This window comes from Carcharodon carcharias, chromosome 7, assembly GCF_017639515.1.
Source record: "Carcharodon carcharias isolate sCarCar2 chromosome 7, sCarCar2.pri, whole genome shotgun sequence".
NCBI lineage: Eukaryota > Metazoa > Chordata > Chondrichthyes > Lamniformes > Lamnidae > Carcharodon > Carcharodon carcharias.
Genome location: NC_054473.1, coordinates 13,322,342 through 13,394,430, shown reverse-complemented (window position 1 = coordinate 13,394,430; position 72,089 = coordinate 13,322,342). Strand labels below are relative to the sequence as shown.

The 72,089-nt window shown below is 41.6% G+C and overlaps 1 protein-coding gene and 1 pseudogene across 2 annotated transcripts; both read left to right on the top strand.

Annotated features, from left to right (window-relative positions):
- The first annotated feature begins 32,867 nt into the window (after nucleotides 1-32,867).
- LOC121279788 (inositol hexakisphosphate kinase 2-like) lies at nucleotides 32,868-57,060 on the top strand. Of its 2 annotated transcripts, XM_041191142.1 has the most exons (7): nucleotides 32,923-33,010; nucleotides 33,962-34,097; nucleotides 50,838-51,146; nucleotides 53,406-53,628; nucleotides 54,331-54,491; nucleotides 55,117-55,292; nucleotides 56,291-57,060. In XM_041191142.1, exons 3-7 carry the CDS (start codon nucleotides 50,945-50,947, stop codon nucleotides 56,780-56,782), a joined length of 1,254 nt encoding a protein of 417 aa, XP_041047076.1. In that variant the 5' UTR covers nucleotides 32,923-33,010; nucleotides 33,962-34,097; nucleotides 50,838-50,944; the 3' UTR covers nucleotides 56,783-57,060. The 2 variants fall into 2 exon arrangements, with proteins under 2 accessions (XP_041047075.1, XP_041047076.1); XM_041191141.1 differs by lacking the exon at nucleotides 33,962-34,097 and having other exon boundaries at nucleotides 32,868-33,010.
- Nucleotides 47,250-47,689, top strand: LOC121279789 (annotated as a pseudogene).
- Nucleotides 57,061-72,089: the final 15,029 nt, after the last annotated feature.

Genomic DNA, 72,089 nt, shown 5'->3' with positions numbered 1-72,089 from the left:
CGCCACAGTTTTGCAGCCCTGGGGTGGGATGAGTTGAGTAGGAGTTTGGTGCGATGGGTTTCAGTTTCACTTTCTGAGTCATGAACCATCCCAGTAACTTGAAATGTACAGTAACTATGCCCCAAGGTTGAAAGGATCCGTGTTCTTATCTTGTGCAACACCCAACTCTCCCATAATAAATCTAACCTCTTTCAATGCCGAGAAGGACCTCTGAACAGTAAGATAAGAGACCATATCACAGCTTATATAAAAGAACAAAGGAAAATGAGGATGACAAACAGGTGCACAATGAACCAGCTGCCACCATATGGCTGGGGTAGCACCTTACCATATGGTTATGGCAGGGACGTATGTAACAGACAGGATTTGCTCGTGCCCTGCAACGTTGCACCAGCTCTTCACCTGTCCTCGCAGTGTGCTGCAGTGTCCTTCATGGTTAGGTAGAACACAGGAACAGGAGACCATTTAGCCCCTTGAGCCTTTTCCATTGTTCAATGAGATGGTGGCTGACCTGTGAGCTGTGGGAAATATGGTCCCCAGCCTCACAGTGTGTGAATAAGTGAAATTTATTTTTATCACACTGTATTCTAAAGACAGGATTAAGGTGACAAAAGGAGTAATCTTACTTTCCCCTCCCCCCTCCCCAAAACCCTAGGAATTAAAAATTCAAAAGTCCACTTCTAGATTTAACCAAGTAGAATGGCGCAGGGAAGGGGGATGTGGGGGGTTGGGTGTTAGTGGTGTCGGGATGGTTAGGTGGTTATTTAGTATATTGGTTGAAGGATAAACGTTGGCCAGGACCCTGAAGGTGAACCCCCCTGCTCGTCTTCAAATTAATGCCACGGGATCATTTACATTCACCTGAGAAGGCCGACAGGGCTTCAGTTTAACACCTCATCCAAAAGATGGAGTCTCCGACAGTGCAGCAGATTGTCAGCCTAAAGGCCCTTATCTCTTGAAAAGAGAAGACTAAAGACTAACTTGATTGAGGCCTTCAAGACTATGAAAGGGTTTGATAAGGTAGATAAAGATGTAGAGAAGATGTTTCTACTTAACAGGGCAGTCAGGACTGCAGACCATAAATATAAGATGGTGACTAATAAATCCACTCAGGAATTCTCTTATGGCCAGTGATCGATTAGAATTTGGAACTCGCTACCGCAAGGAATAGTTGAGGTGGCAAGCGTCAATGCATTTCAGGGGAAGATAGGTAAATGCATGAGGGGAAAAGGAACAGAAGGATATGTTGATGGGATTAGAAGAAGAAAAGTTGGGGGGGCTTGTATGGAACATAAGCATGTGGCTGAAGGACCTGTTTCTGTGCTATAAATACCATGTAATACCCTATAAGTACTATACTGGTGAATCAGGTACCCACAGAAGGAAACTCTCGTTGTGTATTCTGTAAGGCAAATACACCACATTGGCCCTGATTTTCTGGTTATTGGTGAAGTGACGGAGGTCCATTGAACTCAAAGAAAACTGCCCACAAAGATCTCTGTGGGCAGCAATCTCTGTGGCAAGTATGTCATTGATTTAAATCGAGCCTAAGTCAAGAGGATCTCCAGGTGGCCAGCAGCAGTGATGTCATCAAGCAGGCTAAGCAACTAATCACACTGAAGAATTCTCACAGACAGCAAACCAGGAGCAAAATGCAGATTATCCTTTACTTTATATTAATTTTGCAGAGAACAAAGTAAGGATTGAGACATACATGTTACAAGCTAAAAAATAATTAACAAACTTTTAAAAAATATTTTTTAGTATTTTAAAAATATATGGAATTTTTATCATACTAGAAAAAAAGGCATTACACAAATATAATATTAGTCTTTCAGAGCCAGTGACGTTTTCAACAGTATTTATGATTTAGTATGCCGTTAAAAACCCAATTACATCTCATTAACAAGACATACTTTTTGGAGGGTTTTAAAAGTGACATTACAGCATAAAAGGGAGAAGTCGTTTCCAAAAGTTGTCATCTGTGGCGACTTCAACAGCACACCCTGTGGAGGAGCAGGAAATCACTTGACAATTTCTGGATTTTGACAATTAACCATGCATGTGCAGTTGCTAGACGTTGTTGTCCATTTCACAGTGGTAATGATGGTGAAAGCTGACAGTTTCACTGTCATCACAACTGCAAAATCCGGGTTAACCTAAGCAGAATCAGTCAATTTTAGATGTAGGTGGAAACAAAATAGAGAGCAGTATTTTTTAACAATTTTGGCTGTGTTCAGCGGTAGAATCATTGCAGTTAAATATTTCATTGATATTCTATGGTGACATGGCATGGTGTTCCTTTTGTGATCTTTTAGCTATTGTAGATGGCATTACTTTTCCCAGTTGTGAATGAGATATTGTTAATTGTTAAGGGTATCCCTTTTATGTGCCTAACCTGTCAATGGTCTACCAATCAAAGCGGAATTACCATTTGGCTGGCTCACTTGCATGTATCCACCAGTTGCTTTGACAAATCTTTTCAGACACTGATTACATTTATTGACAAATTTCTGTCGATTTTCTGCAGGCATCTTAAAATTCCAAATTGTCCACATCAAGTTTGTTCTGGAATCAAAGGATCAGTGAATGAATTGACTAACTGAATGAGGAATGTGATTGATATTGTCAGTAAACACTTTAAGTGGGCTGCCTTGCTGTTGCTGTGATTTATAGGCAGTGTCTCCCTATTGGATTACAATGTTTTATTTAGCGAGTCAACAACTGATTCACCACCAGATGACTGACACCTTCAAGCAACCAAGGAAAGTGATGTAATCTTGCATATGTTTAACAGTAAACATAATGCTTAATCTAAAAGGAATCCAGGAGTGGATTTATTTGTGTCTATAATGTGTGATTCCAATGCCTTGTAGGTTTGAAGCAGCTTTCCTTTTAGAGATTTCTGCCAATCCTGCTTACAGCTTGCATCGCAATGTGGTTATTAGGTTAAGATAGAAAGATGTTGCATTTGTATTTACACATCACCTTGTTACACTTTTCAGAAATGTCGCCAAGTGCTTCAAAGCAATGACATACATTGAAATGCAGTGACTGTTTTAATGCAGAAGCCACTTTGTACACAACAAGGCCCCGCAATCAGTAATGCAAGAAAGACTTGACGTTTTTACAGCAGATTTCACAATCTCAGGGGATCCCAAAGTGCTTTGCAGACATTGAAGCACTTTTGAAATATAGTCACTCTTGTAGTGTAGGAAGCATGGCATTAAATCTGCACACAGAAAGGTCCTATCAAACAGCAGTGAAATAAATGAGCCGATTATTTGTTTTAGGAGCTGGTTGAGTGATGGAGGTTTCTCCACAACCTTCCAAGCTATCTGCACTCCTCGACATCCTCTTGTGCATTCATAATTTTAATTTCTCCACCATTGGTGCTCCTGCCTTCAGTTGCCTAGGCCCCAAGTTCTGGAATACCTTCCCTTCACCTCTCCGCCTCTCTACCCCACTTTCCTCCTTTAAGACACTCCTTACAACCTACCTCTTGACCAAGCTTTTGGTCATCTGACCCTACATGGCCTCTTGTGGCTCGGTGTCATACTTTATTTCATAATTCTCCTGTGAAGCACCTGGGGATGTTTCATCATGTTAAAGGTGCAATATAAATCTGAGTTGTTTTTGTTGTAAATATAGGCCAGAGTCACCAGCAGAATGGCCCTGCTTTTCTTCGAATAGTGTAAAATTATCTTTTATGTTCACAGAAGAGAGGACAGACTATGTAGTGTTGACTCGGTACCACACTCCAGTCCCTGGAGTAGGATTTCAACACACAACTCAGATGCAAAAGTGAGAGGAATGAGTAGCTGAAAATCTGTTCATTTTTGATAATGTTGGCTGAGCAAGGAATGCTGGCTAAAATGCAGGAAGAACTTCCTATTCTTCCTTGAATAGTGCTGTGGAATCCCTTGTCCACCTCAATAGGAAAGTAAGGGCTCTGTTTAATATCTCATTGAAAGGACTGCACTGCTATGAATGTAGCACTATCTCAATATTGTATTATTCTCTGAATCTATAATATTAATCCATTCCTTTGTGGTGCAGGAGCACTGGACCCAATGGATTTTCCACTGACACCACAAGTTCTGGGAGGATCACCACGGACACTGGTGTAGTTGCTAGGATCCTTAGCTCATGCATTTTCAGGGCTAAAATAAATTCCAAGTGCAAACCGAAGGGTAAAGCCGGTCAATCATGCTGAATGCCCCCATTTACACCAGTACTCAGAACTCTACTGCCCACGTGCAGACATGCGTCCGCAACATGTGACATCGCCCTTACATGTTCCACGTCCTAATAAATGCCAATAGATCCAGCTGGTGCATTCTTTAACGTTCCTCATGATGTGGATCACTCCAGTTTCCGAGTCAAAAGGTTATGGGTTTAAGCCCTGCTCCAGGACTTGAAATAGCTGATTCTCTAGTGCTGTTCTGAGGGAGTGCTGGACTGTCAGAGGTCCTGACTTACAAACAAGATGTCAAACTGATGGATGTCCTGTTTGACCATAAGACCATAAGACATAGGAGCAGAAATTAGGCCATTCGGCCTATCGAGTCCACGCCACCATTCAACCATGGCTGATAATTTTTTCAAGCCCATTCTCCCACTTTCTCCCTGTAACCTTTGATCCCCTTACCAATCAAGAACCTATCTATCTCGGTCTTAAATACACTCAATGACCTGGCCTCCACAGCCTTCTGTGGCAAGGAATTCCATAGATTCACCACTCTCTGGCTAAAGAAGTTTCTCCTCATCTCTGTTCTAAAATGTCTTCCCTTTACTCTGAGGCTGTGCCCTTGGGTCCTAGTCTCTCCTACTAATAGAAACATCTTCCCCATGTCCACTCTATCCAGGCCTTTCAGTATTCTGTAAGTTTCAATCAGATCCCCCCCTCATCCTTCTAAACTCCATCGAGTATAGACCCAAGTCCTCAAACGTTCCTCATGTGTTAAGCCTTTCATTCCTGGGATCATTCTCGTGAACCTCCTTTGGACCCTCTCCAGGGCCAGAACATCCTTCCTCAGATACGGTGCCCAAAATTGCTCACAATATTCTAAATGTGGTCTGACCAGAGCCTTATAAAGCCTCAGCAGCACATCCCTGCTTTTATATTCTAGTCCTCTCAAAATAAATGCAAACATTGCATTTGCCTTCCTAACTACCGACTCAACCTGCAAGTTAATCTTAAGAGAATCCTGGACTAGGACTCCCAAGTCCCTTTGCACTCCAGATTTCTGAATTCTCTCCCCATTTAGAAAATAGTCTATGCCTCTATTCTTCCTACCAAAGTGAAATACCTCACACTTCCCCACGTTGTATTCCATCTGCCATTTCTTTGTCCATTCTCCTTACCTGTCCAAATCCTTCTGCAGCCTCCCCGCCTCCTCAATACTACCTGTCCCTCCACCTATCTTTGTATCATCTGCAAACTTAGCCAGAACGCCCTCAATTCCTTCATCTAGATCATTAATGCATAAAGTGAAAAGTTGTCCCAACACTGACCCCTGTGGAACTCCCCTAGTCACCGGCCGCCATCCTGAGAAGGATCCCCTTATCCCAACTCTCTGCCTCCTGCCAGACAGCCAATCTTCTATCCATGCTAGTACCTTGCCTCTAACACCATGGGCTCTTATCTTACTGAGCAGCCTCCTGTGCGGCACCTTGTCAAAGGCCTTCTGGAAGTCCAAGTAGATAACATCCATTGGCTCTCCTTTGTCTAACCTACTTGTTAACTCCTCAAAGAATTGTAACAGATTTGTCAGGCATGACCCCTTGATGAAACCATGCTGACTTTTCCCTATTTTATCCTGCACTTCCAAGTATTCTGAAATCTCATCCTTAGTAATATACTCTAAAATCTTACCAACGACCGAGGTCAGGCTAATCGGCCTGTAATTTCCTGTCTTTTGCCTCACTCCCTTCTTAAACAGGGGGATTACATTAGCAATTTTCCAGTCCTTTGGGACCCTCCCTGACTCCAGTGATTCCTGAAAGATCACCACTGACGTCTCCACTATCTCTTCAGCTATCTCCTTAAGAACTCTGAGGTGTAATCCATCTGGCCCAGGTGATTTATCCACCTTCAGACCTTTCAGTTTTCCTAGCGCCTTCTCCTTGGTAATGGCCACCATACTCACCTCTGCCCCCCCGACTCTCTTGAACTTTGAGGATGTTACTCGTGTCTTCCACCGTGAAGACTGACGCAAAGTACCTATTCAGTTCCTCCGCCATTTCTTTGTTCCCCACTACTACTTCTCCAGCGTCATTTTCCAGCGGCCCAATGTCCATTTTTGCCTCTCTATTACCCTTTATATATCTGAAAAAAACTCTTGCAATCTTCTTTCATATTACTGGCTAGTTTACCCTCATATTTAATCTTCTCCCTCCTTATTTCTTTTTTAGTTGTCCTCTGTTGGTCTTTGTAGGCTTCCCAATCCCCTGGTTTCCCATTGCTCTTTGCCGCATTGTATGCTTTCTCTTTAGCTTTTATGCTGTCCCTGACTTCCCTTGTCAGCCATGGTTGCCTCGTCCTCCCTTCAGTATGCTCCTTCTTCCTAGGGATGAATTTTTGCTGTGTCTCCCAAATTAGTCCCAGAAACTCCTGCCATTGCTGTTCCACTGTCTTTCCTGCTAGGCTTATCTCCCAGTCAATTCTGGCCAGCTCCTCCCTCATGCCTCTGTGGTTGCCTTTATTCAACTGTAATACCGTTACATCTGATTCCAGCTTTTTCCTCTCAAATTGCAGGGTAAATTCTATCATATTATGGTCACTTTCTCCTAAGGGTTCCTTCACCTTAAGCTCCCTTATCAAATCTGCCTCATTACACATCACTAAATCTAGAATTACCTGTTCCCTTGCGGGCTCCAACACAAGCTGTTCCAAAAAGCCATCTCGTAGACATTCTACAAATTCCTCTTCTTGGGATCCACTACCAACCTGATTTTCCCAGTCTACCTGCATATTGAAATCCCCCATGATCACTGTAACCTTGCCTTTCTTACACCCCTTTTCTATCTCCTGGTGTATCTTGTGCCCCACATCCTGACTACTGTTCGGAGGCCTGTACATAACTCCCATTATGTTTTTTTTTACCTTTGCGGTTCCTCAATTCTACCCACACAGATTCTACATCATCTGACCCTACATCATTTCTTGCTATCGATTTAATTTCATTTCTTACTAACAAAGCAACCACACCCCCTCTGCCAACCTGCCTATCTTTTCGATAGGATGTATATCCTTGGATATTTAGCTCCCAATCCTGATCCCCTTGCAGCCATGTCTCCGTGATGCCCATCACATCATACCTGCCAATTTCAATCTGCGCCACAAACTCATTTACCTTATTTCGTATACTGTGTGCATTCAGATACGACACCTTCAGTCCTGTATTTCCCCTCCCCTTTCTCACTGTCGTCCCTTTATCTGATGTGCTTGAAGTTAGATTCCTAGCCCTTTCCAAATGCTCTGTCCTATTTTGTGTTCTGGGGGCTTTAATACCCTCTCCTGGGCTCTCCTTTCTTTTCAGTTTTTTCATAATTTTCCATGAAGTTGAATTCACCCCCCCCCTCCACATGCTAACCTGCTGCTTTGTTTCCCATTAGTCATACTTCTTGGAGTTTTACCCTCCCCCCCGCCCCCCCACTTTCTAGTTTAAAGTCCCGTTGACCACCCTATTTACCCTTTTCGCTAGAACATTGGTCCCAGATCGGTTCAGGTGGAGACCATCCCAATGGTACAGATCCCTCCTGTTCCAATACTGATGCCAGTGCCCCACGAAATGGAACGCCTCTTTCCCACACCACTCCTTTAGCCAAGTGTTTACATCCCTTATTCTGCTTTCTCAGTTGGATGTAAAAGATACCATGGCAGTAAAAGAGCATGGGGTTTTTCCCTGGGCATTATTTATCACTAAAACGGGCTGGTCATTATCATGTGGCTGTTTCTGGGACATTAGTTTTGTGCAAATTGGGTCCCACATTACCAGTTAATCGTGGTAAATGGAACAAGCTGCTTACAGAGGACAGCTGTACTGCAGATTTAAATACACTCTGCAAATTATAATGAAAGGCAATTTGAGAATGAATCATTGACCACTCATGGTGCCAGACAATTATGTTGCTATTTTTATCTAAAATGCAGAGAGAAGTGTTTCTATTGATATAACAACAACTTGAATTTGAATAAAGCCATATCACATAATCCAGTACACCAGTTCCAAAGCACTTCATGTGCCATTACTATTTTTAATGAGGCAAACATGCACTTGGAATTTATTTTGCAAACGTCAACATCCTACAAACAACAATGCGCTGAATGATCGGAATGTAATCATTGGAGATGTAAAACGGTGCAAACCTACACAGACCTGTTTTGCACTATCTCACAGCGCAAAGCCAAATTTACCTTCTGTGGTCAGAGCCTCCTGAAGATTGATGAGCAGTACTCTTACCTCTGCGTCAGGGGGTTGTGGGTTCAAACTCCAAATCTTCACAAAAATGAAGGCTGATCCCCAATGCAGTCCTGAGGGAATCCTGCACTGTCAGAGGCACTGACTTTTGGATGAGCTGTTAAAAAGGCGCATAAGAGATCCCATGGTACTCTTTTGAAAAACAGCAGAGTTTTCCCTGGTGTCCTGGTCAATATTTATCTCTCAGTTAACATCAACCAAAGCAGATTATCTGCTAATTATACTCTGTTGCTTGTGGGATCTTGCTATGTTCAAATTGGCTGCTGCATTTCCTACATTACAGTAGAGACTACGCTTCATAAAATAGTGAAAGTGCTTTGGAAGTCCTGATCTTGCGAAAGGCACTATATGAATGCGAGATTTTCTTCTCTTTTTAGATATATGCACTATGTAAGAGGTTTCTCAAAGAATCCTGTCTGAAAGGGCTCTGAAATAAAGACTAGAAAGAATTTTACCGGGGGTGAAGTCCCTGTCACCCAGCTTAAAGGTCAGTTCGAATCCCGCCTCCTCTTGGCAGGGTTAGCCCCACTGCTGAGCTATTAATTAGCTTGACATGGGCCTTCTGCCCCCAATAGGGAGGAAGCCCTGCCTCCGAGATCTGAGACGGCTTAAGTCTGGGGTTTTGCTGGGGCCAGGCTGACAGACCCAGGGAAGGGAGGAGGGGAAGCACAGGGGTGGGAATATCTTTCAGGAGGTCTTGCACCTCGATGGGCACAGGGGGCCCATAGAAGAGGTAACACCACTGCCCCACCACCCCCGCCCCCCCCCCCCCCCCCCCCACCCCCCCCCACCCCTCCCCGCTCCCCCCGCTGTACTTTGACTGGCCAACAGCCTAACTAGTGAAAGCTGCTGGGCTGCACACTTGGCCTGGGCCTCTCCTGCCATGAGTATAATTGCAGCAGTGGTGGGAGAAGGCCCTTAAGTGGCCCAGAATGGCAGCCATGGCGTGGTGCCCAATTTTATTGCTCACCTGACTGCCAACAATCATGCCACTGCCTCCTGAGGAGCTGTAAAAGCCAGCCCTTGGGTTGTTAGATGCTTAGTTAATTTATCTTCAGAAAATGGTTTAAATGTCAGAATAATTAAGTGCTGCAGTGTCATTTTATACTGCTGTAATTTGATTCTGTGTATGCTTCTTTCATTTAATAAACTTGATTAATGTTTTTAGCTTTAACTAAGGTGAGAATCACAGAATTACAGAATTGTTACGTTGCACAAGGAGGCCATTCGGCCCATTGTGTCTGCACCGGCTCTCTGAGCATTTTAACTTAATGCCAATCTCCTGTCTTTTCCCCATAACCCTGCACATTGTTTCTATTTAGATAATCATCCAATTCCCTCTTGAATGCTTCAATTGAACCTGCCTCCACCACACTTCCAGGCAGTGCATTCCAAACTACTCGCTGTGTGAAAAAGATTTTCCTCACCTCACATGTGCTTCTTTTGCAAAACTGTGCCCTCTGGTTCTCAATCCGTTTACAAGCAGGAACAGTTTATCCCTATCTACTCTGTCCAGACCCCTCATGATTTTGAAAACTTCCATCAATCCTCCACTTAGCCTTCTCCTCTCCAAGGAAAACAGTCCCAACTTCTCCAATCTTTCCTCATAACTGAAGTGTCTCATCCCTGGAACCATTCTCTTAAACCTCTTCTGCACTCTCTCTAATGCGTTCACATCCTTCCTATAGTGTGACACCCAGAACTCTACACAATACTCCAGCTAAGGTCTACCAAGTGTCTTATATAAGTTCATCATAACCTCCCTGCTCTTGTACTCTATGCTATGCCCCTATTAATGAAGCCTAGAATACTGTATGCTTTAGAAACAGCTCTCTCTACTTGTCCTGCTACCTTTAGCAACGTATGTACATATACACCCAGGTCTCTCTGCTCCTGCACATCCTTTAGAATAGTATCCTTTATTTTATATTGTCTCTCCATGTTCTTTGTACCAAAGGGTATCACCTCACAGTTCTCCACATTAAACTTCATCTGCCACCTTTCTGCCCACTCCATCAATGTCCTTTTGAAGTTTTACACTGTCCCTCTCACAGTTTACAATTCTCTCAAGTTTTGTGTTGTCCGCAAACTTTGTAATTGTCTCATGCATACCAAGATCTAGATCGTATATATATCAGGGAGAGCAAGGGTCCCAATACCGGCCCTTGAGGAACTCCAATACAAATCTTCCTCCAGCCCAAAAAATACTCATTAACCATTACTCTCTGTTTCCAATCACTCAGCCAATGTTGTATCCATACAGAGATGGTATGTTCTTTCTCCACCAATCAGACAAGCATTAATGGTGGTGTCATTTCTGCTCTGTACATCAGTCTAAACCTCCTAGCCAAATCTGTGTAACTGGAATAAGCAGCTGGCAGTTTAGTTCAATTCTGGGACACAAATAGAATGAGAGATGCTGGTTTTCAGAAGGGCTAGATTCCAGAGATGCAGTCAAGCCATTACTCAGTGCTTTCAGCACTGGACTGCCCTCAATTTGTTACAGCCCAGCAATGCACAACAGATTCTAAGTTATCCCTTATTGAATAGCTAATTAACCTCATGTTGCAACAGTAAGTGCTATTTAAACATGATGTCTCACTGCCCATGTGGTTACCCAGTAACTAGTTTTTACAATGGCCATCTGATTTGGGAGGTAATAACAGCTGAGCAAGACCAAGAATTCAAGAATGTTCAAGTGAGTCATGTCTGGCAGCATTTATGTGACTTGTTACACTGTCTGTTTCTTCCTCCAATTTTCTCCCTCCTTCTCTTCAAGGTGCTGCCTCCTTGCTGGTTCCAATTGGCTGAAACCAGTGTCTGGTACTTTGCCAAGTTCTCATTCTTCAGCATCTTCTTTACCCTTAAATCAGTTCTGTTTAATTACTAATCTGACCTACTTACACACGAAGAATGTGCCATCGGCTCATACCACAGACGTTTTGAAAGTCACCATAGCGTGACAGCTGCAGGTCTTTACATTGTTTGGAAGTGAATCAGGGGAAAAGTCAACCCTCCCCCCACCCCACTCATGTCAAGGAATGCTCTGCCTGGTGGCTTACCTCCGATCCAATTTCCTTGCCTTCTTCCCTGAAGACGGTGAGTCATGCTGGTGTGCATGGTTCTACTTGCCATTCCACTTCCCTAAAATTGGAGTGAGGCCACAAAATCATAGAGCACTTGTTTTCACAAACTGAGCTGCATAAATGTGGAATTCCCCTTGCCCCGCAACACCCCACCCAACAAAGCTGTGAATGCTGGAGGCCAATGGGAGCTTTCAAGATTGTGATCGGTAGATTTTATTTGTTATGTAGGGCCATCAAGGGATCAAAGGCAGGTAAATGAAGTTGAGAAAGAGATCAGCCATGATCTGACAGAATCATGCTCAAGGGGCTGAATGGTCTATTTCTGTGTGCCTGTGTTACTTTTGCCTTGTGGCTGTACTTCATTTGTGAAAATGTGTCTCCTGAATATTTAACCACTGGGAGATTCACAGCTGTGTCGGATTTTGTCCACAATGTCTACGTACACGATATTCAGGAGCAGGAACCATGGCTGATTTTATGTTTTCTTCATTACCCTTTAGGGCCATGACTTCTACATTGATGTTAGTCATATAACACACTTTAAAGTATACATTTAAGAGGGTCACTGGATTATTGGGTTCCAGGCAATTAGTTCAGTCTAGTTGAGGCAAAGGCAGAAGGAATTTAATATCTACTTATTTACCTCCACATGTGTGCATGAGTCACCTGAAAGCCTGATAGCAAAAGAAGAGAAATATATCAAAAATAAAAGCAAGAAGAGAAATATATCTGTGGCTGATTTGGTTTAGAAGGGATCAGTAGTCCTGGGATAATAGAGAGTGCAATTACTGAGGAGGCAAAGTTTTAACAAGCAACTTCTTGTGAAGAGTAATGGTGGTGTCACTCTCAAATCTAGCATCACAGATTATGTACAAATTAAATTCTTACCTGCCTGAATGTAAGATACTCATTACATTCCCCGAGGTGAGGTGATAATGACTGCCCTTGACATCAAGGCAGCATTTGACTGAGAGTGGCATCAAGGAGCCCTGGCGAAACTGGAGTCAACAAGAATCAGGGGGAGAACTTCCCGCTGGTTGGAGTCATACCTAGCACAAAGGAAGATGGATGTAGTTGTTGGAGGTCAATCATGACATGAGATGACAGTCCCAGGACCTCATTGTAGGAATTCCTCAGGATAGTGTCCTAAGCCTAACCATCTTCAGCTGCTTCATCAGTGATCTTCCTTCCATCGTAAGGTCAGAAGTGGGGATGTTCGCTGATGATTGCACAGTGATCAGCACCATTCATGACTCCTCAGATACCAAAGCAGCCCATGTCCAAATACAACAAGACTTGGACAATATCCTGGCTTGGGCTGACCAGTGGCAAGTATCATTTGCACCACACAAGTGCCAGGCAGTGGCCATCTGTAAGACAGAGAATAAATCAGGGGCAGAATTTTGCCCTTGGCATGCGGGATTGATGAGACCGGGCGGGGGCTGCCTGTGATTGGACCCAGAAGGCATTTTCACGCTGGCAGGCCAATTACTGCCCGCCCAGCACTCAACGCTGTCTGTGTGGGCAGGGGAGGAGTGCGAGCTGGCAGAGAGTTCCTCAGGGAGATGAAGATATATGAAAAAAAAATTTTAATTCAATGAAACATGTCCCCTCATGTGACTATGTCACATGAGCAGGGACATGTTATTAATGAAAAACTAAATTTTTAATTTTATTTTCATTTTCTTTTGGAAACCTCATCCCGCCCATGGGGTATAGGTTAAGTGAGTGGGCAAAAAAATGGCAGTTGGAATATAATGTGGGAAAATGTGAGGTTATGCACTTTGGCAGGAAGAATAGAGGAGCTGAATATTATTTAAATGGAGAAAGACTACAGAAAGCTGCAGCGCAGAGGGATTTGGGAGTCCTTGTGCATGAATCCCAAAAAGCTAACATACAAGTTCAACAGGTCATAGAAAAGGCAAATGGAATGTTAGCCTTTATTTCAAAGGGAATGGAGTACAAAAATAGGGAAGTCTTGCTAAAACTGTACAAGGCACTAGTTAGACCACACCTAGAATACTGTGAAAAGTTTTAGTGCCCTTATCTAAGGAAACATTGGCATTGGAGGCAGTCCAGAGAAGGTTCACTAGGGTGATTCTGGGTATGGAACAATTTTCTTATGGGAAGGGGTTAAGTAGGTTGGGCCTGTACTTACTGGAATTTAGAAGAATGAGAGGTGACCTTATTGAAACATATAAGATTCTTAGGGTGCTTGACAGGGTAGATACTGAGAGGTTGTTTCCCTTTGTGGGAGAGTTTGGAACCAGAGGGCATGATCTCAGATTAAGGGGGCGCCCATTTAAAACAGAGATGAGGAGGAATTTCTTCTCTCAGTGGGTAGTTAATCTAAAGAATTCTTTACCACAGAGGGCTTTAGAGGCTGGGTTGTTACGTATATTCAAGGCAGAGATGGACAGATTTTTAATCAGTGAGGGAATCAAGGGTTATGGAGAAAAGGCAAGAAAGTGGAGTTGAGGATTATCAGATCAGTCGTGATCTCATTGAATGGCAGAGCAGACATGATGGGCCGAATGGCCTACTTCTGATCCTATGTATTATGGTCATATCTCCAACAAGAGAGAATCTAACCATCACCCCTTAACATTCAATGGCATTACCATCGCTGAATCCCCACTATCAACATCCTGGGGATAACCATTGACCAGAAACTGAACTGGACTAGCCATATAAATACTGTGGGCGCAAGAGTAGGTCAGAAGCTGGGAATTGTGCAACAAGTAACTCACCTCCTGACTCCCCAAATCCTGTCCACCATCTACAAGGCAGAAGTTAGGAGTGTGATAGAATATCCTCCACTTGCCTTGGTGAGTGCAGCTCCAAAGACACTCGAGAAGTTCAACACTATCCAGGACAAAGCAGCCCACTTGATTGGAACCCCATCCACAAACATTCATTCCCTCCACCGATGCACAGTGGCAGCAGTGTGTGCCATCTACAAGGTACACTGTAGGAACTCACCGAGGCTCCTTAGATAGTACCTTCAAAACCACGACCATACCATTTGGAAGGATAAGGCTAGCAGACACGTGGGAACACCACCACCTGGAAGTTTTCTTCCAAGCCACTCACCATCCTGACTTGGAAATATATCGCCGTTCTTTCAGTGTCGCTGGGTCAAAATCCTGGAAATCCTGCCCTAACAGCACTAGAGCCCATGGACTTCATGGTTCAAGAAGGCAGCTCACCTTTGCTAGGGCAATTAGGGATGGGCAATAAATGCTGGCCAAGCCAATAGCACCCGCATCCCATGAATGAATAAAAATAAGTGCAAAAATCAGGAACGTGTAGTGCAATTTGTGCCTTATGTGACATCACACAGCATCATACAGTTCAGGAGAAACCCTCTATGTTTCATTTATTGGTTTTCAATAAGACTTTTGTTCTAATATCTCATGCATGAGGAAGTCACAAACATCAACAACTACATTTATATAGTCTCTTAACGCAGGTGAACATTCCAAGGCTTTGCAGGTACGTGATCAGATAAGAAGGCCTCAAAGGAAGAGAGAGAGGTGGAAGTCAAAGAGGACTTAGGGATTAGGTGACTGAAGACACAGCCACCAATGGTGTGTGTGTGTGTGGGGAGGTGGGGTGTGGGACGAAAGGGAACAGATGGATGTTTTAGAAGCAAGACTTTGAGAAACACACTTCAATGGAGGGTTGTAAGGCATGAGGAGCTTGTATACATAGAGAGGGGTGAGGGCATGGAGGGATTTGAGAATGAGAATTGTAAATTTGCCGTAGCAGAAGCCAATGTTGGTCAGCGAGCAAGGTATTGGGACTTAGGTTAGGAGGAGGACAGCAGAGTTTTGGATGGGCTCAAATTCATATTGAATAGATGAAATGAGGCTAACAAAGAGTGTGTTGGATTAGGTGCGCTTGAAGGTAAAAATGCATGGCTGAAGTTTTCAGCAGCAGATGGGCTAATGCAGGGCTCAGACCAGTGATCTTACAGAGTTGCAAGTGTGGGGCCAGGAGCTCAGCTCAGGGTCAAATAGGATACCGAGTTTGACAACAGTCTGAAACAGTCTAAGACAGTGGCCTGGGGTTGGGGGCGGGGGGGGGACGCAAAGATCAATGGGGAGAGCATTTGGTGGGGACCGAAGCTAATGGGCGGAATTGTCTCAGGTTTGCACCAAGTATGGTAGTGAGGGGAAAAAGAACGTTTTACCCATCGGCTGCAGTGGTGGGTTTTCACGCTGTTTTGTTCCATTCCCGCACGTGCTGCCTCATTAATAATGCATCCCCGGGAAACACACCGGATCGCTGGTGGGGTGGTGCTGATTCTCCCACCCCACCATCACCTCAGACCTTCAGTAATCCAGGCGTCATATTTAAAGGGCGCCTCTGCACAGAGCTACTTCTCTCTAAAGGATCGGAAGCTGCTGCAAAGCCATGGCTGCTAAAGGGAGGAAACAGGCCCCCAAATTTAACAACTCCTCCTTTGGGCGCCATCCGGACATAGTGGAAGCCTGCTATATAGTCTTCTACCCGCGCTCTGGGCGAAGACCAGCAAGCAAGGTCACCAATCCAGCAGGGGAGACGGTGGTAGTGGCGGTCAGTGCCAACGCCCTGCAAAAGAGGACAGTCACCCAGTGCCGAAAGAGGATGAATGGTCTCCTCTGTACCACCAGGGTAAGTTACTCTTCTCATCACTCTCAACTCACACATCCACAGGGATCTTAGTCATTGACAGTTCAAGGGACATCACCATTCACTCTCTCAAACACACCTTCATCTGCCCTGTGGATCAGACCTCATCCCTTCCATGGCACCACTCACCACCCACACATGCCAGGCATCCTTCTCATCTGGCCTGGCAGGAGTCCTGCTTACACTCTCCCCATCTGTATTCATTCTGGACAAGCTGGCACACAACAAAAGAGAGAGATCACAGACTGGTGGACAAGGTCCTCACAGACTTTGAAAATAGAGTCATCCAGCTGGCCGGCGACGATCTGAACCACTCCTATGCTGATGATAAGGTCGGCAGTGCTCAACCAAGTGAAGACCCAGCAGTGCAATATCCATCAGATGACCATGCTGTGAGTGAGTTCCCCTGTTCCGCAGTCCCCTGCCATGCACTAATTATTTTTCCTTGCTTTCACAGGCACATTTGGGGAGCAGACGAGGGGGCCCATGAGTCAGGTCCTCGACTCAAGCCCCGAAGACACCTCAGAAGAAGAATCTGATGACACCCTAAGTGACGACCCATCACAGCGCTCACCCACACCCTCCACCAGTGCAGAGACACACACCTCAGTGAGACCTAGTTCCCAAGTAGCCTTAGGGTCAAAATCTGGTGGGTACAACGCACTGTCTGATCCACAGCAGGCAGCGGCAGGGACTTCCCAGGTTTCTGACACTCGGAGGACCGCCGGAGGCCAGAAATTTGCTGAGTCCAAATCAGATGACAAGCCTGTGGACTTGGTCATGCCTCAGTTGCTGGAGCTGCAAAGGCAAGCTTGGGAACTTCAGGAAGGGATGTCTGTTGCACTCCTCAGATAGGAGGAGTCTGTCCGCCTTCAGCCTGAGGTGAAAGTGCTGGCATACCAACGCACCGAGGTCAACACTGGGTCCATGGCAACTGCCATGGAGACCTTGGTCTAGGATATCTGTCCTGCACTGCTGCATGGGCTGAACTCCATCACTAATGCCATTGTTGGCCTCCAACAGTGTCAACGTGAGAGGGGTGTGGGGCAGCTCAGTTTCAATTCAGCTCCCCCTTCTCCTCAAGGTATCAGCCTGGGGCCCTTGGGCACCTATAGGGAGGAGGAGCAGCAGGCGCACACCCTGGGGCCATTCACCCAGTCGACTCCGGGAGTGCCTGGCCCATCCGACTTCCGTCTTCCTGTGACATTAACAGCTCCAGCTCCACAGACCAAGGAGGATGCCATTGCCACACAGCAGGACCCCAAAAGCAGGCCTAGGCCCTCCAGGTCTCAGCTCTCCAGAGGACGCCCATCTAGGTCATCTTGGACAGGGTGTTGCAGTCAGCAGGCTGCCTCCACCTCCACAGTGGATGCCTGAGAACACCAAGATGTATCGGCAGGGTTAGGGAGGTTAAGAAGATGTATTTGCACAGCCTGGGCACGGGTGTCAATCACTTGTACTTAATGTTCACTATTGTAAATAAATTCCCAAGAATTCCTCCTTGTCTATGTCTCCTTGTTATGATGAGCAGTGTCTCTGTCACCCAGATGTGAAACCTTGGTTCCTGCACAAGATAAAGTCAAGTGTCTCAGTCCAGGGTCTCTTCCCTGTGCAGAGCAAAGTGATGATCCGGTTTCACACTCACTGGGTGCTTTAGTGATACCTGCGCTTTGATGGTGCTTGTCATTGCTGCCAGAATGCCGTGGGCAGGTGTCACAGAGTTCCCTCACTCCCTGTGCGCTCTCAGCACCTTTGGGGGGGGCTGGCTTCCGCCCTCCCATCTCTTCAGTATCTGTAACCAGTTTCTCTGCGCCTGAAGGGGTCAGATGCTGAAGGCTGACAAAGAATCAGGTGCATTTTAAAGTTTCACAGGAGCAAGTCCATGATATGACCCTGATGACAGGCGCACAGGAGCTCAGCCAGACAGGAGTCAGACATTCACAGAGGCTGTGTGAAGATCAATGGATTGTCCTCCCTGCATGTCGTCATCATCCTCCTAGAATCTAGCTACTATTAGGGCCTCTCTGCTGCATCTCCATGACATGAGCCTGAGTGTCCACAACTCTTACATCTTTAGCAGGTCGTGCACTGCCATCAGCCACACAGGAGTCAAACATTCACCGTACCTCATCATCATCCTCCATGAATCTGGCAGCTATGTGGGCCTTCCAAGTGAACCTGCCTCGTCTGGCTAGAGTGATGGCCTCATTGCTGGCATCCTCGCCTTTGAGGACCCTATTAACGTCATTCCCTTTGATGTCCTCCTCATCGGAGGATACATGCAGCTCCTCAATCTCCTCCTCAGCCAGGTCCAACCCTGTTGCAGTGCCAGGCTGTGGAGGAAGCAACAAGTGACGATGATGCGCACCACCCTCTGGGGACTGTATTGTAGTGCTCTACCAGACCTGCTGAGGCACCGGAACCTCATCTTCAAAATGCCTATCGTTTGCTCCACCAAAGTCTGGGTCGCGGCATGAGCCTCATTACACCGTCTCTCTGCTGCAGCCTGAGGCCGCCACATGGGTGTCACCAGCCACGTCCTCTGTGGGCAGCCCTTGTCCCCGATGAGTCAACCCTGCAGCCTCTGTGGACCCTGGAAGATGTCAGGTATCTGAGGCCTGCTAAGGATGTAGGAGTCATGGACGGTCCCTGGGAATCGTGCACAGACCTGCAGGATGCGTTTGTGGTGGCCGCACACCAGCTGAACATTCAGCGAGCGGAAGCCCTTGTGGTTGACGTAATTGACCACTTGTTGCCAAGGAGATCTAAGTGCCACCCGAGTGCAGTCGATGGCACCCTGCACCTGTGGGAGACCTGAGATCTGCACAAATCCCAGTGCTCTTGCTTCCTGGCTTTCCTGATCCCGGTCGAAATGCACAAAGTTCTGTGTCCAGGCAAAGATGGCAGCCGTGACCTCCTGGACACACTTGTGCCGGGAGGCTTGCGAGAACCCGCACAGATCACCTGTGGAGTCCTGGAAGGAGCCACTGGCGTAAATATTGTGCCCCGTGGTCACTTTCATGGCATTGGGCAGTGGATGCCCTCCGTGTCCCCAAATCCTGCAGTAGGTGGCATATGTGACCGACCAGTTCCTGAGACATGCTCGGTCTTCAGCGACATTGGTTCTTGATCATCTGAAGGAATGATACACACCATCTATAGATCCTGGGTCTAGCGAAATGCCTTCATGCGATGGCTCTCTGTGGATCTTCAGCTGCGTGTGCAGCAGGCCCTGCCACCCCTTCATCATGAGGGAGGTCCTCCTCCCTTTGTTGAGCCAGATGCCTCTGCCACTCCCTTCTTCTTCTCAGCTCCCTGTAAGCCATTAGATATACTGTTAAATAACCAGGCTCCATGATCCTGATGTTCTCCTCCCGCAGCATCGAAGACAGAGATGCGTGGGTTAGCATGGGTGCACTAAGAATCTCTCTTGGTTAAATCTTGGTTAAGCATGCAGGAGAGTGGATGACCAGTGTGTAGTTCACTTCATGGCTGCCCGAAACCCCACCCAGCTCAACCTCACTCCACTTGACCGATTGGTAGCAGCTTCAGCCACTGGACTGCATACTCTGCTCTCAGCTCAGGTGCTGACATTCTCCTAACCTGCACTGCTAGGCTGCGCTGTTAGCTTGAACCATAATGGGTACTGGTCCAAACATTAATAAAGGTATTGTAAGGGGCTCTGAGTGCCTCTACCAGTGACTGTGCCATGGCCACCTTTCACAAGGGGATTGTACAACTTGCCCAGTCAGCTAATTGCTCTACTGCCCCTTAAAACGCACATTAATTTGCAGTCTGTGCCCAAGGGGTGAAAGGTTTTGGAGCATTTGGTGGCACTTGCATGTTTTTGTGTTGCTTGAGTGGGCAGAAAAGTTTCAGAGGCTCCGACTACAAGCATGTCAATGGAGCTGCTGCTGAACAGTCTCAGCTGCGGAAGAATGCTCACTTTTGACAAGCTTTTCCAAGCGCATGGCTGCTTCCCTCACTCCCCTCTCACCCCAGCCACCCCCCCACCTAGCCTGTTCTGCCTTATCCCCCCCATCGCCCCTGCCCTGGCCTGACCTGCACTGGAGCCCTTGCCCCAGCTCCACACTGAAAGCCAGCCAGTAAAAAGTGACTTGCCTGTGACCCCGCCCCCTGACGAATGCGCGGGGTCTCTTCCTCAATGTCCTACGGGCGACGTTTATGAGCGCTGCGCAAAATTGTGTGCACTCACCTCCGAGTTCCCCTTGAAGTTCAGGTCACCAGGTGCACGTCTTTTAAAGGCAGTCATGAAGCTTGTCATTCTGAAGTCATGCCAATGTGAGCGGTAAATTTGACCTGAGGGCTGCTTCCGGTGAGCAGGGCTTATAATTAGATGCAAATACATTAAAATGCGGCCCGCAATTAACAGGTGAAGAGGACGATTGCAAAATGGTTTCACGATGGCGAGAAACCAATTTTTGGCCTTCTTGCCATTTTGTCCCTTCCCACCCGCCATGATACCTGACACCAATGGGGCCAGAAAATTCCAGCCAATGGCTTTGGTCTTCCCAATATTTAATTGGAGGATATTGTGGCTCATCCAAGGCTGCCAACACAGAGACAGTAGAGAGAAGGGGTGGTGATAGAACATAAACGTGGAATATAATGTCATGTCTTTAGATGATGCTGCTTAGGGACTGCATGTGGATGAGATGGAGGAAGGGGTCATAGCTAGATCATTGGGGGTCTCCAACTTGAAGGATTTGGGGACAAGAAGAGAAGCCAATGCATGACATTCTGTGGCCACAAATGGATGGTTAATAGTGGACTGAGGCGAGGGCAGTCCTACTCAGCTGAATGATAGATGTTGGAGGAGGCTACTGTGGTTGAGCGTGTCAAAGGCCGCAGAGAGATGATGAAGTTCAGGAGTGATAGCGCATTATGGTCATGGTTACAGAACGCAATTTGAGACTTTGATTAAAGCTGCTTCAGTTTAGTGGCAGGGGCAAAAATATAATTATCCATGAGTGTAAAGCAAAGTGCCAGCTTGAATTGAATGGGGAGAAGACTGAAAGAGGCGAAGAAGAGTTGTAGGGGGAACCTTTCTTTGTCAATCAACTAGGCAACTGTAAAATAACTCAACAATCAGATTTAGCGACAGGGACTCCCAGGCCTGAATGGCTCACATTGTTTCCAATAGAAATGAGGAAAAGCCCCAGATTTTTGGCAGGGCAAGGTATCTCAAAATCTCAAAATTTCAGCACCAGGTGAAACTAGCTATTTCACACTGCTACAATGCAGTAGCAACATGAGTGGTATTTGCCACTAACAGGATGCTGTCATCAAGCCAAAAAGACATTCTGCCTATCACTCAAATGAGTAATGTGGTATATGAACTTCAGTGCCAGTGTGATGCTTGGTATGTAGGCTGTATGTCCCAAAGACTGTTGGATTGTATCAAGCAGCATGTCCCAGCTGCTGTTCGCAATGGGCAGGGTGCAGACTGTACCCAACCATCTAGCGTTTGCAAAACTCAAAACACAGTGTCTAACATTAGATGTGACTCTGCGATTGGACAACATTTGCTAAATAATCCTCAACATGCTAAGAATTACGCTGACAACCAATTTAAGGTCGTCAGTCAGCCTCGCAATGTGGTGCATTTGCCTGTACTGGAAGCTACATATATTAATACACAGGTCCTTGTTCTTGGCAGACAGAAGGAACATGTACTCACATTGCCCTTGTTTCAGCTGAACAAAATAAGCGACAGCCATTCACTGACTCATTCCTCAGGGAAATGCCTTGACCAATCAGGGTCAAGCTGCCTGGTTTAAATTTCAAACAATGCTTGGCAGTTAATTGTCAGTTATCATCAGTGGTCCATTCTCCATGGCAATGCCATTTGCCAACCAATTGACACTCTCTTCACATACAGTATAAATTGTTGTTTTCCCCTTATATTGGTATTATTGCGAGTGTCCTGGTGAGTGCAACACAAAAAGCTTAGACATGTCTTTTTTTCCAGCAATACTCAGGAGCAAAGGTCTGTGCTAGGCTGGAGGAGTGGTTTAAGTGTCAAAGGAGATGGTGACGCAAAGCCAAAGGGCAGAATGGGATAATAATGGCAACAGTGGAATCACTACCAGCATCTGCTGTCTGAAAAAATAGGAGCACTAGTTAGGAGTTGAAATTGTTGAACTCAGTGTTGAGCCCAGAAAGTTGTAGCATGTCTAAGCGAAGGATGAGGTGCCTTCTATTGAGTTTCATTGGAATAGTGAGAACTGAGAGGTTAGAATGGGAGCGGAATGGAAAATTAAAATGGCAAGTAACTGGAAGCTGAGGGTTAGAATGAAGGTATTCAGCAAAGCATTCATCCAATCTGCATTTGATCTCCTTAAATAGAGGACGCTGTGAGCAGCAAGTACAGTATACTGAACTGAAAGAAGTACATGTAAATTGCTGTTTCACCTGAAAGGAACGTTTGGAGTCCCGGATGGTGAGAAGGAAGGAGGTGAAAGCGTAGGTGTTGCATCTCCTTCACTGTTGCAGTTCATGAGAGTAGTGAATGTGCATTGGTATTTATCTAGATTGGTTCTGGGATGAGAGGATTGTCCCATGAAGAGAGATGGAGCAGACTTGGCCTGTATTTCCTCAAGAATTTTATTAGTTTCAATTAGGTTACCTCTCACTCTTCTAGAGGGGCTTGACAGTCTCAGAATAAGGGATCAACCATTTAGGATTGAGCTGAAGAGAAACTTCTTCACTCAAAAGTGAATCGGAATACTCTATACCAGAGGCTTGTGGATGTTTAGCCATTGAGTATTTACAAGACAGCTAGAGGCCAATAGTATTTTGGTTGCTAAAAGAATTAAAGGTTATGTTATTGTACAGGAAGGTGGAGTTGAGGGAGAAGATCAGCCATGGTAGACCAGGCTTGAAGGGCCGAATGGCCAATTCCAGTTCTTATTTCTTATGTTTGTATTTATTTGTACTCATTTGTGGGATAAAGGTGTCAGTAGCAAGGCCAGCATTTATTGCCCATTTCCCACAGCCCTTGGGAAGGCAGGAGTGTGCCTTCTTCCAGGACAGCTTCAGGCCGTGACGTGAGAGTACTCCCGCAGTTCTAGGTTAGGTTGGGTGCTCCAGGACTTTGAGCCAGCCACAAAGAAAGAATGGTGATACATTTCCAAGGGAGGATAGTGTATGACTTGGAGATAATGATATTCCCATGCACCTTCTGCCCTTTCCCTTGTAAGTGATGGAGGTCAAGCGTTTGCAAAATGTTGTTGAAAAAGACTTGTCTTTATGTAGATAAGAGTCTGCCACCAGTTCTTCATTGTTATTCTAGCAGAATGCTCATACAAATAGTCTAAATACCAAGCTGAACTGGAGCTCCAGCCCAGACATAAGTGAGGGCAGGCGATGATATAAGAGGATAATTATCTCATGGGTATAATAGGACATTTTGCTACAATTAACCACCATAATTGTATAATTGTTGGGTGGATAAGCCAGTTACAACATCCAGGTGTGTTCTGTTCTCAGATGCTCTTTGTGCATTGCTGTAAATGCTAAGGTGAACTTTAAGATTGTAACAGATTGTTTCTTGCATGTGGGTTAATCTGAAATGTTCACAATAACACTGTCAAAAATCAGGGATTTGTCAATGATCTGGTCAATCATCTCTTGGCAGATCACCTACCATTCTGTTTAACCAGTGATCCATAACTGCATCAAAACCAGACCAAAGATATATTGGGAAGAAGAAATTTCTATAGTCCGTTCTTTAGTCTCATCCTTTCAGAATGCCAATCCAAGAATACCAATCTATCACAGCATTAATGCCCTCCTGAGCAGGTAAAAAGGATTACTGTTAAAAAATGCATTCCAAGGATAGAAACTTCAACACTGTAGCACCTCCAATAATAGTGTCAGAGTGGCAGCCTAAGCATGAGTCCCTTAAATGAAGTACAAGTGCTAGAACCCAAACCAAGTTCATATCACAACATGCAACTTGTCCAAAATTGCCAAAGCTGTACTGGGGGAACACTATTGGATGTGCTGTTTTCAGATCAGACATTAAACCAAGGCCCCATCTACTGTCTCTCAGGTGGATGTTAATAATCCCAGGGGACTATTTTGAAGGAGACTAGGGGAGTTATTCCTGGTGTTCTGGCCAATATTTATCCCTCAATCAACATCTAAGAAAATATGAAGATATGAATTAGGAACAGGAGTAGGCCATTCGGCCCCTCTTGCCTGCTCTGCCATTCAATAAAGTCATCGCTGATCTGAATGTAACCTCAACTCCATGTTCCCGTCTACCCCCGATAACCTCTCGCCCCCTTGTTAATCAAGAATCTATCCACCTCTGCCTTAAAAATATTCAAGAACTCTGCTTCCAACGCCTTTTGAGGGAGAGAGTTCCAAAAACTCACGACCCTCTGAAAGAAAAAATTTTTCTTCATCTCTCTCTTAAATGGGTGACCCTTTATTTTTGAACAGTGACTCCTAGTTCTAGATTCTGCCACAAGAGTAAACATCTTCTCCACATCCACCCTGTTAAGACCCCTCAGGATCTTATGTGTTTCAATCAAGTTGCCTCTTACTCTTCTAAACTCCAGCAGATACAAGTCTAGTCTATCCAACCTTTCCAAAATAGATGATCTGGTCAATTTTATGATTGCTGTTTGTGGGAGTCTGCAAATTGATTGCTGTGTTTTTGACACGATAACAAGTGACTTTGCTTTAAAAAGTACTTTGTTGGTTGTAAAGCACTTTGAGACATCCTGAAGTTGGAGCCTGATCTGCATATTTAAATAGGATCTTGTGGATTTGGAGAGGGTGTGTTGTGGTTAGATAGATTACAAGACCAGTTCAGCCCAGTATTCTTATTTCCCAGTTTTTACCCTTCTGGGTAGGGAAAGGAGAGCGGAGAAGCTGTACGGTTTGGCCCAAGTTATAGTGATTTGCAACGTGGCTCCCCTTTAACAGATTTGAAGCTCCATGCCCAGGCATTTACAGTAGAGGCTAGTGTTCATGGTGCTGGATCAGTACCCCATAGGATGTGGGTTCAATTCATGCCTTAGCAAGTTGTGAAACTGAATTCAGAACTTTGGCGACGCCACTCAATGCCAGATTGAAAACAAAACATTGCTCACATCCTGAAACAAGCAAACATTTAAAAGCCCATGCCCTGATCTCTGCCCACTGCGATCCACTGGCTGTCGTCTTGCTGATATTAAAAGCTGGACTTTTTTTTATCCTTTCATGGGGTGTGGGCGTCGTTGGCCAGGCCAGCACTTGCTGCCTGTCCTTAATTGCCCTTAAGGGTGTGGTGATGAGATGCCTTCTTGAACCACTGAAGTCCATGTGGTCTGGGTACACCCATGGTGCTGTCACAATCATACTGCAGTGAATGTCAAGCTGGGACAGTGGACCCAACAAAAAGAACAAAAATTTGTATTCGTAAAGCACCTTTAAAGGAGTAAAATGTCCTAAGGTGCTTCACAGGAGTATTATCAAACAATATTTGACACTGGGCCACATAAAGAGGTCAAATGCCCAAAAGGCTTGGTCAAAGAGCTAGCTTTTAAGGAGTATCTTAAAGGAATAGAGAGGCAGACAGGTTTGCGGAGGGAATTTCAGAGTTTAGGTTAGGACAGTGGACTACCAATGGTGAGGTGAAGGATATTGGAACGCACTAGGGGCCAGGATTGGAGAAATACAGAGTTCTCTAAAGGATGTCGGGCTGGAGGAAGTTGCAGAGATAGGGAGGGGAGACACCATAAGGGAAGTTGAATATATGGATGAGAATTTTAAATCTGAATGGTTGCTAGGTCAGTAGAATAGGGGTGAATTGTGAGCAGGACTTGGTGCAGGGCAAAGTTTTGAAGGACCTGGGGTCTAAGGAGGGTGGAAGATGGGCCACCGGCCATGAGGATATTGTGTAGTTGAGTCTGGAAGTAAGAAAAGTATGTATAAGGATTTCAGCATCAGATGGGCTGAGGCAGGGCTGAAGAAGGGTGATGTTATGGAGATGAAATAAGAAATTTTGATGATGGAGGGGATACGGAGCTGGAAGCAACTTGGGATCAGAAACAATTTATGGTCAAATAGCTCGGACCCTACCTCCTAAAGTAAGCCTCAATCCCGTAGAATGGATTCCAAGAGTGGTGTTGACATTACTGAATCAGTCTTCCTTATCTGAGGGTGGACTTGTAGATCCGATTTTACAGCATATATCCTCCAGAAGCTAAATTTAAACATCAACAATATAAAAACAGTTTTATTGTACGCAGAATAGTTTCACATCTGGGTTGCATAACACAACTTATATCAAAGCCAAATGCAGTGTGCCTATGTAAAAGATTGCATAGGTATTTTTAATGATTGAGAGAATATAATGTTTTCTTCCCTTTTGGGACCAACCTTAGTTGAGGGCTTCTGATACCCTGACATAGTTATGTGGCAATGAACTAGTTCCTGTGGATGTGGTTCAGTTGGTGTAGATGAGCAGCAGTAGAAAGCATTGTCAAAGCTTCTTGTCTTTAATAGTAACCCCAAGGCATGATACTTTAAGAAAGAAATGACTGTAACTGGTATAAAATGTTGACATGTAACATTTAAAAGTTTGTGTTTAAATACTGCCTTGCACATAGGTGCATCAATAGGATTAGTCACATAGTTATTGGGAGCCAAACAAACTTTGACTTCAGAAATAATCTACAATGGATAAAACATTAGGAATGTGTCTAGAATCATAACCAACTATTTGTCTATCACTTATCCATGTTTTCCCTTATTTTCTGAAGGGCAGCAATTGGAAAGGAGAAGTATTGTCAGTTGATATGTTATCACACCATGTGATAATTCCATGACTTCCTTCTGTTAGATGGCTTCAGTTTATTTAGGGCCAGAAAAATGTGAGGAGTTAGATTAACTATCAAAAAGATTGAAACAGATTGTAAACCTATTCAAACACATGGAGCTGTGATTATTTCCACAAGTTGTTTAAATCTTTAACTTCAATGAGTAATATTGACAGGAGTGGTACTGTTTAATCAAAAAGCATTTATATAGAATTACACCAAATTTTACAGCATAGGAACAGGCAATTTTGTCCAATGTGTATATGCTGCTGTTTATGCTCCACACAAGCCTCTTCCTAACTTACTTCATCTCAGCCTCTCACCATATCCTTCAATTCCTTTCTCCCTCATGTGCTTAACAAACTTCCCCTTAATGCATTTATGCTTTTTGTCTCAATAATTCCATTTGGTAGCAATTCCACATTCTAACCACTCTGTGGATAAAGAAATTTCTCACTAATTCCTTGTTGGATTTAATAATGAATATCTCATATTGATGTCCCTAGGTTTGGACATCCGTATAAGTGGAAACATCTCTACATCCACTCTATCAAACACCTTCAGAATAGATAATAAAAACAAAAAACTGCAGATGCTGGAAATCCAAAACAAAAATAGAAATAAAAACAAATCAGTTCTGTCGAAGGGTCATGAAGACTCAAAACGTCAACTCTTTTCTTCTCCGCCGATGCTGCCAGACCTGCTGAGTTTTTCCAGGTAATTCTGTTTTTGTTTTTGACAAAAATAGAAATACCTGGAAAAACTCAGCTTATATTTCACCCCTTTCCCATTTCTACTTGGTTCCTTTGAAGGGTCATGAGGACTCGAAACATCAACTTTGCTCTTCTCCGCCGTTGCTGCCAGACCTGCTGAGTTTTTCCAGGTATTTCTATTTTTGTTTTACCTTCAGAATAGATCTTGGTTAACCTGTGTCAGTACTTTTATTGATTTGTATATCTGTACCCCTAGATTCCATTGCTCCTCTATCCTATTTAACCTTGTATTTTCAAAGGATTAAATGGCCTCTTTCTTCTGCCTAGCAAAATGCACCAAAACATACTTATCTATGTTAAAACGTACTTGTAATTAATAATGATTATTGTTGAAAAGATAGATGTGCTGCCAAAGCTTTTGATCTTGTACTCATCAGGACAAACGCAAGAATGCCAAGCAATAGGGTTGTTTTCTCAATGACAATGCCTCAGCCAATCAGAGTTGATTTGCCAGCCAATCAGCACCCTTTTCTCCTATCGTATAAATTGTTGTGTTTGTCCTAATGAGTGCAAAACAAAAAGCTTTGCCAACTTGTCTTTTTTTCATCAATATTCAAGCCCTGAACTACTAAGCAACTGTTAATAGTGATTGTTATGTATCTGTTTAAAATGTCTATATCATGTGCACAATAGTGTCTTTAAACAGGTATCCATTTTATATGATAAACACACAAAATCTTTCCATGTCTACACTTTGAGATCTTAAAATTGTATTGCTTGCCAAATAATTTCTATTTCCTAAAACCATCCCAGATTATAGCAGCATTTCATTCTTTTATAAACCTTGGGTTCATCGCAAGGGGTAAAATCTTGTATGTGTGTGCCTGGTACTATAGACCATAAGATGTAGGAGCAGAAGTAAGCCATTCGGCCCATCGAGGCTGCTCCGCCATTCAATGAGGTCATGGTTGATCTGATAAACCTCAACTCTACTTTCCTGCCTTTTCCGCATAACCCTTGATTCCCTTACTGATTAAAAATCTGTCTGTCTCAGCCCTGAATATACTTAACAACCCAGCTTCTACAGCCCTCTGCGGTAAAGAATTCCACAGATTCACTACCCTCTGAGAGAAGAAATTCCTCCTCATCTCTATCTTAAATGGGCGACCCCTTACTCTGAGATTTTGCCCTCTGGTCCTAGACACAGGGGAAATAACCTCTCAGTGTCTACCCTGTCAAGCCCCCTAAGAAGCTTACATGTTTCAATAAGGTCACCACCTTCTAAACTCCAATGAGTACAGGCACAACCTGCTCAACCTCTCGTCACAAGAAAATCCCTCTGTCCCTGGGATCAACCTAGTGAACCTTCTCTGGACTGCCTCCAATGCCAGTATATCTTTCCTTAGATAAAGGGACCAAAACCATTCACAGTATTCTAGGTATGTTCTAACTAGTGCCTTGTATAGTTTTAGCAAGGCGTACCTATTTTTATACTCCATTCCCATTGAAATGAAGGCCAACATTCCGTTTGTCTTCCCTATTACCTGCTGAACTTGTATGTTAGCTTTTTGGGATTCATGCACGAGGACTCCCAAATCCTTGTGCTGTGGCTTTCTGCAGTCTTTCTCCATTAAAATAATATTCAGCTCCTGTATAATAACAATAATAATAATAAAAACAAAAAACTGCGGATGCTGGAAATCCAAAACAAAAACAGAATTACCTGGAAAAACTCAGCAGGTCTGGCAGCATCGGCGGAGAAGAAAAGAGTTGACGTTTCGAGTCCTCATGACCCTTCGACAGAACTGGAAGTTCTGTCGAAGGGTCATGAGGACTCGAAACGTCAACTCTTTTCTTCTCCGCCGATGCTGCCAGACCTGCTGAATTTTTCCAGGTAATTCTGTTTTTGTTTCAGCTCCTCTATCCTTCCTGCCAAAATGCATAATCTCACATTTTCCCACCTTATATTCCATCTGCCAAGTTTTTGCCCATTCACTTAACCTGTCTATGTCTCTGTGTAGACTCTTTGTGCAATCCTCACCACTTGACTTCCCACCTATTTTTGAGTCAACCGCAAATACCAGTATTGTGCTAATATTGTGGTTCTCCAGTCAAGAGTGTTGCAATGTTGCATTCTCATTGATAGTTGGAAATGTGAGCAGCCTAGAAATAAATGTAGCTCCTTTAATTCAGTTAAGCATCCCAAGATGCTTCACAGGAGCATAATCAATACTATTTGCTATCAGGTCAACATAAGGAGAAATTAGGGCAGGTGGTAAATTTTAAACAGCATCCTTTTTTAATCTTTATATTTGTTCATGGGATGTGGAATTTGCTGACTAAAATGACATTTATTGCCCATCCCTAATTGACCTCGAGAAGGTGGTGGTGAGCTGTCTTCTTGAACCGCTGGAGTCTATGTGGTGTAGGTACACCCAAAGTGCTGTTTGGGAGGGAGTTCCAGGATTTTGACCCAGCAACTGTGAAGGAATGGCGATATATTTCCGAGTCAGGATGGTGTGTGGCTTGGAGGGGAACTTGCAGGTGGTGGTGTTCCTATGTATCTGCTGCCCTCGTCCTTCTGGATGGTAACGGTCATGGGTTTGGAAGGTGCTGTCTGGGGAGTCTATATGAGTTCCTGCAGTCCATTCTGCGGATTGTACACACTGTTGCCACTGTCTGCGGTGGTGGAGGGAGTGAATGCTTGTGGATGGGGTGCCAATCGAGAAGGCAGATTTGTCCTGGATGCTGTCGAGCTTTTCATGGTTGTTGGAGCTGCACTCATCCAGGAAAGTGGAGAGTATTCCATCATACTCCTGATTTGTGTCTTGTGGATGGCGGACAGGTTTTGGGAGGTGAAGAGGTGAGTTACTTGCTGCAGGATTCCTAGCCTCTGACCTCTCTGGTAGCCACAGTATTTATATGGCTAGTCCAGTTCAGTTTCTGGTCAATGGTAACCCCCAGGATGTTGATAGTGGGGGATTCAGCAATGGTAACGCCATTGAATGTCAAGTGGTGATGGTTAGATTCTCTCTTGTTGGAGATGGTCATAGCCTGGCATTTAAGTGGCAAGTAACATTTGCGCCACACATCAGTCCAAGCCCGAATATTGTCCAGGTCTTGCTGCATTTGGACATGGACTGCTTCAGTATCTATGGAGTCATGAATGGTGCTGAACATTATGCAATCATCAGCAAACATCCCCACTTCTGACCTTTTGATGGAGGGAAGGTCATTGATGAAGCAGCTGAAGATGGTTGGGCCTAGGACATTTCCTTGAGGAATCCCTGCAGTGATGTCCTGGAACTGAGATGATTGACCTCCAACAACCACAACCATCTTCCTTTATGCTAGGTATGACTTCAACCAACAGAGAGTTTTCCCCCTGATTCCCATTGACTCCAGTTTTTCTAGGGCTTCTTGATACCACACTTGGTCAAAAGCTGCCTTGATGTCAACGGTAGTCACTCTCACCTCACCTCTGGAGTTAAGCAATTTTGTTCATGTTTGAACCAAGGCTGTAATGAGGTCAGGAGCTGAGCCCCAGCAGAACAGAATCAGTGAGCAGGTTATTGCTAAGCAAGTGCTGCTTCATGGCACTGTTGATAACCCCTTCGATCACTTTGCTAATGATCGAGAGTAGACTGATGGTGCAGTAATTGACCAGGTTGGATTTGTCCTGTTTTTGTGTACAGGACATGTCTGGGCAATCTTCCACATTGTAGGCTAGATGCCAGTGTTGTAGCTGTATTGGAACAGCTTGGCTAAGGACGTGACAAGTTCTGGAGCACAAGTCTTCAGTACTATTGCTGGAATATTGTCAGGACCCATAGCCTTTTGTAGTATCCAGTGCCTTCAGCTGTTTCTTAATATCAGATAGAGTGAATCAAATTGGCTGAAGATTAGCATTTGTGATGCCGGGTACCTCTGGAAGAAGCAGAGATGGGTCAACCACTCAGCACTTCTGGCTGAAGATTGTTGGAAATTCTTCAGCCTTATCTTTTGCACTGATGTGCTGGACTCCCCCATCATTGAGGATGGGGATATTTGTGTAGCCTCTACCTCCAGTGAGTTGTTTAATTGTCCACCACCTTTCACGACTGGATGTGGCAGGACTGCAGAACAGATCCGTTGGTTGTGGGATCGCTTAGCTCTGCCTCTTGCTGCTTACGCTGTTTGGCATGCAAGTGATTCTGTGTTGTAGTATCTTAAAAGAGCATCTAATTCTGGCCTCTTGCACATTCCCAATTTTAATTGCTGCATGATTGGCAGTATGTTTTCAGCTGCCAAGGCCCAAAGCTCTGGAATTCACTCCCCAAACTTCTCCACCTCTCTTTTTCTCTCCTCCTTTCTGACACTCCTTATATTTCCATGTCTTTTACCAAGCTTTTAGCCATCTGCCTCAACATTGCCTTATTTGGCTCGGTATTTAATTTTGCTTTATTACGCTAATGTTAATCTTCTTGGGATGTTAAAGGTCCTACATCCATGGAAGTTGTTGTTGAGAAGAGAGACAGAGAGGTTTAAATTATGGATAAAAACAATAAATAAGCAATATAAAAGCAAAAATGCTGTTCCGAAGAAGACTCGAAATGTCAACTCTGTTTCTCTCTTCACAGATGCTGCCAGACCTGCTGAGCTTTTCCAGCACTATCTGTTTTTATTTCAGCAAAATACTGCAGATCTTGGAAATCCAAAAGCATTGGTGTTGGGTTCATATCGTTGTAAAGGAGAAAGTATGTTCTTCTAAAGAGGAAATTGGAAGCTGAGATGCAATCTGAATAACAAGCTCTGTTCTTGAAGGGGGCAGAGTGGGGGGAGGGGAGGGGAGGGAAACAAAAATCCTGTCATTTTGAAAAAAAAACGTTGACAACAGTGGCCTTGACGTCATTTCCGGAACAACCAATGGCCATCAAGGGCTTTTTCGCCGGTGGCCAATGGGAGCGCTGTTGCTGGGGCTGGCGAGGCAGGAGGGGGGGGGGGGGGGACGGGGAGGGGAAGGTGAGGGTGGGGAATCGCCCCCGCGCTGGCCGAAGGCCAATAGGAGGGGAGGGAAGGCGGGTCTAGAGGAGGCGTGGGGGGGGGAGTGGTTTGGCCCCGCCCCCCTGGCCGCGGCGCTGTTGTCAGCGGGAAGACGGCCGCCATTTTATAACGTCAGAGAACAAAGAAGAAGCAGCGAGAGAGAGAGAGAAAATAAAAGCTCATTCCAGGTAAGCAGGCAGCCTTTTAAAACACAACACCCACCCACCAAACACATTATAAACACCCCGGATAAATATAAACCCTTCCCTCGTCCAAATAACCGGCGTTTTTTTTTCACGTTAATTATTTCCTGCAGCATCTTTAAGGTGACCGTGTGGTTCCTCCGGTTGCTTAGTGACTCGAGGCGAGGGCGCCCTCCATTTCCATGTTAATATTCTCTATATAATTCCCCAGTTAAAATGAACCGTTTGATCCGCGTTTTGTTTGTTTATTTGCTGAATTAATAATTCATTCAAGTCTTATTTCCTCCTTGTGTGACCGTGCCATTGCTTTTTAAATGGTCCAAGGTGTCTCTCCCCCCTCCCCCTCCCCCTCCCCCCTCCAAAGATCGTTCTTGTCTGTGTGTCTCTTTATCTTTTTAAATCCTTTTTTATTTTGGTTTCCTGTCATGCTTTTATGTATGGATGACCTAACGATTAGCTGGACGTAATGATCAGAATCCAGTAAATTGGATTTGAATAGATCCTTTTACCACTTTACATTCATCGGGAATGTTTTATCCCAAATAATGTAAATTCAGTGACTCTTTGAATGTTGCCTATCAGGGCAATAAAGTTTTAGACGGTTGCCCTCTTTCTTGGAAAGCGAAACAGGGAATGATTGAAATCTAGTGTCTTGTCAAATGTGTGATTTAGTGTAGAACCAGGTTCTGCAATTCACCAAGTAGAATGACAAAGCCAGTGACTGATTAAAACCTTTATCATTATGATGGAATGTGTTTAAATCTACAGCAGTAAATTGAAGGTTAGTTCAGGATCTAATTCACTCAATTCCCTGTTATCTTTTAATGTGTGATTAGATATAATTGGCCCAGCCAATTTGGAGAGTATTAACTCTTTTCTTTTCAAAATTAAAATTCATTGTTGCTTTGACTAATCACTAATGCAACTCTCTTACAGGACTCTGTGTTTGTGACGGAAATTTTGTTACAGTAACTGGCCCCCATTATTCACCGAGTCTTGGAATTGCTTGCTGTGCGAGTTTCCTAATTCATCGCCTGCTGCGCATGTGCTTGGTGTCCTGCGTGGGTCCACGGTCAGCAACCAAATTATTTTGTGCTGGTCCTTTGAAGTGTTCTTAAATGCCCATTTTATCCGTGATTATTGAAGCACACCAGATCTTATCTTGTTTTGTGTATGGTACATACTCAGTTTGACCAGCCTCACGATCTCCTCTTGATGATGTGTAAAATTCATGTGACCATTGCTGGAGCTTGTGCACAATGATCATATGAAAAACACAGGCTGTTAAAGGACATAAATGGTGATCATGACCTGTCACTGTAAATTGTAAGATCATCACTAGAATTTCAGCAAAGTATCATGTTCTGAGACTTCTGTCTGGATGAAATTCACTACCTTTTGTTACCCTTTACCCTTTTTATCATTTTCTCTGCTTTATTTTATTAATCAGATTCCCAAGTAGTTCATCAGATTTGAGAGAATCTATTTCCTACTAATGAAGATCAGCTTTGCATATGTTTCTAAACTGTAGAATGATTCTGACTTTCACAAAAGTGTCTGCTTGACTCTTAGTTAAAAAGTTGCGGGTTGCACGCCCCACTGTACACTTCATGTCAACGCAACAAATAGAAGCCCTGGTTAAGGTCCGACAGCATTTCCTGATATAGAGTGCCATTCCTGCTTCAACCAACAGCACCAAAGGAGACCCAGATTATTTGGTGTCTCGTTTTGTTAACGGTAGCCTTCTATATTCAGTTTAAGCACCTTCTCGAGGGCAATCAGGGATGATGAACAGCCAGCGATGCTCACATGCCATGAAATAATTTTTAAAAAATAGCTGCTGTGTTTGCTAACGCAATGGGCATTATATTTGGAGTAATTCATTGGTTCTGAAGACATAAAAGATGAAAATATAAAAGCAAGCTTTTTTTATGGATAAGGATTTGTCACTATTAATAAGTAAATAATCCCCCTTGTTGGTATGTTAGGTCCCAATATGTTTTCCCGGCCTAGTGGCAGTTATGATGGCTCCGTGAACCAGCTGAGATTTGAGTGCATTTTCTTTAAAAAAAATTCAGTACAAAAAGTCTTCATTAGTCCCTTGGCTGGTTACATTACAAATATCATTATCGTGTTTTTGTAAAGATATTTTGTTTTTGAGCTCAGCAGGTCTGATCTTTATGTGGAAATCAAAAGCTTGGCATTATTTAAGGTGTTCTTCCAGTCCCTAGCGTGCAAGCTAACTTGGGATGGCCTTCCTGTATGAAAACTAACATTCTAAACCTGGCTGAATATGGTAGCTATGGAACAGAAAGTGTATCTGACCTTTGTTGCAGTAGGTATAATCTATCTGGTGTGGAATTACATTGGCAGTAACAGTGGAAGATTTGAGGCAGGTTATCTTTTGAAGGGGAAGGATTAAGGTAAACTTAAAGTTGAAGGAGTATTTTTGTAATCTCTAAAAATTTGTGAAGCTGAATAATCATGTGTTAAATACCCAATTGATGCAATACGTTTTAAAATATTTTTTAAAAACCTGCAGGAGAGTGCCATTTATTTTTAGATGAACTTGCATACAGGACATTGCAGAGTATTTCACATTTAATCTGTGTTGATGGTGTTGGAAAGATATTGGTCAGGACATTCTTCTTCACTGATTTCATCCTTGTCCAAGCCTTTGTTAGCCCCAGATTCCAGTGGTCTTCTGGCTGGCCTCCCATTCTCCCTTGTCTGTAAAATTTAGTTTATCTGAAACTGTGCTCTCCCCCCACCCCAAATCCTGTCCTTGCTTACTATTCATCTGGTCCTTAAATGATCTGCAGTGGCTCCTAACTATCCCAGCACCTTGAATTTTAAAATTCTCAGTCTCTGGTTCAAATGCTTTACAATGTCTGCCCCATCCTATCTCTTTAACTTTCTTCTTCAGACCATAACATACCCCTGCCACCTACCCCTTGCCTTTTTATGCAATCCACTCTCTTCATTGGCAGCTATATTTTCAGCTGTCCATGCACTATCCTCTGGAATTCTATACTCTCCTCCACTACCACATCTTCCTTTAAACCAATCTCCTATCAACCTTTTGGCCATTTCTAAGATCTCCTTCTTTGGTTCAGCGTCCATTTGTGTTTGTTTCCACCCCATGGCGTCTTGAGCATTTTTGCCGAAATAAAAACAGTGGTAGCTAGGTAATTTTGTTACATTTCCTAGCCATATACTTCAAGCCCCAAACTTCCTTCTTTGTTCTTTGGTAAAATGTTCGGGACATTTTTGTTCAAAATGGACTTGTGGGCACAATACAGTAACAGAAGCAAGAGGAAGTAATGCTGATTTCATCAGCCTGCCTGCATCAGTTACAGCTGGCATCTTCGTCAAACTGAATGGTTACCTCATCTGGAAATTTTTGAATTCCCCTTGACTGTTTTAAATTTTATGCTGTATTTTAGACCAGTAATTTGTGTGTTAAAGTAGCTTCCCACATTTTCAAATTTGTACTAAAATCTTCTGCTTTTTGTACAATGGATCCCATCTAATTTAGCTGTAGCTGAATCTAAATTCAGAGCATTTAAATTGAGGAAAAAACTATTTGTAAGTTTGTCTCTTTTCCTGCTCCCTCTGTACCCCCCCAATTAAAATGAGTGGGTTACCAATGTGCTGAATAATGAAAACTTCAGTAACTGGTTAACACAGCGGATCAGAATTTGGAGATCAGCAAAGGAACCAAGGAATTAAGAGAACTTTAAGTACACTTTCTCTCTTAATTTTTAAGTTAACTAATTCCACATTAATTCTGTGAGCCAGAATTCCATTATATTTTCTTGGTTGCTTTTGGTTCATCTTAAAACTTTGTAGCATTGAAATGCTGGAGGTTCTCTGTGTGGATGCCTAGACTTCATCTTGGGGCTGGTGTGGAAATAAAAATGCTATAGAATATGTGCAAGATCTCTAAAATCAATGCTGCCCTCTCCTCTTTCCCCATTCCCTTGTATGGATCAGTTCAACACAGTGAAATTGTGCTTGGCTTAAGTATGTGCTCACCTGCCGTTAACAGTAACTATTGGAGCTAGGAAAATCAGTCTGAAATCCTAAACTTTAAACTTAGCGTCCAGAGTGATGGTCTTGCTCTTTTAAAAGAAAACTTAAATTAAGTAACCCCTTAGTATTAGCTTAGTAATACCCTTCTTGACTTTGTCTGAAGGTTACACATCCAAAATAAATGAAATGGGCAAGTAATTTAATCTGGCTACATGAATGTTGAGTACGTTAATTCTTAAATACTACCATTGTGCACAAGTATGCAGTGTTTCAGAGTAACATATAGTTACGTTGAACAAATTGCAGCTGGTCTGAATACCGTTCTTTAGACAGTACGTCAGTTCTCCAACTAATTTCTGAGTACGACTGACACTTGTTTTAGCTCTTTCAGCTGCCTTCTGTAAAATGAGATTTGAAGTAGTATCTGGTGCTAGTTCTGAAAGTTTTGATGACTAAATTGTGAAGAAAGTAGTAGCTTGATGGCTGTAGTTCATGGTTCAAACTTTACACAATTTATGGTAATAATTTGGAACTGAAATCTTTACTTGAAGCTGGATTTGCTAAACATACTAAAAAAATTTTCACAAGCTTAGAAAAATATTTAAAAAAAAAAATCTTTCATACCTGCTTCAAGTCCTAGCTTTGCAAACCAATGGTATTCAACAAGGCGAAGACCCAAATTTACCTAAAACGAAAATGAAACTTGCATATTTAATTGAAGTTTCATATTTAGTAATGAATGTATTTTTGCTTGAACTGCTTATTGTGAATTTGATAGTGCTTCTGCATTACAGTAGAATTGATCCAGAAAAGTAAATTAAAATGTTCATGCTAATTTCATGAATTATGGACCCAAACTTGGTTTTTTTCTGGTCATGCCTTTGATGACTTGGCTGGAAGTTTCAAGGTCTCTGACAGTTTGAAACCATGGCTATGAGGATGGATTGTTAGGTCTTTATTACAGTAATGTTTGAAGTAAAAGTAGGATAACAATTTGTTGTGGGAGGTGATATAATATACTAATAAGACTGCTATAAATACTCTACAGAGAATTATTCATGAAGCACTTCATATTTATATGTGTGGATTCTTCCTCTTGAAGGAAACTGCAAATAACTTAAACCTGTGACATGCATTCCCAATGCTGATTACTTTGGTCACCTTAACCTTATAGATTATTTTGCATGCATAAAGCCAACAAGACATATTTCCTGAACTTGCTTAACCTAGTATCGCAAAAGACCCAGTAAAATATCTTAAGATACAGTTTTTAAAATAGTGAGGTACGAGGCTTTGTGTCTGGTTGCACCGTATTATTATTACAAAAGTTTCTTTAAAAAATTGTTTAACTCTGCAAGGCACAAATTTGAATTATAGAAGGAAGCAGCAGGTTTGGCCTCTTCTACATTTTGTTACATTGCACTAACTGGCTTTAAAATCATTATTAAATCTGCAGCAGTGATTACAAATACACCACCACCGTCTCCAGGTCAATTAGTGATGACCAAAAGTGCTGGCTTTGCCAACGATGCTCATATCCCATGAACAAATTTTTAAAAAGTTACTAGTGAAAGCTTGAAGAGTTAGAAGATGTTCCAGAATTGTACAGCTGGTGATTCTTGGATCTTGTTTTATTATAGGGCCATTCACTTTAAAACTAATGAGATTAAAGCATGCTTTTTAAGTTGAACTTGGCCCTGGACTGTAATGCATAAAGATAAATTACCATCATGTTTAATATGGAGGGCAGTTAAAATGATCAGGCAATTGTGCCCTTTCATCTGATCACATTGTGACTTAATAAATTATACCAGTTCCTAATCCAACTACTTGATAATACATGCTGACAACTAGTACTGCATACTCTAAAGCAAAAGCATCTAACATTGCAATTATTGAAGCCTTTGTATGTTTCTACTGTCAATTTTCAGTTCCTTTTTTGAAGATCTAGAATTTTATTTGTTTTAATGCTTGAATAGCTAAGAATGCCACCTAAGATTCATTAAACCATTGCAGTCAGTCAAATTGAATGTGGCTCAAAAAGTGTACTACTGAATTGTTGCACCACAAGTTCACATGCTCTGTATATTCTGCTGTGTTATGTTGTCATGCGTAAAGGTTTTATTGCGTCAAACTTTGTATGTCAGTACCTCATACGCACAAATTTTTATGGAAGTTACAACAGTTCTCCATTTAGCAAACCAAACTGACACCCAGTACTTCCAGATTGATATGTTCAGAACACATTGCTGTGACTAACTTGGAATAATTCCATGCATTTGCCTTGAAAGGGTCAGTTCAGAATCCTAATTATTTTGTAAATGTGAGATTGTTATGAACCCCAAATCCCACCTGCCTAAAAGGCTGCCATGTTTCTAGGCTGCTGTTGCTCGTTCAGCTTAGTGGTTCACTACATCTGGGTTGTCATTCGGGCTGCATGAAAGAAATCTGATGATCTGACGCTAGGTGGGCAGCGATAATCCAGTACAATGAATGAGTTCTGAATTGAATATTTACGGTGGACTTTTGTATATGAGTAACTTTTAAATCATGCTGTATTAATGTACAGTATTGAGAAACAAAAGTAAGTTGCAGCCTTGCTTTAACTTCATTAATATCACTTGAATTATCTAATTCCTATGTAGCCTTTTATAAAAGCACAATGTCTTGGGTTTAGCCTGGGGCTAGTTGTTAGGTCCTTGGGATGCTAATTTAATGTACGCAGCTCGCCCAGAAAATCAGACAGGATATTGTTCCAATATCTCCCAAAATAATTGGAACTTGGTGTTCAGTTAGGTTGCTGACTGCTATTTTTAATTCCATGGTAGGGAATGCAACAAGTTCAGTTATGTATGGCACAGTTGGTTTTGGACTATAAATGTACATGGTTTTTGCCTTGTTTACAGTTATGCATCTTGCTTGGTGAGTCACAGAATCAATTAGTTTCCAGTAAAGCATATATGATACAGGTACTTTAGTGAATTCTGTACAAGTCCTGCCTTAGGTAGAATTTTGGCAATGTTTACTGCCCTTTCTAGGAAAGGATTTTCAGCACTAGGAGTGTTTTGACTTACACCGATCCAGGGTATGACTGCAGTTACTTTAATTTTGTGCAAGTTGTTTGAATTGTGAGGGGAATATTTTCAACTTTGCAGTTATGTGATGTTTAGATGACTAACTTCTCCATCCCCTCTTTTTGATACAGTATTAATAAAAGCAAAAAGGTGTTTGTGCTTAAATGCAAACTGGGTAATTTATTTCATTTGAAAACTGGGAAATGTTCTGAATGATTAGTGAGTCCTGGAGATCATCCATCACTGTACAAGGCTCCATTTATTCTGGGATAGCATTCACAGGAAATCAATTCGAAAAGAAACTTTCACTTTGTTTTTCCCAAGGAGCTTATAGATATGGTACAGGATCATTTTAGAGAATGGTATTTAAAATTTAAAGTAACTTTAGCTACAGAAAATCTGCTTAGGGCATGCAGCAGAGTTAGCCCTAATTCTTAAAATGTCTGGTGAATTGTCGTCTTTCTTTGTCTTTGGCACTTAGTGAAGTAACGGTTTCTTTAAGTACCGCATGGTGTAAAATATTCAGTTCTGTCATGCTAACTTCACTCTTTTTGTTGTTAGATTATAAGTTTATGCTGTGGTGTTACCACCCATATGAAGTAGTCCAGTTGTGGTTCTGTTTCTTTTTCAAGATTGCCCTCACTGAGCAGTGGCTATGTACGATTTGACATGTACCACTTCAGAAGCTTATAATCTGTGGTACTTTACACAATGTTAACTGTGGATGTTCAGTTCAAAATATTCCCTGCAATATTTTCTGCAACTGGAATAAAATCTTTAAATCTTAATATTGAAAAATATTCTGCTTCCAAAGTTAGAAATGTCATTTAGTCTCTGGATTAGTTTTAAGCAAAATTGTGTATCGTGACAGATTAATGCATTTAAAGTGGAAGCCATTCTTCAGGTGGGAGCAGAGATCCAAATTGGTAAAGTGCTCTAATTCACTGAAATTTGATTTTTTGTCATACTCATCCAACTAACTTTATTTGAGCTTGAAGGTTTGATCCTTTTTCAATCCAACAATATAAATCTTATGAGATTATGTCATTAAAGATTTACTTATTTCAGATTATATTAATTATATAATCAGATTGTGACCTAACTACTGTTATGAATTCAATTCACCCTGTGCCCTTGGGAGCTCAGTTATTATTTGGAGATTGTAACATTTAAGGTACAGGATGTTCCAATGCTTGTTACATTGGTTCCTGCCTAGTAGCAATAGTGAGACCCTCTGGACGTGTTTCGATAGGTCACCAGATCAGTTAGAGTCAGTGAGCAGTTTTTCTTGAGGCAGTCAGTTTCGGTGAATCTGCCAGCGAAGAAGTGCCATAAAGCCAGGGACAGGCAGAAGTCCCAGTTAATTTGAGTTAAAAAATTAGAGAAAGGGCTGCGGGGGACAGACTTTAAGTAAAGAGGGCTGTTGGGGCAAAGGTATCCCTTTGGAGCAGTGATGTTTTGCTTGGCACAGCCATCAATCTGAAAGTGTGCTTGTAAACTAGTGTTTGAGTTACTCAGGGATCCAGGGAGAAGGAATCTCAGAAGGTGAAATTGAAACCCAGTGAGATGGGCCATTGTTGAGGCTGTCCGAGTGGGAGCAACATTTGGAGAGAATTCTAAGGCAGGATCTTCAGTGTCGAGATTGGAAAATCTCATGAAAAAGATGAAGTTTCAGGGAGATTGTGAGCCAACCAATGTGACAAGCGTCTGGATGGGGTGTTGATAAGTCCATAGAAGCAGACTTCATTCTTGCCCTGAATGTTAAATTATAAGACAGATTTGCAAATTGTTTTATCTTTCTGACCTTATATAGTAAAGTTTATTATTTGTTCAAAACCTGTGAAATCTTGTGACTTTATTCACTTGGCATCTTGAATGTCAAATTTTATCTACTTTTAAACAAAAGGTTATTGACCCCTAACTGGACCTCACCCCACATCCCGGGGTCTGGCCAAGAATCGTAACATTAATTGATCGTAACACTACTTGCTTTCCATTCAAAGGCCTTTTAGGATTATCTGGTGTAGCTTTCATAGGTATAATACCAAGTGTATTTTTCAGCAATTTGTAGGATTATTTATACAGATGCTTACTTACAGTTCTTTTCCCTGGACCATAGTTTGTATTTTCCCTTTGAGGGTTGTCTAGTTTATATCTGATTTAAAGAATTAAAGTCCTGGGGTATTGCCTATATCTGGATTCAAATGTATATGCTTTCTAGAAATCTTGCGTTGATATTTTGTTTCATGTACCTTTTATTGATGATGTGTGCCAGTATACATTGGACAGAATAATAGCTGCATTCATTTGCCTGTCCTTAAATGATGCTGCTGTGAGCAGGCTTCATTTTTATCCAGGTGCCACCCTGGAATGTTTTCCTTTTTTTCTTCTGCCTTCCTTGGTGTACACATAAGCAATTTTTCAAACAGCTGAGTTTGGGGTTTAACTTGTACTATTTGAATTTATATCAGTACTAAGTTGAAGCATTTTATCAATGTGGAGCAACTTAATTACTGCAAAACCGAATGCATAATTATGTTTTTCAACTTGACTAGGAGTTATAATATCGAATCCATGCATATTACTGTTGGTGCTCCACAGCATTAATTCTAATTCCATGTATCAGATGCTCAGTTCTTATCCCTTTCTCATCAACCTAACCTATTAAAAACAAAAACAGAATTACCTGGAAAAACTCAGCAGGTCTGGCAGCATCGGCGGAGAAGAAAAGAGTTGACGTTTCGAGTCCTCATGACCCTTCGACAGAACCTATTAAAATGTTGATATGGTCTCTGCCCCAGTCACTGAATACATTCCACAGCCTAACAACCCTTACAAAGAAAATTTCCTTGCTTGCTGTCGTAAATCTTGCATTCGTATATTTATGTCCACTGCAGACCAAAGTAGGGCTTTCACATGGGTGGAATTGAAAATGCTTGTGGCACTTGCAATCACAGAATATATTTATCTAATGTGATCTCCAGCTTTCAAAAAAATTTGGTAACTTTCTACACCACTTACCCAATAATGGGGCTTTGATCGGTAAGAACTGCTTAACCCAGAGAACGCTTTTTCTCAGAATTGTTAAAGCTGTTTCCGTGGGAATAATACAATATCTACAATTGCATAAGTGTTAATCATAACCATAACCTTGGTGCTTGCAGCTTTTGCCAGCTGCATTTGTTTATATAACTCCTACAGGATGTAGAAAATCGCCTGTTTTATTTCAGAAGCTTGTATCCATTCCTTTTTAAAGAATATTTAATAATTTAATAAAACAAACCCTTTTAATTTCCAGTTAATCTTGGGCAGGATTAATGTATAAGGTTACAATTGTGCTCTCTCTCAACTACTTAGGTAGATTGTCCACTTGCCAATGTGTGAAGATTTTATTTGTCTCTTTTGTTAAGCTAAGTTTACAAGTATTGCACAATATCCTCAACTATTGGCACATTTTCTAATTTTGTGCAGTCTGACATCCAATAGCGCTAAGGTCGAGAAGGGAAACTGCATCTACATGTTTTGGTTTCTGCACATAGATAATGGATATATTGAGAGCTAGTGGAATGGTTAAGTGTTGGATTCCACCACTTTCAAAGCTTAAATTCCAGAATTCAACCATTTGGTTTTTGTCCACATTTGATCTTTAGAGTTTATTGTTAAGCATATGCCTGAAAATCTAGTTTGTTTGGGGTGGGTGAATTGGAACAACTTGAAATTTCCTTTTTAATAAATGATTCCCTCTTGTCAAAGTAAATATTTCAGTGGATAGGGAACAATATGAGGCATTTCTATTTCAGGAGATCTCAACTATCAAAATAAGACAGAAGCTGATTTGTGTAAAACATCTATTTCTCAAGTAATCTGCTGCTTAGGTTTTTAAGTTCTGTAGTTTGAGGCTAAAGTGACTTGTTAAAGCATCAATCTGCAGTTCTTGTTAGCACTCTTTTGGGTAATAAATCTTTGCGAGGGTTATGGAACAGGCAATACAGGTCTACCAAGCAGTTCATGTGATGTTAGAATTTGGCATCAGAATGAGCAATACAGTTTGTCTCCTTTAACTGCAATAAAACAGACCAGCTTCACCTACTGTAGCAAGTAGACATTAGACAATCTAGCACTAATTAGGCAAATAAACTTTCAAATTATCTTGTCAGTAATGACGGACTAGGCTCACATCGAAACTTTGAGTGATACTGATCATGTGTTCGTGTTTCTGCTATGAGAAACCAATTACATCCTCTTTCTGACTGTTGCTTGGTTTGGTGTTTCTAATAATATGTTTGAGGTGGGGAGGGAAGGAATTTTGGCTGCTGTGAATGTTTCTGATTTGCAGGTGCCTTACTTATGTGGTTATGTTTAGTTTGTTGTTTCAGTATATACCAGTATAGAAAGGCTGCTGGAATGGATAATTCAAACAAGGGAACGTAGTCAAAGCAGAGCCAGACCTCAAGTAATTTGTCTGAAGAAAGAAAATTTGATAGAATTTTCTCCTGGGGCCCCTCCCTGATGTTTAAAAATTCTTAAGCATTTACTGCTGTTGACGCAAAATGATTGAGGATCTCAGTATCAGGTTATTTTAAATGGTAAATCTCAAGGAACTTACCATCTTATGTATAATTTCTTGCTAAATATCCCTTGCTCAATTTAATAGCACTAGCATTCCTGCAAAATCATGAAATATTTGCCAATATAGTTAATGTACAATACCAGCTGATTAGAATGCAGTCATGTTGAGTTTCTTCTGATTGGCTGAACTTCTATACTTCTACTTTTAACACTCTCTAGATTGTAGTTTTTTTTGCTTCACATGTCCTCTGTCTCAAGAAATTATTACGAAGCTGACAGACTGCTGTAGAAATGTTTCTGGTGACATTTTTAGTTATAAAAGCAAAATATGGGAAAAACAGTAGGTTTGTTAGCATCTGAAGGGGGAATTTATTACTGTTGCAGTCATTGTGTGCTAATGCAGCTGGACCTTCTTTCTAGATTAGATTCAGCCAGTTGAATTTTAGTTTTATTAAAAATGTAACTGGGGGGGGTGTTAAACCAACTGTTTTGCAATTAAATATTTAGGATGGACATGATAAATAATGCAAGTCATAAACCACACGTAAAAATTGTGAAAGTGTTGCAGGTTGTCAGTTTGTACGTGAGACAGCTGTTTTTATCATTGGCAAGTGATAGAAAGCATTTTTTGTGGCTAAACAAAAATATTCCTTCCCTCCTTATGTGCAAATGTAAATTATGACGGATGGTTTTGGAGAAGGGACAAGGTATTGACAGAAACATGGATGAGGCAGGGACTGTGGAATACCCTGTGCGTTCCATTGCAAACATGCATAAGTTATCTTGTAACTTACTTTAGTTGCTCATAGTTCCATCAACTGATTCTGTTTTTCCTTTCTATAATATTTTGTATTGTTACATGAAAGAAATGCTTTTCAAGTTTATAATTTGCATGGTCAGTCGACAGGAAAAATATATTTACTGGAAAATGATGCATTATAAATGATGTGCACAGCATTTAACCTGCAAGTTGCATTAAATTAAATTGTTGCATTAATCATTTGTAATCTAGTTCAAAGGGCGTGATTGTGTATTCAATTTTTGTTCAGGGACCATAAGACGTAGGAGCAGAAGTAGGCCACCTGCTTTAATGGCTGGAAAAATATAATCCAAACAAGTTGGTGCTTGCTTTTCACTATTTCACTACCCCCCCCCCCCCCCCCCCCCCCACATTTTGAGCTTTGCTGTTCAAATTTTCCTATTGGCCAGATTTTCTCATAGTTGAAACTGGTTTAACAATCTGCAGAATGATTGATTGTGCAGTGTAGAGCAGTGGTTTATGAAACATCTCCTCATAGTTGTACCTCTACTGCACAGAGCAAGTTGTGTTTACTCATAACTTCTCATAGCTGATTTGTCCTGAGGTTTTAGTTTTAATTGTTAAAAGCTACCAGCACTCAACCATTTATTAGACCACATGCAGAATATAAAAGTAGTTTGCAAATCAGTATACATATGAAAGGAACCTCCTGTCATTGCGTGGATAAAGCTGACAGATGGTGAGCAGGTGATCAACATTACTGTCTGAGCTCCCGAAAGCTTGTTTACATTTCGGAGTTCCTCTTGGTACTCGACAGTTTAAAATAGCTCTATCAGTTGTTGGTTTACTTTTCCATTAGCATTCTATGTTTGTATCTTCCACTTAAAGGTATTGGTAAGTTATGTAACTAAAATGTAAAATCTAAGATTAGCTAACCTTAAGCTTTATTTTTGCTTGATACGATTGGCTAGAAAATTCAAATCTCAAAGTTTTGATGCAAGCTATCCCTTGTAAAAGAAAACAGTTTTTAACTTTGATTTATTTTGTATGTTTATTAAGTGAAATACTCAAAGCCCATTTATAACTATTTAAGCAACCCATTATATTAAATCTATTGCAGTTTTTCCAAATTATAATTTCCAACTAACACTTGGGCTTCCCGTCTCCCTCTCCTCTCCCTCCCTCTCCCATTTAGCTTATGCATTGTGTATTCTTTTTCCGTTTCTGATTTTTGGTAACTTTTTCTGATGCAAATGCCAGCCTGTTTATCTTGTGCATAATCATTGAGTAAAAAACTGAACTCAACGGAGTGAAAAACTGAAAACTCAAATATTTAAAACTATGTTAGCAGGTAGCAATATCTACTATAAAAAAATACTGTGGATGTTGGAAATTGGAAATAGAGTGGTGGAAACACTCAGAAGAGCTTTTCTTCTTCTGAAGAGTCATATTTGACTCAATGTTAGCCCTATTCTCCACAGATGCTGCCAGACCTGAGTATTTCCAGCACTTTCTGCTCTTATTGGTTCTAGATCTTATTGATTAATAGATTTGTGGCTAACTTTTAAGCTTTCATTGCAGCAGAATTTGTCATTCCTATGGAATAACGAATTAGCTTGCTTTCTAGTACAAATTAAAATTAGAATAATTATTAAATAAGGTTCAAATAATTTCATGCTTCACTATTGTATCCAAATGTGTTCTCTCAAAATATCAAAAAAAAGTCATGTTTGAACCCAGTAAAGGTTTTGATAGTGTGTGGTGCATCATTGAAGGCGTAACAACAATGTCTGGTCACGGTAAAACCGGAGTCAAGGCCAAGACTCGATCCACTATAGCCAGTCTCCAGTTTCTCATTGGCCATATCCACTGGCTGCTGCGCAAGGGTCACTATGCTGAGCGTGTCGGGGCCGGAGCTCCTGTCTACCTGGCCACTGCCCTTGGGTACCTGGTGGACGAGATCCTTGAGTTGGCTGGCAACGTGGCCCGGGACAACAAGAAGACTCGCATCATCCCCTGCCATCCGCAACGACGAAGAGCTCAATAAGCTGCTGGGAGGGGTCACCATAGTTCAGGGTGGGGTCCTGCCCAACATCCAGGCTGTGCTGCTGCCCAAGAAAACCGGCTACCTCAGCAAGCTTTACGCCTGAAGGCGCAAGATCGGAAAAAGATTAAAATGGTTCTTTGTGACCTTGAGTCATTCCCTAATCTCATGACAGTAGCACACTACATTTTAGAATTCCGTTTGCTGTTCATCTGGAATTTTTGTGTGAGCAGACATGTGCTCACCTTGCTCTCCTATGTGTGCTATTTTCATCTCTGCCCTACTACAGAGCACAATTTCAGATTAAAACATCATTGTAGACTATGGGGCGGGGGGTAAACCTGGTGCAAGGCATATTCAGCACTAGTGTCAGTAAACACTTTGGCTGTTAATTGATCTTGACAGCCAGTAGAAGATCTTTGAGTGTTGGTCATTGTTTCAGGTTTTTTTTTGTGTTTTCTTGCCCTGTTTGTACGCTGTAGCATTTGAAGGTTAAACATTCCTTTAAGTAGGGCAACTCAATACATTTGAAATGGCAGCATTTGCCAGAGCCTTGTGCACTTGTACCACAAGGTTTCAAACTTTAACTTAAACACGAGTTTAAGTATCATAATTTGTAAGATCGTTAACCTTTAGAATGTTATGTTCCATGCCGAAGCCATGAACTGCGACCACATTTGGCATTCGTTTAAAGCCGTTCTAATGTTAGCTTTGACTTCTGGATACCTTGGCTGTGCAAATAATATTGAGTTTTGTGTGGACCATGGTTTTCATGTACTGGCTGATGTCTATACAATGTGCCATAATTTCTTGTACAAATTGTACATTTAATTTTTCCAAGAGAATATATTGTGCACTTTCTCATTCTGTTAAACTCATTAATGCTGAATCTCACTCTTTATCCCAGTCAAAATGACTCTTCTTCCAATAGTAGCAAGATGCTAGTATTATGAAGAAAATGAGCACCTTGTGTTGATTCAGTCTGTGCTTTAAGGTACTGTAACCTGAGGTACAGTTAAAAAGGGAAGGGCAAAAACTACCAGATTGGTTGCTTAGACCCCTTGTGTATGAAAGGAAAAGTACTAGAGTGTAACCAGTGTTCATTAAACTGTCATCAAGTTGCAATAACTTTTTAGAAGGCTCAAAGTCAGTGACAAACTAATCTCATGGTCCTCTACATTAAAAGTAGTGGAAAACATATTTGTCATCATCATGCAATACAATGCGGAAAGTTGGGTGTATTTAATTACTTTATTGATAGAGCCATAGCAATGTATAAATCCGTGAGAGAAAATATTCTTGCTGATGAATTGCCTGTTATAGTGAAATTTGTCAATGCACAATTAGGATTAGTGAGAAAATCTGAAGACACCATGATCACGTAAATAATAGATAATTTGACAAGATAGATTGGGGAAGAACATAAATGGCAGAAGTTGGATGGGCATGGTTACCATCCGATAGTTTAGCCTCAAGTCTTCAATAAAACTGCTGGGCCATGAAAAGACCTGCTAAATCTCTGTTGGAATGAGTTAGGTAGATTCTGCACCTGAAAGAGGTTAACTAACCAATTACAGCTAAAACCTCCCAAGAATGTAAAATTTCTGAAAAGTTTCCGACACTGCGCAAATGTTTTGAAACAACAATTCAGTAAAATGTTGCATTCTTGCAACCCTCAGTAAACACTTCTGGCCAGTTGCTTTGTGTCTATTCAGCAGCAAAGGGGCCATTGTGTTCTATCTGCTGTTTGGTCATCCTTCTTTCTACCCATTAATCTCATTCAAATTGTAGTTGAAGAGGAATGTATGTGGCTGTGTTAGTTTCATCATTGAGGCATGGTTGTAATCTGACTTGTTTTCTTGCTGTGTGGGTGTTTTTAGGCAGCAAGAGCTGTGGCGTTTAGCTTTCACTGTAATTAGTATTCAGCAATGAGATTCATTAGCTTGTGACTCAGCAGATGGCGCCACTTGTTTGTGCCTGTACTTCTATTTACGAAATCCTTTGTCTTGGACTTGCATTGAATCCAAATTCAAGAAAGTTTGTTATATTTTATCCTTAAAGTGATGGTTCTTTGCCTTTTGTTATTTTTCCCTACCCCAAAAAAACCCTGCTGCTGAAATTAGAAAATTTAAGAGCAAACACCTTGGGGCAGATGTGTAACTGAACCCCACAGTTGAATTTTTGATTGTCAAACCCATACTGCTTATTCTGAGATTTTATGCTTTTTTCCCCCTACCTTGTGACTGGAGGAGGATTATCTCTTTTTAACCTGTGGAATGCCTAGAAATTGCTGATATTTTTGACTTTTGCTACTTTAATTTTACTTGAAGCAAATGTGAGGATGCATAAATTGCTGGCTGTTGCTTTGAAATTGCAGCATTTGTTCTGCAAAAATTGATGAACCAGTGTATGTCTCCTAACTTGTACAGCTAGTTAAAGTAATTAAAAACTTGTATTTGATTTCAGAAAATAAGTCCCAATAATTGTATAATCAAATGGTTAAAACTTGACAGTAACAGGCATTTTCTGTTCACCATTTATGTTCTTTACTTTTATTCTATGAAATGTCAGAATTTATGAAATTCTAGTTAAGTCTTTTGTAGCCATCTAGCAGAAACTGCTAGCTGCAGCAGTGAAGCTCCAAGCTAGAAAATTAGAGTGTAATTCAGTTTTGACTAACCTTTAGGACCATGTTTGTCAGTCTCATCCAGGAGGTGCTGCAGGATACATGCACAAAATTAATTTCCAAATAGTTCCTCTGCTTTACTGAAGTGTTAATTATCTAAGTGCTTGATGGTCTCGCCTTAACTTCTATATTTAAAGAAACGTCACTGCATTAGAAATGTTCTCGTTTAACTACTTTTTAATCTTTTACTAAACTTGATAAAAGACTTGGCAGTTGTATTTTCAAAGATAGACTTGATTTGAGTGCTTTCAAGTGCTTTTATGTTGCACTTTGATCCTTTTGTGATAAGGAAACGCTGTGAAGTGGATGGAAACCAGCTGAGGGCAGTGTTGTCCCACAGCTTTCCCCACCCAGTTCATTCTCTCTTTGGCTCGCTGCCATTGCCTTCCCACTGAAAGTAAGTGGCTATCAATTGGTCACACTTTGTGACGTAGGAGGAATATAATTGGATCAGTTATTTTTGTGTGTGTGACCTCACAGTTCAGTATTTGATTGCTCTTCCCAGTGTTTCAGCTTAGTTGCGTCTCAGCTCAACCAAAGAAATTGTTTACTGGAATGTTTGTTTGACATACTTCAAGAGGAGTTTGTATATTGGCTACAAAGTTGAAAGAACCTAAACCCTGGGAATTTCATTATTGTTGCAGGATCCTGGCAGGGTATTGACCACCCAAGGAAAAAAGAAACTCCAACTGGTTATAGCCTCCGTCTTCATACAGCCTGCTGTACTTGTTTTGTCTAATGTGCTTTAAGGATGAGCCCAGCACTAGGAGCAATGGAAGTGGAGAACTATGCAAAGGGAGTCCTCCTAGAGCCATTTGTTCACCAGGTTGGAGGACATTCGTGCGTCCTCCGTTTTAATGACAAGACCATTTGTAAACCCCTCATTCAACGGGAACACCAGTTTTATGAAACACTGCCTCCAGAGATGTGCCAGTTTACACCACAGTATAAAGGTAAGTACAAAAACCCTTTTCTAGTCTGCCAATGTATACATGTTCTGTGTTTTGTTTTCTTTCCTCCTTTGTTCTTGTACAACGTCTAATAGTGTTGGGTTATCTTGGGAGGGTGGGGAGAATATTTGTCTCTTGTTTTTGTTTCAAATTTATCAGATGAAAGCCGTGTTCTGACAGGTGGTTGCCAACTAGATCGCAGTGTAGTTGCGTGACGCTTGAGTAGCCTGTATTCTGCTATGCTTTAGTGGGTCTGCTGATGAAGGTAAGTTCACCCAAGAAGGTTGAAATGTTAAGTATTTTTAAAGTTTCTTTCAGGTTTTAACCTTGAACATGAAATAGATTTTAAATAAATATAGTTTCTAAAGACATGCCAATGTGCAAAATTGTATGTTTTTATGAAATTTAAGTGTAAATGAAACCGCTGGAGCTTTTCTCTCTCTAACGATTTCATAGGCTTTAGCAGGCTTTTTAAAGTTGAGGTAAGAGCTGGAAAAGCAGCATTCAGAGCCTGCCGCCCTTCACCTAGAGGGAACGGGATCGACTTGGAACAACTAGCTCCACCAGGGTGTGAGAGTCAGCCAGTTCTGTTGTAGGCTGTAGTTGGGAAAGTTCCTAGTACAGTAAGTGACAACATCTGGACATTGCAATCTCTCATGCATTTTTTTTTTATTTACGAGGGAAAAAAGTAATGTGCACAAACTGTAGACAAAATATGTTCACAGATTTAGCTTATATCAGTATTTGAAGCAATAAAGTATTGTAACATGAAAAGGTTAACTTCAGTACTGGGTTATGGGCTATAGTTTTTATTCCTTAACAGTAATTTATGCCAATCATATAACATTCATTGGAATGCTTTAATGTGAAAGATTAAGTTGCATATTTTTAGAAAGATATAAGCTTTTAACCTTGTTGTAATGAATTTTTTTTAATAAGAGACTTTTGTAAAATTAAGTTATGGTTAGACTAATTTAGGTTAATATGTAACGCATGTGCTTAATGTAAATTTAGAATTCTTTTCAGGGATGTGTTGACTTGTGCTTCGGGGGAGGTGGGGCTCACAGCTCCTCTTCGTCCCCTCATGTTTTTTTTCCAGGATAATGCCCTAGGCCTTGTCCTAGCTTCCCTTAGTGTTAACCCTGCCTGTCTGAAGGACAACCTGGGTTCCGCCACCCCCTGGTTAGATCCATTCTTGATGTTTACTCCATGGCCAGCTGCTCAGTGCACGAATCTGAACTACGGGTTCCTTCATCCAGAATGCTCTGTCTGGCAGTCGTGCAGGATGACAAAAGACCCATTCAGGCTGCTGTTGGACTGTTCAAAAAAAAAAGACGAAGTTAGGATTGAAGCAGCAGTCAACCAACAGCTGAACTAAATTCTTTGTAAACTCATTAAGCCAAACCAAAGACTGGCCTCAGATTTACTTACAGACCTCTTCAATGAACTTGCGAAGCAGCAAGCACAGGTCATTGACTGTGTGAGGGGGAATGTACTACATTTACAATGAATTGCAGAACAGTAAATGGAAATATGAATTGGTGTTTTTTTTTTACATAATTGGCAAAAAAAATTGAAATGTAATACTTCTTGATTTAACCTTGTAATTGTTTGTATGTAGAGTTTATTGGGGATTATGTGCTGGCTTGTCTGTCTCATAATTGGAGTTTACCTGAGTTTAACAAAGCTTTACAGGATTCTGTATTTCACTGTGTCAGAATGTTGCTGCAAGCTTTGTATTCACTATTCTGCATCAGCCTCTTTACCATTTGGCTTTATGAATTGCATTGCTCTGCTCTGTTTCATAATTGGAGAACTATGGTGCATTGGCCTCCAAGATTTGGATGAAATGGTATTTTCCATGTTGCTCTATTACATACATTTTCTCAATAAATTGCACAAAAAATAACTTCAGTACCAATAAACAACTTCCTCAAGTCTATTTGTCTCACTTGTTTTATTGACTCCTTTTTTTATTATACGCTGATGTATGTGCAGTGTTTGGGGTGGGTTGTTTTGTATAAATTGGAAGTTTATTTTTTTTTCCAGATTACAAAGGTGTCTTTGTCTAGTTTTTTTTTTGATTTGTTAGGTTCAAAGCCGGCACAACTGCATTAAAAACTGAAGGCTTGGGTAAGCAAACAGGCTGTTTTTGTTGTCACTGTTACTCCTGTACAATCAAGTGACTAATTTAGTTGCTAAGGTTTTTATGTCTGCTTTCTGCTTATCTGACAAATATTGCCTTTTCTGTTCTTCTTGTAGGAGTCGTTTCTGTAAGTTTTGAGGAAGATGAAGAAGGAAATCTATGCTTAATTGCCTACCCATTATCAGGGGACCAAGCTGATTTGGAAAATGTAGATAACTCCGAATGTGAACCTAAAAATAAGCTAATAAAATGGAGTAATAAGAAACCTGTGTTACTAGAAAATGACAATTACGGAAAAGAACGGATCAGGCAAAACAGGAAAGAAGAAAAAATGAAAAGGTTGGTCTCACAAGTGAAGCACTTAATTTTTTAAAATTCCATATAATTTTAAAATGAAGTATTATGTAACTAAACAATATGTTAACTATTGGGATGGGAACCTTTAACCAGGCGTGTGTTCATAACTGGTTGGATTTATTCCCGTAGTATATCTACACCACAGTAGAATGCTTTGTCTTCACTATATTTCTTAGTTTAAGAGTTAAGTTAACACAGCCTGTTGGTCTTAAATTTTTGGTGCAGCTTTTCTATCAAATATTAAGGATAAATGCTATCCCTTGTTGGAACTTCTGCTAAGTTATGCTGTATTTTGGGCAGAAAATGCAATAGTAAGAAGCCATATCCCAGTTCTTCCCCCAAAATCATTTTCTGGAGAGTATTTTTTGAGTTGAACAGGCCAATGGTGTTTTATTTCATGCATCATCATTTACTATACTTGGGCATCAAATGGAAGTTTTTGGCTTCCTCCAACCTGCCCCTTCAAACAGTTGCGATTTATGACTTTTTTTAATAAAAACAAATGTGCACTTAAAATACATGAGCATAGTTTTGTATTTAATCAGTAGGGGGATGCAGATTTAGGACGCCTGCTTTGTTTGTGGTGTACATACTAAAAACTTATTTAAAAATGTTGTCATATGTAATATTCTCAGAACAGAGACTGAACTTAACAGCTAAACTTTCTTGATTCCGTTTTTGTAGCCATAAACTAGATGAGGAATTCGAATCTAAGAAGTCTGAAGTATCATATTATAGTATTGAGAAGAAGTCGGGGAAGGTAAAGCATAACCCTTGGAGCATGAAGTGTCACCAGCAGCAACTGAAACGTATGAAGGATAATGCCAAGCACAGAAACCAATATAGTATCCTTTTCTTGGCTGTAGCATTTGATCAAAGCTCATGTTTTTCCTGTCTCTTTCATTTTCCCTTTTCCCTATTTTAGTTCAAAGTGTGCATTCACATTTTATAAATGATTTGTCCATTTTGATATGTGCTTGTTAGAGAGTGCATTGATATGGTTGAGTTTCTTGGCATGACTGTGCTGGGAACAGTGCAGATTGAGGTGATCTGCTTGATATGATTTCTTGGGAACCAAGTGGTCAGGAGGTGGCTTTGGAGAAGTACAAGCGATCATGCCTTTTGGCCTTGTTGTCTTTCATGGTGAATGGTGTTTGTCCTGAGTGAACTAACTAGAATGAACCCAGGCTGATTTTGATGCTTATGTGCTTCCAGCTGGCCTTGTTTTGATTGGTGTATACCCCAGTTGTAATTTCATCTTCAGGCTGGGAGGCGTCTGCTTAGCCTTTGAAGAGTTTTGGGGAAAGATGATGTACTCTAGCCATAAAGATTTCTTTAGTCGTTGAGATTAATGTTAGTGCATTTTCCATTTTTGTTTCAGATTTTCATCTTCCATTATATTTCATGTTTATATTTGGATTTTAACTAACTCTGTTCCGTATCCGTGAGTTGCCTTAACACTATTTTCAGAATTTATTTTACTGGAGAATTTAACCTGCCGGTATGAAGTCCCATGTGTTCTAGACTTGAAAATGGGAACACGGCAGCATGGGGACGATGCATCTGAGGAAAAGAAGGCTAATCAAATCCGTAAATGTCAGCAGAGCACTTCAGCTGTTATTGGCGTTCGAGTCTGTGGGATGCAGGTGTGTATATTGACTGCCATGTTAAGGCTTTATTTTAAGTGGAAGAGGTAGTGGCAGTCATTGTACTTATTTTTTGTAGTGCACAGGCCCTTTTAAATGTTTTGTTCCACTCCACGCTCTTGGTAACTTAAAAGGGGCCAGTGCCCTATGTGGGAACCTTTGGGTTGCTGCATGGCTGTGCAGCTTAGAAGGAACATTGGTGAGTGGGAATGGAAGGAGGATGTGCTCAGTCTTTTACAGAATAACTCTATTGGGTGTAGCTGATTGAAAGTAGGAGAGCTAAGAAATTGGACCAGGATTAGACCATTCAGCCCTTGAGCCTGCTCCACCGTTCAGTAAGATCAGGGCTGAACTTCGATCTCGACCCTACTTTTTTATCCAATCCACACTCCCCATATTAACTAGATTGCACAAACTTTATCAGCAGCCTTTGCGTATTGTTTTGGCTTTAATTGCTTAAATCAGTCAGGAAAGTTGTTGGAAAGGAGCAGTACAAGCATTGCCAAACTTAATGATCTGGACAAAAATGACACCCTATTGCATTCCACATGGAATATGTTCAACATTATAGTCAAGAAGTCTTTATTTTCAATACTCACTTTACTACTTTTATGTAACTAAAGTATATTTCAGTACAGTTTAAAAAAATAATTGTAGACCCAAGAGATTTCTATCAGGCTGGAAATGCATTTCTACAGCACCTTATTGAACAAAGGTGCAGAGACGTTTGCATATATATCACATATTTGTGATTTGATTGGTGCAAGCCCCGAGTTGGCTGTGCACATATTTGAAGGGATAGACAAGAATATCCAACCAGTTGTGCTATTTTTAAAACTAGGTTTTGGTGCTGGAATTTAAGCTGTTCCTTGGTGGTTACTGCTGCATGCTGCAGAACGACTGAGAAGTTTGAAGCTTTTTCTTTCAAATATATAGACCAGTTTATAAATTGTTATAATGGGAGAACTATATTTTTCATGATGTTATATTCTCTCTAGGTATATCAACTGGACTCTGGCCAACTCATGTTCATGAACAAATATCATGGAAGGAAGCTTTCTGTACAAGGGTTTAAAGAAGCACTTTACCAGTTTTTAAATAATGGGAAGTACTTGCGCAGGGACCTGTTTGAACCTGTTCTTAAAAAACTGTCTGAACTCAAATCCGTTTTGGAGAAACAGGAGTCATATCGTTTTTACTCCAGTTCCCTTCTTATAATTTACGATGGCAAAGAGTCATCTGTGGATTCCGATTCTGAATATTCTGAAGACCTTTCTGAAGAGTCAGCCGATGAGTCTGCAGGAGCCTATGCTTACTCAAACTCCAGCGGCAGCATGGTTGATGTCCGCGTGATTGACTTTGCTCACACAACATGCAAGTATTTTGGTGAAGACAGTGTGGTCCATGAAGGGCAGGACACTGGCTATATCTTTGGACTTCAAAATTTAATAACTATTATTAAAGAAATAAGAGATAACAACAATGAATAAACTAGAAAAGCATAATGCTGTTGTGAATGGATTTTATTTGTAGTCAGATTATCGACTGACCAATTTCAAGGTCTTGACATTCGTGGACCTGGCGGTAGACACTCATCGGCAGGAGACTAACGGAATGGGCATTTCCTACATTGGTGCTGGAAAAAAGCACTTACAGATATCTATTTATTTTAAATATTTCACAAACATTCCATATTATTTGAAATGTCAAATACCTCTGTATTCCTGTGCGTAACTGTTCATAAATAAAATCTTGTTTTGTGGTAAAAGGTTTCTTATGTTTTTTATTTGATTTTTTTTTTAACTGATTTTTCAAAGTGGGTTCTGCTGCAGTTAGATGCATTGACAAGCCCTGGTTTTTATATGTATAGCATTGATATGAAGACATGCCCTGGTTTACAGACTGTGCAATGAGAAGATGTTCGTTCAACCATTCGTTTAACTGAGTGAGAGAAATATTGTAAACCGTGCCTTCATCACCAAGCCAGCTTCTTAGCTGCTGGGCATGCTAAGATCAGTGTCCCATCAGTGTTGGTATGATTATTTGAACTGAATTTTTTTTATGTAGAGGCAGCTGTTATGGCAGGGATTTATGCTGCTTTTTAGAGAAAAAAAATCTTGAAGTGTGGGGCTCTCCTGCAGCCAGTGGCAAGCACAAAGTGATGTCAGGAAGACCAGTTTTTTTAAGAGTTAACTTTGAAGTAGAGGTGGTGTTGGTGTTGCTACAACACAAGGCCAGGAGCAAACAGTTCAACTCCCTACTCTACCCAATATAAAAGCAGCTTTAAACTATCATTGATGACCAAATCAAATTCACTTCTTCCAATAGTTTGAGGTTTAATTCTGTCTAAAAATCATTGCATGTTTTTATGCCATAGCTCGCACCAAGTCCTGTTCACCAATTGTGCTCTCTGACCTACATTGGCTCCCCATCTTTCTACCATGTGTTCAAATTCCTCCCTGGCCTTTTCCCCTCCCATCTCCAAAACCCTCACATCCAACACTTGAGGACCTGATGTTCCTGCAACTCTGGCCTGTTGTGCGTACCCTACTTCCTTGGTTGCTGTGCCTTAAGTTATGTATCTCCTAAACTTTGGTCATGCCCTTTTTTCTGCTTCTCTCCTGTTTTAAGAGGCTGTTTAAAACCCACCTCTTTGACCAAGCATTCAGTGACCTGTTTCCTGTGGCTGGATGTCAATTTTTGTCTGATTTATGCTCCTGTGAATCACCTTGGGATGCTTTACTACATTAAAGATGTAGGTTGTCGTGGATATCTTTTAATGCCCCCCTTTGCGTTCTCTTCACTGCCTTGCATGATCGATTGTATTTGGAATTAAATGTATCAATTCTATTTGGCTGTAACCGCAAGGGAACATAGGACTTAGGAGCAGGAGTAGGTCACTCAGGCCTTCAAGCCTGTTTTGCCATTCAATAAGATGGCTGACCTGGTTGTGGTCGCAATTCCACTTTGTTATCTGCCTCCTGTAACCCTTGACTCCCTTGTCTAATTCTGCCTTGAATAAATTTAATGACGCAGTCTCCACTGCTTTTTGGGAAAGAGAATTCCATATAATTCCACATTCCCTTTGAGAGAAAAAAAATTCTCCTCACCTCTGTCTTAAAAGGCAGACCTCTTATTCTTAATCTGTGTCCATTGGTTCTAGTCTCTCCCACAGTGGAAATGGCCTCCCGGTATTTACCCTATCAAATCTCAGGATCTTGTGTGTTTCAATAAGACCACTGAGCCTCATTCTTCTAAACTCCAATTAATGGATGTAGGCCCAACCTGTTCAACCCTTAATAAGATGAGCACATTGTTGATTTCTCTTGTCCCCACTCCACCCCTCATAAATTTAACCCATCTAATCTACAATTCTGTTGGGAGGTAGTTATAGTAATACAGGTTGGGGGGCACAGGTTTCCAAGGCTAAATCTGAAAGCCGTAAAATCTTAGTAAAATATACCTTGTTTTTGCATTCTACAACTCAAATGCTAAAGGTTCAACCCACCTTAACCAACCTCAATTCAGGGTGCAGTGAGTTATAATTAAGTTGTGTCCCCAATTTTTGTAGTGGGGTGGGAAAAGGAAGGGAGAATAAAGATTATTTTGTTTAAAAAGTTCACAGGGTTCCTGGTTTGAAATACTATTAGCCCATTTTGATTGCAGTGTGAGATCAGGCCAGGTATTAGGCTCCTTAATTTTTCTGTCTGCATATGCATTAAGTGAAACGGTTCAACAAGTGTACGCTCAGTATTTGCAAGATTGAACTAGTCTGCATTATGGCAAAGTGTTTTGTGCAAGTCTAGAAAATGTTTTAGCATTTAATAATCTGGAAGAATTGTTTGCATTGCACGTTTCCCAATTTTACTTCACTCTTTGTAACCCATGATTCATTCTGGGTGTATGACTGCAGCTAGACTCAATAGTCCCAAACAACCATCCAGATGATCATTATTGGTAAACAATTTAACTAAAGGCTGAAGAGAAATAGCATCCCTTGCCTGATCTTGCACTCCAATCAAAATGGGCTCATGGCGATTCAAACTGGGAATCCTGTGAACTTTTTAAAACAAAAATAAATTTTACTCCCCCCACCTCACCTCGCTGCTGCCTATGTTGAGGTTGGTTAAGGTAGGTTGAACCTTTTAACATTTTTGGCTTCTAGGGTGCAAAACAAGTTGCATTTTAACTTTGATTTTGAGAACAAGGTTTAAATGTTAAAATATTTGCTTAGGGAATAAATCATTTCTCCTTTGGCAATGGTGTACATTAGATTTTGCAATCTACATAGATAACAAAGCTGTTTCTAATCTGTCCCATTAATTCATCTTAACTAGGGCAATTAATTTGTGGTGTGACGTCTGTGACAAATCTGAGCAGCTCTATAGTTTAGGATTTTTCTCTTTGGATGTATAAATCCAAATTTATGAGAGGGTGGATTTAAACATAGGCAGGGGTTTATGCTTCTGTGCTTTAGTGGAAAAGGAAAGAACCTGCATTTATATAACCTTGAACAACCTCGTGACCTTCCAAAATACTTCAATCCCAATGAAGTATATTTAATGTACAGTCGCTGTTTTAGGGAAAACTGGCGAGCAATTAGCACACTGCAAGATCTCAACATGGTAATGAGCTAATGTCTAGATAATTTGTTAGTGATGCTGGTTGAGGGAGAAATATTGCCAGGACACCAGGGAGAACTCCCTGCGCTTTAAAATAGTGCCACAGGATCTTTTATGTCCATTCGGTAGATGTTAAATAACTGCCCAAGAAGCGGAGGGCTTCTTCAGGGCTGCAGTACAGGATCTCAATCTAGATTCTGTGCAAATTTTCCTGATGTAGTACTAGAATCCATGACTTTTTGATTGTGAGTGGGGAGTGCTACCAGTAAGCCAAGGCTATCACTGATACGTGGCTCATAAAGATAAAACAAGAACTTTGCACCACCTCCTACTGTTCTTGGACCTATGTAACATGTTTTTTTCAGTATGCCTTGTGGTCTCTGTTGAGACTCTATATAGTTTTTTGAGTGGGGAATATTGGAAATGTGTTCCAACAGTCCAAATTCAGCTCAGCGACCTAGGCCAGATTGGAATCTGCGCCGTAGGCTATGCTAACCTTCAAATGTACACTTCAGAAATGTCATGTATTTGCATACACTTTTGATAATAGTTTCAGACCATAGTGGCAAAGCATAGTCCAAAGATTCGGATAACAAACATGCAGTTGGTTGTAATATCTGTGATGGTATCAGTGCCCTCCGTATTGCAAATAGAATTTCTTTGCAATTAGTTTGCTGGTGAACTAACATTTTTTAAGCAGCAAATATGTTGCTGAGAACAGGTGTGTGCATCTGCAATAAAATTCACATACAAATCTGATCCATGCAAAGGGAGTTCCGGTGCTGGTGGCTCTATCATCAGAAAATGTAATTTTAGATTGTTTGCCCCCAGAGGTCCTGTAAAAGTTACCTTTTCCTGGTGTCAGTTCAGTAACATGCTCATCCCTGAATCGAAAGATTCAACACAACTCTGGCACAAAATGTAGGCTGATACTTCAGCGCTATACTAAGGGGGTGCTGTTAGAGGTACAGTCTTATAGATGAAACTGAAGTCCCATCTGGCTATTTCAGGTGGGCATAAAAGATGGTGATTTTTGAAGGAAGGCAAGAAATTCTCCTGGTATATGAGCCAGCATTCTTCCCTCAACTAATGTCACCTAAAAATAATTAGTTAATTAGCTGCAGTTCATGGGGGACCATAGGCATCTCACTTTGTTAGAGAGAGACAAGTGGTTATATAGCTTCAGGGGTACCACTCCACATCAAGCATGGGGCAAGGCAAGGAGGCAGTTCTCCATGAAATATTACAGCTGGTATGACGATTTAGCCCAAACCATTGGCATCATTCCTGTACCGCTCTAGCCAATTGAGGTAGCTGACCCTCACTAAAAGTGGTTTATCTAATTTGCTGTTTGTAGGACCTTTGACCATATAAGTGGTGGTACGTGGAAAGTAACTTATCCAAGTCTCAGCAGTAGTGCACTCATTTGGGTTCAAGTCTCACCACAGACTTGAACATAATCTAGGCTGACTCTTAACTGCTGAGGTAGTGCAGCATTGTTGTCTTTTGAAAGAGTCATTAAACCGTGGTCCTATCTACTTTTACAGGCGGATTTAAAAGACCCCATGGCACTGGAGAACTCCCTTACACTTCTAAATTGTTCCAGGGGAGTTCTGCTTTGGGCCCTGGCTAATGCTTTTCCCTCGACCAACATGACTAACCCAGATTATCTGGTTGTTAACTCTGCTGTTTGTGGGATCTTGCTATGTACAAATCGTTTCCTACATTTATAACCGTGATTATGCTTCGTTAGCTGTAAAAAAAAAAAAAAAAAAATTCTTTTGGGCATCCTGAGGTTGTAAAGGGCACTATATAAATCAAATTCATTATTTCTGTTGACAGTGATGTGCTTTGAAATATCTTATGGATTTGACGTATACATGCAAGTCTCGGCAATTATTCTGATCCAGTGCTTTACTTTAAGTTAGAGTGCTCAGTTGCTTGCTATCTTGCCCAGTTTCAAAGTTTGAATAACATAGGAAGTAGAAACAGGAGTAGGTATTTTGACCCCTCGAGCTTGCAGTACCCCACTAGTTACAGCCTGCCAACCTGAGAATGACCTGTTAATTCCTACTCTTAGTCTTTTGCCTGTTAATCACTTCTCAATCCATGCCAGCATATTACCTTCAATCCCATGCACTCTAATTTTGTTTATGTGGGACCTTATCGAAAGCCTTCTGAAAATCCAAATACATCACATCCGCTGGTTCCCCTTTATCTATTCTGCTAATTACATCCTCAAAAAAACTCCCAACAGGTTTGTCAAACATGATTTCCCTTGTTTGACGTAGCATAATAGCATAAATTGTCTTGCTAACATTCATCCTTTAACCAACATCACTACAACAGGTGATCTGGCTTTGCCTTTCATTTCGGTTTATGAGAGGTTGTTGTGCACAAAATTAGGTGCTATGTTTTCCAACATCACAATGGCTACACCTCAAAAGTACTTCCTTGGCTGTAAAGCTCCTTGCTGCCAAACAAATGTAAGTCTTTCTTTTGTTCAATAAACCATTAAAGGACCAATTACTTGAGTATGGATTGCCAAAGCAGAGCCTCATTAGCTAACTCTGTATATGGATATATGGTGGGCACATTGCCTGCAATTTCTTATCTCACACACTTGGCAGACCAGGTTTCCCTACCCGTGACTCAATCAGCCTTAGAATTAGAACACAGATGCACAATTGCCAGGAAACTGATGCTTTTATCTGTCCCACTGTACTTCAGTGGATTGATTACAAAATGAAGGGAATATGTTTTACTACAGACAGAAAATGTCACTTCCTAATACTTATCTACAATGTGACTCATACAGTTCTTGGTGTTATAAAAAAAAAAGCCATGTGTATTGAGTGCCTCCCTCTGCAAGAAGCATATCTCTGGAAGTGAGACTGGCTGATTATGTGGAACACCAACTGGAGAAATATTGAAACGATTTTAAAAAACGCATGTTGAATCCTTTTCATTTTGTGTTCTTTCGATGGTCAATTGGCAAAAATCTTAAACCGTTTTTTGTCTATTTTTGTTCCTCTTTATCGATGTCCCAAGCCCATTCCTAATATGAAGTTTATGAAATTTGATAGCAAAAGGCACATTCATCTCACTCTATTTTATTGTTAAAGTGCAAAACTTTGGAGGCGTATTGCACAAGTACGTGCTTGTAGCAGATTAAGTCCTGGTTTAACAAATCTAAAATTCCTATTACTAATTCTTAAATATTAGGCAGTACACTGGTCTTGGATCCTGTAGTAGTGGGCAGCAGTATTCATCAGCATTCATCACTTAAAGTTAGAAGAATGAATGTGCTTTCTGATTTGAGTAATGATTGTAGATGCTGCAAGATTATTGGGCTAATGACAAAAACAATAACTTGTATTTATACGGTGAGTGTAACATAGTAAAACTTCCCAAAATGCTTCACAGGAGCATTGTGAAACAAAACATGACTTCGAGCTGCATAAGGAAGTATTATGACAGGTGACCCAAAACCTGGTCAAAGAGATAGGTTTTAAGGAACGTCTTAAAGGAGGAAAGAGAGGTTTAGGGAGGGTATTCCAGAGCTTAGGGCCTAAGCAGTTGAAGGCACAGCTGCCAATTAAGATCAAGGATGTCCACAAAACCAGAATTGGAGGAGTGCAGAGATCTCAGAGGCCTGTAGGGCTGGAGAGATTACAGCAATAGGAAGGGGCGGGGCCATGGAGCACCTGAAGATACCAATGAGAATTTTAAATTGAGACATTTCACAGTTCAGGAAGTTTGAAGTGGATATTTGACATTGTCACTCTAAAGTTGGGTCCTTATGACATGAAAAGAAATCCAAAAACTTTATTCTTTTGCTATTTTTAAAAAATTGACTTTCTGCTGAACCATAAAAGATGGCTACTACAAGTTACCTGACCACATGCTTGCCCTTTGTTCTGGGAGTTAGCATCATGAGTTACAAGAACAAATTAATTCCCCTCTCAGCCTGTGGAATCTCATGCCTCATTATATAGACCCTTTGTAATCGACGACAGCAGGGGAAGCGCAGATAAACTGGCTACTCACCCTGAACTATCACAAAAGAGAGAGATAGGAACTTCTTATGCCTGCAGAGCTGTTAACAGATTCATCTCACACCTGGGATTGTCCAGGTCGATTTTAAAAGGGGACCATTGAGGGAACAATGGAATTCTGGCCAGAAGCACAGAAACTGATTGTTACACTACAATTAACCGTTAATGGGCCATATCACATGACCCAAGTCTCTGGCCTTTTGGACAGTTTTAACATTACATCTTTGGCCTATCAGGCAGACTGCTGTTTTAACATCTACTGGAAAGGACTCCAACAGCCCAGCTGAGGAAGCAGCCGGTTACAATCTCTCAGCTCCTTGAAGCCTGCTTGATTTTCAAAAGTCTCTGATCAATGCTTGCCAAGTGGCCTAAGCATAGAAAGGCCATTGTGCCGCAGTGTTATTCGTTTCAAGGATTTTTGTGTGGTCGTCCCCAACCAGAAACTCATTGGGACTGAACTCCACCATGAAGGAAACAGCATCTGCACTTTGACATCTTGGAATCTGGAAATCACGCAAACTAATATTCATTTCTGTGGTTCTTGTCCTGTTACTATCCATCGTTGTATAACTTTTTTTCTATTCCACCCCCTCCCCCCCTTACTGTGTGTTTGTGTGTGTGTGTGTGTGTGTGTGTGGTGGAGTGGGAAGTTGTGAACACTCCTCCGCTTAGTTTTGAATGTGAAATCAACTAACCTTCTGAGTTAATCATAACACGAGTTTGTTGCGAGTTAAAGGTAAATTGAATCACACAATCCAAGGGTTCGGGAAAACACAACACAGCATACTCTAAAAATAATCCTGGTTATGGACAGTTGGTGAGAGGGAAGGAGTACAGTTTGCCTGTCTCTCTTCTGTCTGTAATAGTAATCTTAATAAATTTGTGTCGAAATGCTTTGGTAGAAAGATTTTCCAAATGTCAAAAACATTCATTACTGAATTTAAAAGCCTCCTTCTTTCCCAAATCTTTCCTTTTGGTTGATAGCAGTGAGAAGAAGATCAGACTTTTGAATAATAGATTATGAGCTAGCAGCTGATTAATGCTGTTCTGGTGGTCCAGTATTAAGTTGTCAAAACTAAACGTATCCATTGAATGAATCTGTACAGTTATTAAAATAGAGATACTATTTATGGAGAGGATATATAAGAGATTTACTAGAATGGTTCCAGGGACATGCAATTAAAGACTGGAGAAGTTGGGGTTCTCCTTAGGCCAGAGTAGATTAAGAGGAGATTTGATGGAGGTGTTAAAATAACAAAGGGTTGGATAGAGTAGGTAAAGAGAAACCATTTCAAATGGTTGTCGGGTCAATAACTAGAGCACACAAATTTAGGATGATTGGCAAATGAATCTGGGCAATCCAAGGAAAATTTATTTTATGCAGTGGGTGGTCAGGTCCTGGAACACATAGATTGATAGGTTGCTGGAGACAGGTTCTCAATGGTATCTTGCATAAGGGAATTGGATAAACACTTGAAGGCGAAAACACTGAGGACTGTGGGAAAGAGTAGGGGAGTGGGATTAACCACACTGGTCTTCATAAGAACCAGTACAGACTCAATGCGCCAAATCGGCTCCTCTGTACTGGTATATATTATGATTCTATGTAGATTACAATTAAAGGGGACAGCTTTGCAGTTTTAGCTAATGTAACAGTCTCCCCCACCCCTTTATCCAGTGGGTAGTCAACTGGTATATAATGAAATTATATTCTTTCCATCCAACATAATAAACTAAAAGCAAAATACAGCTGATGCTGGAGATCTGAAATAAAGAAGTTCTGAAAAAGAGTCATACTGGACTCGAAACGTCAACTTTGTTTCTCTCTCCACAGATGCTGCCAGACCTGCTGGGTTTTTCCAGATCTTTCTATTTTTTTTTTCATCCCAGATCCTTAGGGAAAGCTATTCCAGTACAACTATAACACTGGCATCTCCTGGTTATGTGGAAAATTGCCAAGGTATGTCCTGTACAAAAAAAGCAGGACAAATCCAACCCGGCCAATTACCGCCCCATCAGTCTACTCTCAATCATCAGTAAAGTAATGGAAGGGGTCATCAACAGTGCTATCAAGAGGCACTTGCTTAGCAATAACCTGCTCGCTGATGCCCAGCTTGGGTTCTGCCAGGCCACTCAGCTCCTGACCTTATTACAGCCTTGGTTCAAACATGGGCATAAGAGCTGAACTCCCAAGGTGAGGTGAGAGTGACTGCCCTTGACATCAAGGCAGCATTTGGCCGAGTGTGGCATCAAGGAGTCTGAACAAAACTAGAGTCAATGGGAATCGGGGGATAACTCTCCACTGGTTGGAGTCATACCTAGCACAAAGGAAGATGGCTGTGATTGTTGGAGGTCAGTCATCTCAGCTCCAGAGCATCACTGCAGGAGTTCCTCAGGGTAATGTTCTCGGCCCAACCATCTTCAGCTGCTTCATCAATGACCTTCCTTCCAACATAAGGTCAGAAGTGGGGATATTTGCTGATGATTGCACAATGTTCAGCACCATTCATGACTCCTCAGACACTGAGGTAGCCCATGTGTAAATGCAGCAAGACCTGGACAATATCCAGGCTTGGGCTGACAAGTGGCGAGTAACATTCGTGCCACACAAGTGCCAGGCAATGACAATCTGCAACAAAAGAGCATCTAACCATTGCCCCTTAAATGTTCAATGGCATAACCATCACTGAATCCCAGACAATCAACATCCTGGGAGTAACAATTTCTTTTTACATTCATTTACAGGCCAGAAACTGAATTGGACTAGCCTTATAAATACTGTGGCTACAAGAGCAGGTCAAAGGCTAGGAATCCTGTGGTGAGTAACTCACCCCCTAACTCCCAAAAGTCTGTCCACCATCTGCAAGGCATAAGTCAGGAGTGTGATGGAATACTCCCCACTTGCCTGGATGAGTGCAGCTCCAACAACACTCAAGAAGCTTGTCACCATCCAGGACAAAGCAGCCCACTTGATTGGCACCACATCCACAAACATTCACCCCCTCCACCACAGACAAACAGTGGCAGCAGTGTGTACCATCTACAAGATGCATTGCAGGAATTCACCAAGGCTCCTTAAACAGCACTTTCCAAATCCACGACCACTACCATCTAGCAGGATAGATGGGAACACCACCACCTGGATGTTTCACTCCAAGCCACTCACCATCCTGACTTGGAAATATATCGGCCGTTCCTTCACTGTCGCTGGGTCAAAATCCTGGAACTCCCTCCCCAACAGTACTATGGGTGTACCTACACCACATGGGCTGCAGCGGTTCAAGAAGGCAGCTCACCACCACCTTCTCAAGGGCAACTAGGGATGGGCAATAAATGCTGGCCCAGCCAGCGAAGCCAACATCCAGTGAATAAATGTAAAAAGAAGTGTCCTCCATCCTGGAAAGGAAGAAAGGTTGCAGCTGTGGCTCAGTTGAAATCATTCTCACCACTCAAGTTTGAAGGTTGTAGATTCATGACCTGCTCCAGAGAACTGAGCACAAAATCTAGGCTGGCACTTCAGTGCTAATAGTACTATGAGAGTGCTGTGCTTTTGAAGGTGAAATTAATTAATTCCCAGTCTAACATTTTTACCTATTTTCAGATAAACTCAATTAGATCACCGTTTCCTATGTGTTCTCTAATGACTCACTTAACCTGCTTCAGTACTCAAAATTAGATTTAGCATTGAATTCTTCCTTGTTGGATATGCAGTTAACTGAGTTAGGAAACATCCAATCCTGCATGGTCTCAGGGAGCATTCAGGAGCAGAACGCTGAACAGCATAGCTGTTTGCAATAGGAAAGTGTGCAGCGAAAATTGAAAAACGAAAAGGCAAGGCAAATGGGAGTTGTGGAATCGCTCAGTCTGTGCTCAGTTATGTACCAAGCTTTTCTTTGGGTCCTGACTGTAATTTTCAGCACCTTCAAACTCATTGCTATTATTCTTAATCTTACAATCCTGGGTCCTACAATCACATTTTTCTTTTGGACCATGATCTTAGTCTGATCCAGTCTCCTTACAAGTTACATTCCCTCATAGAGTGGAAATTAGTACTGTAAAATTTCCTAAATTGCCGATGAGCCTCATTCTTGACTTCTATCTCAATGTTGGGCGGGCTGTAACGCACCCCCAGTGTGGTCACAGATTCCTTTGCAATGCAACAGAAACCTCCCTTCCCGTGGTTGTCATCTTCTGTTTAATTAACGTGGGCCACACCTTTCCCCTTTTTCATCATCTCTGTAATCTGAAAATTTTTACAGCTGCGGAGATTTCATTTTGCTAACCAAGGGAGTAACAGGATATGGAAACTAAGTGAGTGGAAGGAGTGAAGGTACCCATCAGCTATGGTCTCACTGAAAGGCAGAGCAGGCTTGAAGGGCTGAATGGCCTATTCCTGTTCCTATTTTTCTAAGACAAGTACACACCCAGCTGAAGCTAAGATTCTGTCAAATAGAAGCAAGACTATGATCATTTCCCAAGGATTTCTGAATAATCTCATTTGGTTACTAATCAATTGGAAGCAAGTCAATGATACATAATGGTACAGAAAGTATTTTGGATTAATAACAGTCAAGGTGGCTCCCGTGATCGCACAGGCGCTTTGATATTGATCTATAGCAGAGTTGAAGGTATAAGGTTTGAATCCAGTCTCTGCTGAGCTTGGCTGTTCTCAGGGCCTGCCGGAATCAGAGCACTACAGGGCTCATGAGCCAGGGAGTGGACAAAACAGCCAACGTTCCTGCTCTTGATTACTATCCAATAAGTCAGATAGGATTCTTGACATTATAGAGGCCTAGAGTACAAAAATAATGAAGTTATGCTAAACTGTACTAAAGCACTATGCCCCAGTTCAAGTTGTGTCCAACTCTGGGCATAACACTTATTTATGAAGGATGTCAAGGCCTTGGAGAGGTTGCAGAAGAGATTTATTACAATGCTACCAGGGATGAAAGACGTCAATTATGTGGAAAGACTGGAGGCGCTGGAATTGCTCTCCTCAGAGCAGCGAAGGTTGAGGACAGATTTCATAGAGGTGTTAAGCAACATGAAGTGCTTTGATAATCTTTGTTAAAGCACATACGAGCTGTAAACTCAGATCAATTATTAAACTAAAATCAAAATTATACTGAGTCATTTTCGTCAGATGCATTACTCAATAGTTATGTGGTTGAGTCAGGCCTTTTGAACTTCACTTTCTCCTCCGGAGACATTATAAAACTGGAGCCTAACTTTTAGGATTGCTAAGGGCTGGTCAACTATTTTAAGTGCCTGGAGTTTCGTACATAAAGAATTCATTCACTCCACTTCAAGAATTTCTTATTTTTTAAAAAATAACTTTCCACTGATATTTTTCTTAAATTATTTTGTTGGGCCAATTGGCTTGTTCCTGTGATGTATATTTTATGTAATTCGGCATATGTAACTACTTCTGTGAAGCACCAGTAAAGGTGCTATATAAATGCAAGTTGTTGTTGTAGCTGTAAAGTTAACTTCTACCATGCAAAATCCAAGTTCGTTGATGTTTGATCGCCACCTGTTAATTTATCCAATTTTCCCTTCTATTCTGAATGTCAGTGTTGTCCTGGAGTCTGAGACTTGGCCCTTCATCAATACAAGCAAACACTGCAAATTATATAAAGGAAACAATTCAAGAATGTTAGGTTTAACTTTCAGACCACTGAATGCAAATGGTCCTCCTGGTTTGACCATCTTAGGTTTTCAGTTCTTGAAAATGCCCTTGATTGCTTTAATAACTATTGGTTGTCTGCATCGTTGCCTGTCTCTGTCCTGCCTCAGTCCATCTGCTGCTGATGCCCCAATCACGCCCTTATTACCAGCAGAGCTGACTATTCTAATGCTCTGAAACAAAAACATAAAATGCTAGAAAAACTCAGCAGGCCTGACAGCATCTGTGGAGAGAAAAAGAGAGTTAACTTTTCAAGTCCGCATGACCCTTCTTCAGGCCAACATCCCATCTTTCACTCTTCCTAAAGTTGAGCTCTTCCAAAACTCTGCTGCCCATACCTTAACTCACTTCACTCCACTGCTGTGCTCGCTGCCCTTCACTAGCTCCTGGTCTGTCAATTTCTTAATTTTAAAATTCTGAGCCTTGTGTTTAAATCCCCTCCATGCCCTTTCCCATCCTATGCCTGTTATTTCCTCCTGTCCTACAACCCTCCAAAATCTCCGCATCCCTCCAATTCTGGCATTTTGGACAGCCCTGATTTCCACCCCTCTGCCACTGGTGACCATGCTTCCAGCTTCCTGGGCCCAAAGTTCCAGAATTCCTTGCCCAAACCTCTCTGCCTCTCTACCATGCTGTCATCCTTTAAGTTGCTCCTTAAAAGCTAAGCTTTTGGGCCCCTCTCCTAAAATCTCCTTTTGTGGCAGTTGTCAAGTTTTGTCTGATCAGGTTCCTGTGAAGCACCTTGAGTCATTTTACTCTGTTAAAGGTGCCCTATAAAAACTAGCTGCTGTTATTGTGTTTGGTGCTCGTAGAGTTGAAAAGCATTGTTCTTGTACCTCCTGCACAGCGTAAACACCAGCATGGACTGGCTGGGCCGAATGGCCTGTTACCATCTTGTAAATGCTTTATAACTTTGTAGAAATGCATCCAAGAGTCCAGTGGGTCGTTTTCCCAATGCATGCTTAGCTCTGCATTTCAGATCTTCTAGGAGAGGTGCAGGACCCTGCAAGAGGGACAGGTTTGTGGAGATGTAGGTACGGCTGCAAATACAGAATTAGAATTCTATGACATGTTTCTAAGTCATCTCAAAATTCTCACTTTAGTTATAATGTTATTCCTTACTGGGCCCAAAGGGCTCCTATGCACCTGGGGTACAAATGACTTAGGCAGGACATACAGCATAAAAGAAAGATTGGACGAAAGCTCATCAACATGAAATGTTAACTCTGTTTCTCTCTCTGCAGATTCTTGAGTATTTTCTATTTGTATTTCAGATTTCCAACATCCACAGTATTTTGCTTTTGTACTAGTGTTTAATTCATTACCGCTTCTCTTCCAAGAAAGCTAATAGAATGTTATCATTTATTGCGAGGGGAATTGATTACAAAAGTAGGGAGGTTATGCTTCAGTTGTACAGGGCATGAGTGGAACCACATCTGGAGTATTGTGTGCAGTACTGGTATCCTCATTTACGAAAGGATCTAAATGCATTAGAAGCAGTTCAGAGAAAGTTTACCAGGCTAATACCAGGAATGGGCAGGTTGCCTTATGAGGAAAGGTTGGACAGGTTAGGCTTGTATCCACTGGAATTTAGAAGAGTAAGAGGTGACTTGTTTGAAACCTTTAAGATCCTGAGGGGTCTTGACAGGGTGGATATGGAGAGGATGTTTCCTCTTGTGGGAGAATCTAGAACTAGGTCTCCCTGTTTAAAAATAAGGGGTCGCTCATTTAAGACAGAGATGAGGAGAATTTTTTTCTCTCAGATGGTTGTGAGTCTTTGGAACTCTTCCTCAAAAGGCGGTGGAAGCAGAGTCTTTGAATATTTTTAAGGCGGAGTTAGGTAGATTCTTGATTAATAAGAGGGTGAAAGGTTATCAGGGGTAGGCAGGAATGTGGGGTTGAGGTTCCAATCAGCTCGGCCATGATCTGGAGGAGCAGCTCGAGGTGAGCGAGTGGCCTACTCCAGCTCCTAATTCATATGCTCGTATGTTCAAAATGCCCATTTTGAAGGGTTTCTGCTCATCTTTCTGATGGGATTTCCACCAAATAATTTTGCAACAGGAGCCACTTTCCATTTGTCTCTTTTACTTTGTTCATCTTCATTAATTTCTGTTTCTCTTCTTGTGTTTGATCTACTAAAACTGGCTTTCACAGTCACATTTCCTTCCCCAACAGCCTAACTTAACTTAACTTAACTTAACTTAACTTAACTTAACTTAACTTAACTTAACTTAACTTAACTTAACTTAACTTAACTTAGCTTAGCTTAACTTAACTTATATGGGTTCCGATGAAAGTTCCCTGTCTGAAACGTTAACTGTGTTTCTCTCCCCACAGTTGCTGCCTGAGAGTTTTCCAGCAATTTCTGTTATTATTATGATAAAAAGAAAAGATCATCTCAGTACGTGTCCGTTCACACGGGTCACTGCCT

Bases quoted from the DNA above. Each gene is read 5' to 3' on its own strand.
- LOC121279788 (XM_041191141.1), top strand. From the start codon at position 50,945: ATGAGCCCAGCACTAGGAGCAATGGAAGTGGAGAACTATGCAAAGGGA. The intron at 51,147-53,405 runs GTAAGTACAAAA...TTCTTCTTGTAG, and splicing joins GTTTACACCACAGTATAAAG to GAGTCGTTTCTGTAAGTTTT. The intron at 53,629-54,330 runs GTTGGTCTCACA...CCGTTTTTGTAG, and splicing joins AAAGAAGAAAAAATGAAAAG to CCATAAACTAGATGAGGAAT.